Source organism: Saccopteryx bilineata, chromosome X, assembly GCF_036850765.1.
Source record: "Saccopteryx bilineata isolate mSacBil1 chromosome X, mSacBil1_pri_phased_curated, whole genome shotgun sequence".
Taxonomy (NCBI): domain Eukaryota; kingdom Metazoa; phylum Chordata; class Mammalia; order Chiroptera; family Emballonuridae; genus Saccopteryx; species Saccopteryx bilineata.
In genome coordinates, this window is record NC_089502.1 from 11,163,928 (window position 1) to 11,236,016 (window position 72,089).

Below are 72,089 nucleotides of genomic sequence, written 5' to 3' on the forward strand. Positions count from 1 at the left end.
TGGCTTTTTATAAAAATGTCTTGTTTTATGTGGTGCCTTTAGTTCCCACTGTCTGTGGTCATGAAAACTGAATAGATCAAAAACACTAATGGTTGTATAAATATCAGGTACCTCCTTGTTGATATTTCATTACGGTCTTGATTTCATTAGTGAGTGCTTCCCTGAAAGTGATCATTATTTGGGGAAGGCAAAATAATTTTCCTTCTACCTTTCTAGGTTCTTCTGGCTTAGTTAACAATCAAACTGACATGAGTCAGATTAGCAGGAGAAAATGATCAAATTTACTACAAATGTGCATATAGGGATTTTGTAAGAATATGGGAGCTGAGGTTACATTGGGACATTGAGGTTTATATGCCACTCTTGGCTAAGGAGATGGAGGCAGGCATCTAGGACGTCAAAACAAAAGTAGGCATTCACAGGTAAAGGAAAAAGAATAAACATTTGGTAAATAAATTCTTGATGGGCCGCCCAGAAATAATGAGACTCTAACAGATTTTGCTAAGTTTCTCTCTGTCTGCTACACTTAGATCATATTCTGATGCTAAAGTGATAGCTCCCTTCCAGTAAGTAGATTTTTGTTTTTCTATCTGAGTTCCTTTAAGCAGATAAGGGGGAGGGTCAAAGCTTCTTTCGAGCTTTCCAGTTTGTTGTTTCCCAAAAATAACCTGCTGAAATACCCCCAAAAAGGTTTATTTTGGGGTGGCAAACTCTTTTCCCCTCAGTTAACAAAGAAATCTTTCAGAGAACCCCATATGCCCACTCTGGCTCTATTGTTCCCTGTCTACCGCTGAAGTTTTTCCCAATGGTTGTTTTAGTTTATTACAGCTATACTATACTCGTTGGAAGGAATGGAAAGTAGTGCAACTACTATGGAAAACAGTATGAACTTTCCTCAAAAAATGGAAAAATAGAATTTTCATCTATCCAGCAATCCTGCTTCTGGATATATATCCACATAAATTAAAAACAGGATATTAAAGAAATATTTGTACTGTCATGTTCACTGCAGCACTATTCACAATAGTCAAGAGGGTAAGCAACTCAAATGTCCATCTTTGGATGAATGGATAGACAAAATGTGGTATTTGCATAAAATGGAACATTGTTCACCTTAACAAAAGAAGAATTCCTGTTACATGTTTCAATATGGGTGAAGCCTTAGGAGCTTTGCTAAATAAAGTAAAGCAGTCACAAAAGGACAAGTACTGTATGATTCCAATTGTATGAGGTATCTAAAATAGTCAAACTCAGAAACAGAAAGTAGAATGGTGGTTGCCAGGGTCTGAGGGGAGGGGCAAATGGAGAGTAACTGTTTAATGGCTATAGATTTTCATAATTGTAATATAAAAAATTCTGGGGATCTGTTACTCAGTATTGTGAATATATTTAATAATACACAATAGTGCACTTAAAATGGTTAATATGGTCATTTTAATGTTAGTGATTTTTACCACACTTTAAAAATTTTAAACTATCAAAGATAAAAATAAACTTCACTATGAAGTTTACATTTTTAGGTAGGTCTTAGTTTTGTTTTTGAGACTTCTGCAGTGTGCCATCATTGTACTAGCAGGAACATCAGAAGATAGGCTCTTCCCAATGTGCTGCTTATGTTGATGGTTAGGGGTAGCCATTAAGGTACATATTTGTACTGTCTCTGTCCCTGGGTGCAGTGTAACCTTGGCAGACAGCTCCTCCATGTGCCTTTTGAAAGACTTAGTTTTAAGAATATTCAGGTAAAAAGTGTGCTTGGAAATGTTCCAAATCTGGCCAAACTGTTCTAATTCTTTTTTTTTTCTTTTCTTTTCTTTTTCTTTTTTTTTGGTAGAGACAGAGAGAGTCAGAGAGAGGGACAGATAGGGACAGACAGACAGGAAGGGAGAGAGATGACAAACATCAATTCTTCATTGCAGCTCCTTAGTTGTTCATTGGTTGGTTTCTCATATGTGCCTTGACGGCAGGCCTTCAGCAGACTGAGTGACCCCTTGCTCAATCCAGCGACCTTGGGTTCAAGCTGGTGAGCTTTACTTAAACCAGATGAGCCCACACTCAAGCTGGGGACCTCGGGGTCTCGAACCTGGGTCCTCCGCATCCCAGTCTGATGCTCTATTTACTGCGTCACCACCTGGTCAGGCCAAACTTTTCTAATTTACAATGGTGGCACATAACACTATGAACAGCATCAGAGATTACAAAATTGGAGTTTCACTTTCCTCTAATGGTTGCACTAAAGCAGCTCTGCTTACTACTTTCTGCTCCTATTTACTCTGTTTTTTTCCTAGAGGAGGAAGGGGTAGTTTATTAGATTTCTCCTTTTCAATTATATGTCTGAAAGAGGCCATGGTCCACATCTAATGGAGAATGTGGTACATATTGTTAAATGGAGGTAAAGTCTTTGTGTTTCTTTTCACCATGGTATTAATTATTTAGAATGACTTGAAATAACTTTATTCTTTTGCTCCAATGGGCCTTGAGCCTCAACTTAGGAAACAAGAAATTGCTTCTCTTTCTCTCTTGCTCTCTCTCTTTCACTTAAATACCTTATCTTTCCCCTTTTTAATTTAATTTTCTCCTTTCTTTTTCTTTCTCCATATGATTTTTCTTCCATTTAAAACTTTATTTATTGATTTTAGAGAGAGAAGAAGGGACAGAGAGAGACAGATAGAAATATTGATCTGTTTTTGTATGTGCCTTGACTGAGGATAGACTCTGCAATCTCTGCATATCTTATATTTAGGTCTTTTGCATGTGGCTTTTCAATTTTCCCAGCATCATTTATTGAAGAGGCTTTCTCTTCTCCATTGTGTGTTTTTGGCTCCTTTGTCAAAGATGATTTGTCCATATATAAGGTCTACCGGAAAATTCTGTCCGTTTTTGGAATAAAACAAAATACAAATTTTTCTTACCATCAATAAACTTTATTAAATAATATAATTGCCATTATTATTAATTATTTCTTGCCAGCATGAGGGCATTTGTATATCCCATTTTTGAAAAATGTTTTATCTTTTGATGTGAAAAATTGAACCAGTGCTTGTTTGATATCTTCTTCATTTTTGAAATTTTTGCCCTTCAAAAAATTTTGTAAGGACAAAAACAAGTGATAGTTGGGGGGTGCTAAGTCCGGGGAATATGGTGGATGCGACAGACATGCTTCTGTAGCATTTCTTCCTTGTTGAAATTCGTAAAAATTACAGTGGCGTAAATGAACTTTATCAGTAGCCATAGGTATACTATCGCTTCACACATAAGACTAATGTGAATCAACTTTGTTTTAGTTAATTTGCTACATCAGTATGTATACATTAAGTGATAAAAATAGAGAGGCACACATGCACCAAATAAACGTGCTTACATGTCAAAACTTGTTGTGATCGAAACGGACAGAAATTTCCAGTAGACCTTTTTTTTTTTTTTTTTTACAGAGGCAGAGATAGACAGGGACAGACAGACAGGAATGGAGAGAGATGAGAAGCATCAATCATCAGTTTCGCGTTGCGACTTCTTAGTTGTTCATCGATTGCTTTCTCACATGTGCCTTGACCGCGGGCCTTCAGCAGACCGAGTAACCCCCTGCTGGAGCCAGGGACCTTGGGTCTAAGCTGGTAAGCTCTTTGCTCAAGCCAGATGAGCCCGCGCTCAAGCTGGCGACCTCGGGGTCTCGAACCTGGGTCCTTCCGCATCCCAGTCCGACGCTCTATCCACTGCGCCACCACCTGGTCAGGCTCCAGTAGACCTTATATATGTGGTTTTATTTCTGGCCTTTTGATTCTGTTACATTGGTCTGTGTGTCTGCCAATACAATGTTGTTTTGATTATCGTGGCTCTGTAGTATAATTTGAAGTCAGGTAGTGTGATACCTCTGGCTTCATTGTTTTTTTCCTTTGGCTATTCAGGGTTTTTTATGGTACCATACAAACCTGGTAATTTTTTGTTCTATTTCTTTAAAAAATGACAGGATTTTGACAGGGAATGCATTAAAATTGTACATTGCTTTGGGTCATATGGCCATTTTAACTGTGTTGATTCTTACAGTCTATGACATGGAACATTTTTCCATTACATTGTGTCTTTTTCAATTTTTTTCAGTAATGTTTTGTACTGTTCAGTATATAGGTCTTTCATATACTTTGTTAAGTTTATTCCTAGATATTTTTTTTTTTGGCTATAGCAATTGTAAAAGGAAGTTTTTTAGTTCATTTTTTGATGTTTCATTATTGGTGTATAGGAAAGCAGTGGACTGCTGTACACTGAATTTGAATGCTGTGAGTTTACTGTATTAGTTTATGGTTTCTAATAGTTTTTTGGTAGAACCTTTGGGGTTTTGTATATACAGAATCATGTCATCTGCAAAAACTGATAACTTTACTTCTTTTTTTCTGATATGGATGCATTTTGTTTCTTTCTCTTGCCTGATCACTATGGCTAAAACTTCCAGGAGTTATGTCAAATAAGAGTGGAGAAAGAGGTCAGTCTTGTCTTGTTCCTGATTTAAAAGAAAAAGCTTTCATTTTTCACCATTAAGTATTATATTAGCTGATGGTTTGTCATATTTGGTCTTTATTATGTTGAGGTACTTTCCTTCTATACTCACTTTACTGACTGTTATAAACATAAAGGTATGTTATATCATCAAATGCCTTTTCTTTGTCTATTGATAAGATCATACAATTTTTGTTCTTTGTGTTATTTTTTTTCTTAGAAATTTTTTTAATTAAATTTAATGCAGTGACATTGATAAATCAGGGTACATATGTTGAAAGAAAATATCTCTAGATTATTTTGACATTTGATTGTGCTGTATACCCCTCCCGCAAAGTTAAATTGTCTTCTGTCACCTTATGTCTGGTTTTCTTTGTGCCCCTCCCCTAACCCCTCTCTCCTTCTTCACCCCATCCCACCTCCCCCAACCCCCCACCCCTGTTGCCATCACATTCTTGTTCATGTCTCTGAGTCTCATTTTTATGTCCCTTCTATGTATGGATTCATCTTAGTTTTTTTTCTGATTTACTTATTTCACTCCGTATAATGTTGTCAAGGTCCATCCATGTTATTGTAAATGATCCGATGTCATCATTTCTTATGGCTGAGTAGTATTCCATAGTATATATGAACCAAAGCTTTTTAATCCACTCGTCCTCTGACGGACACTTGGGCTGTTTCCAGATCTTCGCTATTGTGAACAATGCTGCCACAAACATGCGGGTGCATTTCTCCTTTTCGAGCCGTTCTATGGTGTCCTTGGGGTACATTCCTAAAAGTGGGATAGCTGGGTCAAAAGGCAGTTCGATTTTCAGTTTTTTGAGGAATCTCCATACTGTTTTCCACAGTGGCTGCACCAGTCTGCATTCCCACCAGCAGGGCAGAAGGGTTCCCTTTTATCCACATCCTCGCCAGCATTTATTCTGTGTTGTTTTGTTGATAAGCGCCATTCTGACTGGTGTGAGGTGATATCTCATTGTGGTTTTAATTTGCATTTCTCTAATGATTAGTGATGTTGAGCATTTTTTCATATGCCTATTGGCCATCTGTATGTCCTCTTTGGAGAAGTGTCTATTCATCTCTTTTGCCCATTTTTGGATTGGGTTGTTTGTCTTCCTGGTGTTGAGCTTTACAAGTTCTTTATAAATTTTTGTTATTAACCCCTTATCAGACGTATTGTCAAATATGTTCTCCCATTGTGTAGTTTGTCTTTTTATTCTGTTCTTGTTGTCTTTAGCTGTGCAAAAGCTTTTTAGTTTGATATAGTCCCATTTGTTTATCCTGTCTTTTATTTCACTTCCCCGTGGAGATAAATCAGCAAATATATTGCTCCGAGAGATGTCGGAGAGCTTACTGCCTATGTTTTCTTCTAAGATGCTTATGGTTTCACGGCCTACATTCAAGTCTTTTATCCATTTTGAGTTTATTTTTGTGAGTGGTGTAAGCTGGTGATCTAGTTTCATTTTTTTGCAGGTAGCTGTCCAATTTCCCAACACCATTTGTTAAAGAGGCTGTCTTTACTCCATTGTATTTCCTTACCTTCTTTGTCAAATATCAGTTGTCCATAGAACTGTGGGTTTATTTCTGGGTTCTCTGTTCTGTTCCATTGATCTTTATGCCTGTTCTTATGCCAGTACCAGGCTGTTTTGAGTACAATGGCCTTCTAGTATAACTTGATATCAGGAAGTGTGATACCTCCCACTTTATTCTTCTTCTTTAAGATTGCTGAGGCTATTCGTGTTCTCTTTTGGTTCCATATACATTTTTGGAATATGTGTTCTATAACTTTGAAGTATGTCATTGGTATTGCATTGAATTTATAGATTGCTTTGGGTAATATAGACATTTTAATGATGTTTATTCTTCCTAACCATGAGCACGATATATGCTTCCACTTGTTGTATCTTCTTTGATTTCTTTTATCAATGTTTTGTAATTTTCCGAGTACAAGTCTTTAGTCTCCTTGGTTAAGTTTACTCCTAGGTACTTTATTTTTTTGGTTGTAATTGTGAAGGGGATTGTTTCCTTAATTTCTCCTTCTGACTGTTCATTGTTGGTATATAGAAATGATTCTTATTTCTGAGTATTGATTTTATATCCTGCCACTTTGCTGAATTTATTTATCAGGTCCAGTAGTTTTTGAACTGAGACTTTAGGGTTTTCTATATACAATATCATATCATCTGCAAATAATGATAGTTTTACTTCTTTTCCAACTTGAATGCCTTTTATTTCTTCTTCTTGTGTGATTGCTTTGGCTAGGACTTCCAGGACTATGTTAAATAAGAGTGGTGAAAGGGGGCACCCCTGCCTTGTTCCTGATCTTAAGGGTATTGCTTTTAATTTTTTCCCATTGAGTATGATGTTGGCTGTGGGTTTCTCATAGATGGCTTTTATCATGTTGAGGTATGTTCCCTGTATTCCCACTTTGCTGAGAGTTTTGATCATGAATGGGTGCTGGATTTTATCAAATGCTTTTTCTGCATCTATTGAAATTATCATATGGTTTTTCTCCTTCTTTTTGTTTATATGATGAATCACATTGATTGATTTACAAATATTGTACCAGCCTTGCCTCCCCAGAATAAATCCCACTTGATCATGGTGTATGATTTTTTCCATATATTGTTGAATCCGGCTTGCTAATATTTTGTTGAGGATTTTAGCATCTATATTCATCAGAGATATTGGCCTATAATTTTCTTTCTTTGTGTTGTCTTTGCCTGGTTTTAAAATCAGAATTATGCTCGCCTAATAAAAGGAGCTTGGAAGTCTTCCTTCCTCTTGAATTTTTTGAAATAGTTTGAGAAGGATAGGAGTTAGTTCTTCTTTGAATATTTGGAAGAATTCCGTTGTGAAGCCATCGGGGCCCGGACTTTTCTTTGTTGGGAGTTTTTTGATAACTGTTTCGATCTCATTTGGTGTAATCGGTCTGTTTAGGTTTTCCGATTCTTCCAGATTGATTTTTGGAAGATTGTATGTTTCAAGGAATTTGTCCATTTCATCTAGGTTGTCTAGTTTTTTGGCATACAGTTCTGCATAGTATTTTCTTACAATATTTTTTATTTCTGTTGTGTCAGTTGTTATTTCTCCTCTCTCATTTCTAATTTTATTTATTTGAGTCCTCTCTCTCTTTTTCTTGGTGAGTCTACTTAAAGGTTCATCAATCTTTTTACCTTTTCAGAGAACCAGCTCCTAGTTTCATTGATCCTCTGTATTGTTTCTTTAACCTCTATGTCATTTATTTCTGCTCTGATCTTTATTATTTCCTTCCTTCTACTACATTTGGGCTTTACTTGCTGTTCTTTTGCTAATTCTTTTAGATGCAGGGTTAAGTTGTTTATTTGAGCTTTTTCTAGCTTCTGAAAGTGTGCCTGTAGAGCTATGAACTTCCCTCTCAGCACTGCTTTCGCTGTGTCCCATAAATTTTGAGTTGTTGTATGCTCATTGTTGTTCGTTTCTAGGAATTTTTTTATTTCTTCTTTGATCTCATTCTTAATCCATTCATTATTTAACACCCTGCTATTTAGTTTCCATGTGTTTGAGAATTCTTGAGCTTTTCTGCTGTGATTCATTTCTAGTTTCATGCCGTTGTGATCGGAGAAAGTGCTTGATATGATTTCAGTCTTCTTAAATTTGTTGAGAGCACTTTTGTGCCCTAACATGTGGTCTATCCTAGAGAATGTACCATGAGCACTTGAAAAGAATGTATATTCTGCTGCTTTAGGGTGAAAGGTTCTGAAGATATCTATTAAATCGAGTTGATCTAGTGTTTCCAATAAGTCTGCTGTTTCTTTGTTAATTTTCTTTCTTGAGGATCTATCTATTGATGTTAGCGGGGTATTGAAATCCCCTACTATTATAGTATTGCCATTGATCTCGCCCTTTAAATCCATCAAAGTCTGTTTTATATATTTGGGTGCTCCTATATTAGGTGCATAGATATTTATAATAGTCATATCTTCCTGTTGGATTACTCCCTTTATCATTATGTAATGGCCTTCTTTATCTCTTACTATATCCTTTGTTTTAAAGTTCAATTTGTCTGATATAAGGTTGCTACCCCAGCTTTTTTTTCATTTCCGTTTGCATGAAACGTTTTTTTCCATCCTTTTACCTTCAATCTATGTGTGTCTTTTGTTCTAAGGTGTGTCTCTTGTGGACAACATATGTATGGGTCCTGTTTTCTTATCCATGCAGCTACCCTATGTCTTTTGATTGGATCATTTAATCCATTTACATTTAAGGTTATTATTGATATGTAGTTGTTTATTGCCATTTTCTTCTTTAAAGGTGTATTCCTTTTTTTTTTTTTTTTCTGTATTCTTTCTCCACTTTGATCTGTTTACACCAGGCCCCTTAATATTTCCTGCAGCATTGGTTTGGTTGTAATGAATTCCTTGAGTTGTTTTTTGTCTGGGAAGGTTTTTATTTCTCCTTCGATTTTAAACGATAGCCTTGCTGTATAAAGTAGTCTTGGTTGTAGGTTCTTGTTCTGCATTACTTTGAATATTTCTTGCCATTCCCTTCTGGCCTCAAGTGTTTCTGTTGAGAAGTCAGATGTCATCCTTATGGGGGCTCTTTTGTAGGTGATAACTTTTTTTTCTCTTGCAGCTTTGTTCTTTGTGTTATTGAAGAGCTGTATTACGTTGATCAATTTACATATGTTGAACCATTTTTGTGCTCCCGGAATGAATTCCATTTGATTGTAATGTATTTTTTAAATGTGTTGTTGTATTTGATTTGCTAATATTTTGTTTAGAATTTTTGTATCTTTATTCATTAGAGATATTAGTCTGTAGTTTTCTGTTTTTGTGTTGTCCTTGCCAGGTTTTGGTTTGAGAGTTATGTTGGCCTCATAAAATGTGTTAGGCAGCATTACTTCTGTTATTTTGAAGACTTTGAGAAGGATATGTTCCATATCTTCTTTTAGTGTTTGGTAGAATTCAGAAGTGTAGTCATTTGGTCCTGGACTTTGGTTTTTGGGGAAGTTTTTCTTTTTATTGCTTTAAATTTATTATGTTTATATAGATTATAATGTTGCCCCAAAAGCATCCCACCTCCCCTGTGTCCCCCTCAACATCTCCCTAGTCCCCCTCCCCATAGCACCCTCCCCCCTTCACTTCAGTATTATCCCATGTTATCATCCCCTTTCCCTCTGTCTTCTTTTCCTCTGGTCTTTTTGATCCCTCTTCTGTCTCAACTCTGTTCCTCAGTTCACAATGTTTATTGGATTCCTCAAATGAGTAAGGTCATATGATATTTTTCTTTCTCTGCCTGGCTTATTTCACTTAACATAATAGTTTCCAGGTCCATCCAAGTTGTCACAAAAGGTAAGATTTTCTTCTTTTCCATGGCCCCATAATAGTCTATTGTGTATATGTACCACTGATTTTTAATCCACTAGTCCACTGATGGATACTTGGGCTGTTTCCAGCTCTTGGCTATTGTAAACAATGCTGTCATAACATGGGGGTGCATTACTTTTTTTGAATCAGTGATATGGTGTTCTTGGGATATAGTCCTATCAGTGGGATGGCTGGGTATAAAGGAAGTTCCATTTTTAATTTTTTGAGGAACTTCCATACTGTTTTCCACAGTGGCTGCACCAGTCTGCATTCTAACCAGCAGTGCAGGAGGGTTCCTTTTTCTCCACATCCTTGCCAACACATATTGTGTGTTGTTTTGTTCATGAGTGCCATTCTGACTGGTGCAAGGTGATATCTAATTGTGGTTTTAATTTGCATTTCTCTAATGACTAGTTAAACATTTTTTCATCTGCCTATTGGCCATCTGTATGTATTCTTTGGAGAAGTGTCTATTCTTTTCTTTTGCCCATTTTTTATTGGATTGTTTATCTTCCTGATGTAGAGTTTTACAAATTCTTTATAAATTTTTGTTACTAACCCATTATCAGACGTATTGTCAAATATGTTCTCCCATTGTGTGGTTTGTCTTTCTATTCTGTTCGTTTTGTCATTAGCTGTGCAAAATCTTTTCAGTTTGATATAATCACGTTCTTTTATCCTACCTTTGATTTTACTTGCCCGTAGAGATAAATCAGCAAATATATTGCAGCGAGAGATGTCGGAGAGCTTGCTGCCTATGTTTTCTTCTTAGATGCTTATGGCTTCATGACTTATATTTAAGTCTCTTATCCATTTTGAGTTTATTTTTGTGACTGGTGTAAGCTGGTTGTCTGGTTTCATTTTTGTTGCAGGTAGCAGTTCAATTTTCCCAGGACCATTTGTTAAAGAGACTGTCTTTACTCCATTGTATGCTCTTCCCTACTTTGACAAATATCAATTGGCCATAAAAATGTGGGTTTATTTCTGGGTTCTCTGTGTCATTCTATTTATCTATATGCCTGTTCTTAATACATTACCAAGCTGTTTTGAGTACAATGGCCGTCTAGAATAACTTGATATCAGGAAGTTTGCTACAACCCACTTTATTCTTCTTCTTCAAGGTTGCTGAGGCTATTCGTGTTCTTTTTTGGTTCCATATAAATTTTTGGAATATGTGTTCTATATCTTTGAAGTATGTTTTGGTATTTTAATGGGTTTTCCATTGAATTTATAAATTGCTTTGTGTAATATAGACAATTTAATGATGTTTCTTTTTCCTATCCATGAACAAGATATATTCTTCAATTTGTTTGTATCTTTCTTGATTTCTTTAATCAATGTTTTTTTTTAATAAATTTTTATTAATGGTAATGGGATGACATTAATAAATCAGGGTACATATATTCAAAGAAAACATGTCTAGGTTATTTTGTCATCAAATTATGTTGCAAACCCCTCGCCCAAAGTCAGATTGTCCTCCGTCACCCTCTATCTAGTTCTCTGTGCCCCTCCCCCTCCCCCTAACTCTCTCCTTCCCTCCCATGTCCTCCCTCCCCCCCACCCTTGGTAACCACCACACTCTTGTCCATGTCTCTTAGTCTCATTTTTATGTTCCACCAATGTATGGAATCATGTAGTTCTTGTTTTTTTCTGATTTACTTATTTCACTCCTTATAATGTTATCAAGATCCCACCATTTTGCTGTAAATGATCTGATGTCATCATTTCTTATGGCTGAGTAGTATTCCATAGTGTATATGTGCCACATCTTCTTTATCCAGTCTTCTATTGAAGGGCTTTTGGGTTGTTTCCATGTCTTGGCCACTGTGAAGAGTGCTGCAATGAACATGGGGCTACATGTGTCTTCACGTATAAATGTTTCTGAGGTTTTGGGGTATATACCCAGTAGAGGGATTGCTGGGTCATAAGGTAGTTCTATTTGCAGTTTTTTGAGGAACCACCATACTTTCCTCCATAATGGTTGTACTAGTTTACAGTCCCACCAACAGTGAATGAGGGTTCCTTTTTCTCCACAGCCTCTCCAACATTTGCTATTACCCGTCTTGTTGATAATAGCTAATCTAACAGGAGTGAGGTGGTATCTCATTGTAGTTTTGATTTGCATTTCTCTAATAACTAATGAAGCTGAGCATCTTTTCATATATCTGTTGGCCATTTGTATCTCTTCCTGGGAGAAGTGTCTGTTCATGTCCTCTTCCCATTTTTTTATTGGATTGTTTGTTTGTTTGTTGTTGAGTTTTATGAGTTCTTTGTAAATTTTGGATATTAGGTCCTTATCTGAGCTGTCGTTTGAAAATATCAGTTCCCATATACTTGGCTGTCTGTTTATTTGATATCAGTTTCTCTTGCTGAGCAAAAACTTTTAATTCTGATGTAGTCCCATTCATTTATCTTTGCCTTCACTTCTCTTGCCATTGGAGTCAAGTTCATAAAATGTTCTTTAAAACCCAGGTCCATGATTTTAGTACCTATGTCTTCTTCTATGTACTTTATTGTTTCAGGTCTTATATTTAGGTCTTTGATCCATTTTGAATTAATTTTAGTACACGGGGACAGGCTGTAGTCGAGTTTCATTCTTTTGCATGTGGCTTTCCAGTTTTCCCAACACCATTTATTGAAGAGGCTTTCTTTTCTCCATTGTGTGTTGTTGGCCCCTTTATCAAAGATTATTTGACCATATATATGTGGTTTTATTTCTGGGCTTTCTATTCTGTTCCATTGGTCTGAGTGTCTATTTTTCTGCCAATACCATGCTGTTTTGATTATCGTGGCCCTATAATATAGTTTAAAGTCAGGTATTGTAATGCCCCCAGCTTCATTCTTTTTCCTTAGGATTGTTTTGGCTATTCGGGGTTTTTTATACTTCCATATAAATCTGATGATTTTTTGTTCCATTTCTTTAAAAAATCTCATAGGGATTTTGATGGGAATTGCATTAAATTTGTATATTGCTTTGGGTAATATGGCCATTTTGATTATATTTATTCTTCCTATCCAAGAACAAGGAATATTTTTCCATCTCATTGTATCTTTTTCGATTTCCCTTAACAATGCTTTGTAATTTTCATTATATAGGTCCTTTACGTTCTTTGTTATGTTTATTCCTAGGTATTTTATTTTTTTTGTTGCAATCGTGAAGGGGATTATTTTTTTGAGTTCGTTTTCTAATATTTCATTGTTGGCATATAGAAAGGCTATGGACTTTTGTATGTTAATTTTGTATCCTGCGACCTTACTGTATTGGTTTATTGTTTCTAATAATCTTTTTGTGGAGTCCTTCGGGTTTTCGATGTATAGGATCATATCATCAGCAAAAAGTGATAGCTTTACTTCTTCTTTTCCGATATGGATGCCTTTTATTTCTTTGTCTTGTCTGATTGCTCTGGCCAGAACTTCTAGCACCACGTTGAATAAGAGTGGACAACCCTGTCTTGTTCCTGATTTAAGGTAGAAAGTCCTCAGTTTTATGCCGTTTAATAGGATGTTGGCTGATGGTTTATCATATATGGCCTTTATCATGTTGAGATATTTTCCTTCTATACCCATTTTGTTGAGAGTCTTAAACATAAAATTGTGTTGTATTTTATCAAAAGCCTTTTCTGCATCTATTGATAAGATCATGTGGTTTTTGTTCTTTGTTTTGTTGATATGGTGTATTACGTTAACCGTTTTGCGTATGTTGAACCATCCTTGAGATTCTGGGATGAATCCCACTTGATCATGATGTATTATTTTTTTAATATGTTGTTGTATTCGGTTTGCCAGTATTTTGTTTAGTATTTTAGCATCTGTATTCATTAGAGATATTGGTCTGTAGTTTTCTTTCTTTGTTCAATCCTTGCCAGGTTTTGGTATGAGGGTTATGTTGGCCTCATAAAATGTGTTTGGAAGTATTGCTTCTTCTTCAATTTTTTGGAAGACTTTGAGTAGAATAGGAACCAAGTCTTCTTTGAATGTTTGATAGAATTCACTAGTATAACCGTCTGGGCCTGGACTTTTATTTTTGGGGAGATTTTTAATAGTTTTTTCTATTTCCTCCCTGCTGATTGGTCTGTTTAGGCTTTCTGCTTCTTCATGACTCAGTTTAGGAAGGTTGTATTGTTCTAGGAATTTATCCATTTCTTCTAGATTGTTGTATTTGGTAGCATATAATTTTTCATAGTATTCTACAATAATTCTTTGTATATCTATGATGTCTGTGGTGATCTCTCCTCTTTCATTTTGGATTTTATTTATTTGAGTCCTGTGTCTTTTTTCCTTGGTAAGTCTTGCCAAGGGTTTGTCAATTTTGTTGATCTTTTCAAAGAACCAGCTCCTTGTTTTATTGATTTTTTTTATAGTTTTTCTGTTCTCTATTTCATTTATTTCTGCTCTGATTTTTATTATCTCCTTTCTTCGGCTGGTTTTGGGTTGTCTTTGTTCTTCTTTTTCTAGTTCCTTAAGGTGTGAAGTTAAGTGGTTTACTTCGGCTCTCTCTTGTTTGTTCATATAGGCCTGAAGTGATATGAACTTTCCTCTTATTACTGCTTTTGCTGCATCCCAGAGATTCTGATATGTCCTATTTTCATTTTCATTTGTCTGTATATATCTTTTGATTTCTGCGCTTATTTCTTCTTTGACCCATTCATTTTTTAGAAGTATGTTGTTTAGTTTCCATATTTTTGTGGGTTTTTCCCCCTCTTTTTTGCAGTTGAATTCTAGTTTCAAGGCTTTATGATCAGAAAATATGCTTGGTACAATTTCAATTTTTCTTCAATTTGCTGATATTGTCTTTGTGGCCCAACATATGGTCAATTCTTGAGAATGTTCCATGTAAACTAGAGAAAAATGTATACTGTCGCTTTGGGATGAAGTGTCCTGTAGATGTCTATCATATCCAGGTGTTCTAGTATTTCGTTTAAGGCCACTATATCTTTATTGATTCTCTGTTTGGATGACCGATCTAGAGCCGTCAGTGGTGTATTGAGGTCTCCAAGTATGATTGTATTTTTGTTAGTTTTAGTTTTAAGGTCAATAAGTAGCTGTCTTATATATTTTGGTGCTCCTTGGTTTGGTGCATATATATTAAGGATTGTTATGTCTTCTTGATTCAACTTCCCCTTAATCAATATGAAATGACCATTTTTGTCTCTGAGTACTTTTTCTGTCTTGTAGTCAGTATTATTAGTTATGAGTATTGCTACGCCTGCTTTTTTTTGGGTGTTGTTTGCTTGGAGTATTGTTTTCCAGCCTTTCACTTTGAATTTGTTTTTATCCTTGTTGCTTAGATGTGTTTCTTGTAGGCAGCATATAGTTGGATTTTCTTTTTTAATCCATTCTGCTACTCTGTGTCTTTTTATTGGTAAGTTTAATCCATTTACATTTAGTGTAATTATTGACACTTGTGGGTTCCCTACTGCCATTTTATAAATTGCTTTCTGTTAGTTTTGTATCTAGTTTGATTCTTCTCTTTTGTTTTTCTATCATTTGTTTTTGTTTGTTTGTGTTCCATACTTCTTTCCTCTGTTGCTACCTTTTTTAAGTCAAGTGTTTTTGTGGTGGTTTTTTTAAGGGTGGTTACCATTAAGTAATGAAAAGGGTACCTACCATATTCATTGTAGTACCCTATCTTATAAGTATTTCTGCACTTCATCATCCTTTGCTACTGTTAATCTCCATCCTCTCCCCCCTTTTTTTCCTTTGTTGTCACAGTTTAAGTTTGGTTTTATTGTGTTCTTGATGGAGCTGTTACTTGTGGTGTTGTTTTCTTTTGTTCTTTGAATCTGGTTGGAAAACCCCCTTTAGTATTTCCTGGAGTGGAAGCTTTCTGTTGATAAATTCTCTCATCTTTTCTGTATTTGTGAATGTTTTTATATCTCCTTCATACTTGAAGGATAGCTTTGATGGGTATAGTATTCTTGGCTGAAAGTTCCTCTCTTTCAGGGCTTTAAATATTGGGGTCCACTCTCTTCTAGCTTGTAGAGTTTCTGCTGAGAAATCTGATGATAATCTAATAGGCCTTCCTTTATATGTTGTACTCTTCTTTTCCCTGGCTGCCTTGAGAATTTTTTCTTTGTCATTGGTTTGTGTCATCTTTATTATGATGTGCCTTGGAGTGGGTTTGTTGGGGTTAAGAAAACTTGGTGTTCTGTTTGCTTCTTGAATTTGAGGCTTTAGTTCCTTCCACAGGCTTGGGAAGTTCTCATCTATTATTCTTTTGAGTATATTCTCCATTCCATTTTCTTTCTCTTCTCCCTCTGATATACCTATTATTCTTATGTTATTCTTTCTGATGGAGTCAGAAAATTCCTGTAGGGCTTTCTCGTTTTTTATTATTTTTGAGTCTCTTTCTTCTTCTCTCTGTTGTGCCTCAAGTTGTTTGTCTTCTATTTCACTAATCCTATCTTCAATCTGGGCTGTTCTGTTAGCTAAGCTTGTTACCTCGTTTTTCAGCTCGTGAATTGAGTTTTTCATTTCTGTTTGATTTGTTTTTATAGTATCAATTTCCTTGGTAATATATTCTTTGTGTTCATTGAGTTGTTTTCTGATCTCCCTATATTGCCTTTCTGTGTTTTCTTGTATATCTCTGAGTATTTTTAAGATTTCTATTTTAAATTCTCTGTCATTTAGCTCCAAGGCTTCCAATATGTTAAGTCTTTTCTCCATAGATTTTTCCACATCTATTTGTGTTACCTCTCTTTCTTTTGTATCCATAATATTCGATTTCCTCTTTCTTATCAGCATCTGAGGGCGGTCTTATTGATAGCACTAATTAGAATTAATAAAGATTAAAGAGTAAAAAAAAAAAAAGAGGTAAAACACCCCACAAAAAAAAACCAGTAATAATTTATTATTTCCCCCTTTTTTTCTCTCTTCTCTTTCCCTCCTCTCCCCTCCTCAGGGAAATATCGTGCTTATAATGGAGGGCCTGATTTGGGGTGAAGAGTTCAAGGGACAAAAAAAAGGAAGTAGGGGCCTACTAAATGCAAAAAAAAAAAAAAAAAGGAAGAAAATCTTAGACAAGCATAAGATTATTTGCTTGTAAGTGATAGTCAACTAAGAGATATAATGAGAGGGATAAGAGGGAACCAGAAAAAAGGACCAAAATAGAATAATAAAGAAGAAAAAATAAAAATAATAAGTAAAAATCTGTTGTATTAAGTGGAGCGAAGACTAAATACAATGGAGACCTTGGGTTGGGAGGACCCAAAATGCCACAAAAATAAACAAACAAGAAAAAAAAATAAAAACAAAAGCAAAAAAGGGAAATAAAGCCAAAAATAAGCCTTGAGTCCCAAATTAACTTATTTGTTCGTGATTGAGGATTATATGTGATGAAAGTAAAATGAGAAAAGGAAAAACGAATAGAAAGGAAAAAATAAGAAAAAGAGAACAACGAAGGAAGAAATAAAATAGGAAGAGAAAAAAACAAAATAAAGCAAGACAAAAAAAAATCAAAGGAGGAGAGAGTGAGAGTTAAGTGTTTTGGAGTATAACCTTAAAGGAGGGTGAGGATGAAGAAGAAAAATAAAATGCAACACTCATGGGTAGTGTAGTTCAAGAAAGGGGAAGCATGAGATGGGCAGAGAATAGAAGGACCGAGGTGGAGGATATAAAGGCAAAAAGATAGAAGAAACAAACAACAACAACAACAACAAAAAAAATTAGTGGATCAAGTTGTAAAGTCTGTGGGTTTTTCTTGATTTTGAGAGGTTAACTTCTTCCTTTTTCTTTTCTCTCCCTCTTCCTGGTCGGTGACTCTGTACCCCAGGCTCTGCCCCTGTGTCACTCTTAGGTAGGGATTTGCAGTTGATGGGATTCTATGGCAATGTCATATAATTGGCTTTAGTCTTGCTGGAAGTAAAGGCTTGTTGGCGTTTGCAGGGTCCAATGATGAGAGAGTTTGCTTTCCTGGATTCTCTCTCCTAGTCCCCCCTTTCTGAATTAGCAGCCTGGTGATCCAGCTATAAGGCTGCAACTGCTTCTGCCTGGGGAGTAAGAGGCTCAAAGAGCTGGGAAATCCCCACTCTATCCCCACTCAGTGCAAGGCTTTGGGAAAGGCTCTGACAGTCAGGGCCTCCAGTGTAATCAGGCGGGGGTGGGAGTCAATTGTTGTCAAGGTGACTGTTCAGCGCCTATCATTTAGTTGGACCTCTCAACCCAGGCTTTCCACACTTTGTAGCCTGTTTTTGCAGGGAAGAAGAGGCACTAGTCTCTGCTTACGACTAGTGTAGTATAGACCTTATTATCTGCCAAGTCCTTCTTGTTAGCGTTTATCCCTGAATATGGAGGCTCTATCAATCAGAAGTTGCCCCCGCCCCTTTAGCGAGAGGCACTAAAAAATATCACACCTCTTGTCTTGGATCGCTGAACTGAGAGAGATCTTATCAAATAGAACTGAGGGTGCGCAGATTTCATGGGTTAAGCTAATTTCAGTGATTGGGATGCAGCTGTGCTTCCGAAGGTATTTTAGGCTGCCTGCGTGCACCCCTCCCCCAACGCTTGATTGTTAGCTTGAATGGCTGGGTGAGGTGCCCCGCCCACGGAGAGAATCTCCCAAGCCTCTTCCGCTCGCCCCGCCGCTGGCGGCTGGACCGCACCAGGCGCAGGATAATGGAGCCCCCTGGGTGTGCGGGCCAGCAGGGCGCCCTGGGCGCGTGGAATGCCCAAGGCACGCGCGCGAATGGGGCGCTCCGGGCACCGGTGGCCGGCGACCCCCACTCGCAGTGTGCGGGCCGCTGGGAACGTCAGCGGTGCTCAACCGGACCGGGCCCGAGCGGCTGCTCGCAGCGGCTCGCGGCTGCAGCTCGTGGCGGCTGCTTGCGGCGGCGGCTCGTGATGGCCGCTCTCGGCGGCGGCTCGCAGGGGCTCGCGGCGGCTCGCGTCGGCCGCTCTCGGCGGCTCGCGGTTCCCAAGTATATGGGCTCTATCACCACAGGCGCACTTCCTTGCGGTTTGAAAGAACGTCCCTGTTGTAGCTTCCTCCACACCCTCGTCTCTCAGATTCAAGTGATAACAGTCCTTTCGCTATCAGTTTGTGTGGAACTCCGGAATGCTCCGAGGATAAATTTTTCTGTTTCTAGTTGATAAATTTGTTGTGATTTAGGGGAGAGCTGTCAGACGCGCTGCTCACGGCACCATTTCCGTGACGTCACTCTCCTTTTATCAATGTTTTATAATTTTTCAAGTACAAGTCTTTAATCTCCTTGGTTAAATTTACTCCAAGGTACTTTATTTGTTTTTGTTGCAATAGTGAAGGGGATTGTTTCCTTAATTTTTCTTTCTGAAAATGCATTGTTGGTGTATGTATAAAAATACCTCTGATTTCTGAGTATTAATTTAATATCCTGCTACCTTGCAGAATCAATTTATCAGGTCCACTACTGTTTTGACTAAAAAAACTTTAGGTTTTCTTATATACATTATCATATCATAAGCAAATAATGAAAGGTTTACTTCTTTTTTTCCAATTTGGATGCCTTTTATTTCTTCTTCCTGTCTGACTACTGTGGCTAGGACTTCCAGAACTATGTTGAATAAGAGTGGTGAAAGGGGTCACCCTTGTCTTTTTCCTGATCTTAAGGAAATTACTTTTAATTTTTGCCCATTGAGTATGATGTTGGCTGTGCGTTTGTCATAGATGGCCTTTATCATGTTGAGGTATGTTCCATGTATTCCCATTTTGCTGAGAGTTTTTATCATAAATGAGTGCTTTCACCCCATGAAAATTAATTTTAAAAAATAAATAAATAAATGGTTGCTGGATTTTTTCAAATGCTTTTTCTGCATCTATTGATATTATCATGTGTTTTTCTTCTTTCTTTTGTTTATATGATGAATTACATTGATTGATTTGCAAATATTGTACCAGCCTTGCCTCCCCAGAATAAATCACACTTAATCATGATGTATGATTTTTTCATGTATTGCTGAATTCGGTTTGGTAATATATTGTCGAGAATTTTAACATCAAGTTCATCGGGGATATTGGCCTATAATTTTCTTTCTTTGTGTTGTCATTGCCTGGTTTTGGAATGAGAATTATGCTCACCTCATTAAAGGAGCTTGGAAGTCTTACTTCCTTTTAAATTTTTTTGAAATAGCTTGAGAAAGATAGGAGTTAGTTCCTCTTTAAATATTTGGTAGAATTCACCTGTCAAGCCACCTGGCCCAGGGCTTTTGCTGTTGGGAGTTTTTTGATAACTGTTTCTATCTCATTTGTTGTCATCGAAATGTTTAGGTTTTCTGATTCTTCTAGATTTATTTTTGAAAGATTATAGGTTTCAAGGAATTTGTCCATTTCACGTAGGTTGTCTAATTTTTGGCATATAGCTCTTCATAGCATTTTCTAACAATCCCTTGTATTTCTGTTGTGTCTGTTGTTATTTCTCCACTCTCATGTCTAATTTTATTTATTTGAGTCTTCTCTCTTTTTTTCTTGGTGAGTCTGCTTAATGGCAAATCAATTTTGTTTACCTTTTCAAAGAACCAGCTCTTGGTTTCATTGATCCTCTGTATTGTTTTTTAGCCTCTCTGTCACTAATTTTCACTATAATCTTTATTATTTCCTTCCTTCTACTTCCTCTGGGCTTTACTTGCTGTTCTTTTACTAGGTCTTTTAGATACAGGGTTAAGTTGTTTATTTGAGCTTTTTCTTGCTTCTTGAGGCATGCCTGTAATGCTGTGAACTTACCTTTCAGGATGGCTTTTGCTGTGTCCTATAAAATTTTAGTTGTATGGTCATTTTCATTTGTTTCTAGAATTTTTTTAAAAATTTCTTCTTTTATCTCATTGTTAATCCATTCGTTATTTAATAACATGCTATTTAGTTTCCAAGTGTTTGAGTATTTTTCAGTTTTTCTGTTGTAGTTGATTTCTAGTTTCATGCCATTGTGATCAGAGAAGATGCTTGATATAATTTCAGTCTTCTTAAATTTTTGAGACCCATTTTGTGCTGTAACATGTGGTCTATCCTAGAGAATGTACCATGACCACTTGAAAAGTATGTATATTCTGCTCCTTTAAGGTGAAAGGTTCTGAAGATATCTATTAAATTCAGTTGATCTAGCATATCCTTTAAGTCTGCTGTTTCTTTGTTAATTTTCTTTCTTGAGGATTTATCTAGTGATATTAGTGGGGTATTGAAATTCTTTACTATTATAGTATTACTTTTGATCTTGCCTTTTATATCCATCAAAGTCTGCTTTATGTATTTAGATGCTCTTATATAGGTGTATAGATATTTATAATAATTATATCTTCCCATTGGATTGCACACTTTATCATTATATAGTGACCTTCTTTAACCCTTACCATAGTCTTTGTTTTAAAGTCTACTTTGTCAGATATAAGTATTGCTTCCCCAACTTTATTCATTTCCATTTGCATGAAATATTTTCTTCCAACCTTTTACTTTCAGCCTATAGGTATCTTTTGTTTTTTGGTGTGTCTCTTATAGACAGCATATGTATGGGTCCTGTTTTCTTTTCCCCACAGGAAAAGATATGTGGTTGTTTATTGCCATTTTATTATTTAAATCTACATTCCTCTTTTACTATATTTTTGTTCTGTTTACAACAGGCCTCTTAACATTTCTTGCAGTATTGATTTGATTGTAATAAATTACTTGAGGTTTCATTGTTGTTGTTGTTTTGTCTGGGAAGCTTTTCATTTCTCCTTCAATATTAAATGATAACTTTGCCGGATAAAGAAGTCTTGGTTGTAGGCTCTTGTTCTGCATTACTTTGAATATTTTATGCCATTCTCTTCTGCCCTCAAGTGTTTCTGTTCAGAAGTCAGAAGTCATCCTTATGGGTGCTCTTTTGTAGGTGATAACATTTTTTCTCTTGCAGCTTTTAGATTTTTTCTTTATCTCTTAGCTTTGTTATTTATTTATAATGTGTCCTGGTGTAGGTTTCTCTAATGGAATGCTCTGTGCTTCTTGAACTTGTGTGATTTTTCCTGCATCAATTTAGGAAAGTTTTCAACTATGATTTCTTCAAACAGGCTCTCTATCCCTTGTTCTTTCTCTTTTTCTTCAGGAACTCTTAGGATGCGGATGTTGTTTTTCTATATGTTGTTACAGATCTCTTGTAGAGTTTCCTCAGACTTTTTAAGCCAATTTTTTTTGCAGCTCTGCTTTCATGCTTTCATTTATTTTGTCTTCTAAATCACTGATTCAAACCTCTGCTTCATTCAGCCTGCTTTTAATTCCTTCTAGTGTAGTCTTCCTTTCTGGTATTGTATTTGTCATTTCTGACTGGTTCTTCCTTATTATTTTAATGTCTTTTTTGATGCTTGTTATCTCTCTATTTAGGTGCTCATTGTGTCCATCCATTGTTGCTCTAAGATCTTTGAGCATTCTAATAATCATTATTTTAAACTCTGCATCTGACAGTTTGTTTATTTCCTTCTCACTCAATTCGTTTTTGGAGAATTCTCTTGTTAATTCATTTGGATTGCATTTCTCAGTCTTCCCAGTGCATCTGTGTATAGGCTGCTCATTTGGGTGTGTTGTTTGTGAAGCTAACTCAGTCTAGGTTTGGTATTGTCTGACTCCAATTTTCAGTTATGTTATTTCTAGGTCTTCTTGGGTTGGCATCAGCTGTTTTTAATCTGCAGTGGGCTAATTATATGCTATCACTGTTCTTTTTGCTGTTTGTGTTGGCATTTTCTATGTCTTATCTGGGTCAGGTGTGAGGAGCCCTTCCTTAAGCTTGCACTCTAACAAGGGTTGTTAGGTCCTGAACAGGTCCAGATACTTTCTGTATCTGGCTGCTGAATATGCCTGCCTTGGACCTTTCTTTCTGGGGCCTGGTGCAGATCAGTGGGGGGTCACTGCCTCTGACTTGCTCTTATCAACCTTTTTGGAGCTACAGGCAATCCTGATCTCGTGGCTGCCTCTGCTGGGCCCAGGTGCTGTTGTAAATATCAGTTGTACTCCTAGGCATTTTTTAAATCTATTTTTGGCCTGGGGAACGTTTCTTTAAAAGTTCAAATTCCCCTTAGATTTTCTTTCTGTTGCCTCTTATTGCTGGCTACTTGTTGGGCTCAGTACTGTAATTCAGTAATTAGGTATGGTATTGGATATGGCCTGCCCCTTAGCCTCAGGTGTCATTCTATCCAGACGTTTTATTTATTTATTTTGTTTTGCTTTGTTCTTCTTTTTCAGCACTCAGTATTGTGTAGTCATAGGTGTTCAGTGGGTGTGACCCCTGTGCTCCCATTGTGTGTTCTGTCAACCAGCCCACAGCTGCTGTTGCTGCCTTGGGCATTTGGTCTCAGGTGCTGCCAGTGCCATCCCACCTCCACAGCTGCCCCAGCCTCCATTGCCACTGAGGGTGGGTCTGTCCCATGGGCAAGTTTGTGCATGGGCTTGGGCCTCTGTAGCATCTGCTGTGACTTCTGCCTCTGCTGGTGGGCCCACGTACTCCTGTTCAGACTGCCACTGGGGCTGCATCGGCTTCCGTTTCTGCCAACGGCAGGTCTGCATTGGCAGGGTTTTGCACATTGGCTCAGACCTCCTCAGCAGCTGCCACAGTTCCCACCTCCTTGGCCGGATGCAGGTGTGTCCACTTGGACCACCTTTGAGGTTGCTGGCTTCTGCTGCTGCTGAGGTTGCACCCGCACCATGGGTAGGTTTGTTCACCGACCTGGACCACTGCAGTGGCTACCACAGTTTCTACCTCTGTGGGCCAGCCCATGCATGCTCACTTGAACAACCCTGGCCTCCACAGTTGTGCCCTGGCCTCCGCAGCTGCATCCTGCTGTTTCCAGCCTGCCCACCTCTGGCGAGCACTCAGCAGTGCAGTGGATGATGTAGGTTAGAGCTATGCACTCACTATTTGTGTCCCGAATGTGCTGCCTGCCTCTCAGCACCTCTTTGTTCTAACTAGGGCAGGAGAATGTCCAGTGGATATGGTAATTTCTTCCCTTTGCTGGTGATGCTGTTCCCAGGAAAAAATGTTCACTTTAGATTGGGGGAGTGACTTAGCCCAGGGGTTAGGGTGTCCATCCCTCATAGTGTCTCCCCCAGTGCCTCTGAGACCACACTATCCCCTGGCAACTTCAGTCCTCCCTGCACTTCCTGCTCCTGGAGCCCTGGGAAAGTTGCTGTGAGCAAGGCTGTCCATGCAGTCCCTTTAATAAAGAACCTGAGTCGGAGAGTTCTACTTCCTTCTCCCAAACAGTATCTAGGCTCTTTTCTCACCCAAATATAGTCCATAAGTCCCTTTCAGGCTCCAGGGCTCTAGGCTGCAATTCTGGTTTTGGAGCTGAGGACCCACAACTTGCCAGGAAACCCTCCTTGTCACAAGAGTCCCTCCTGTCTACGGCCATACCACCCTGAACGCGCCCGATCTCGTCTGATCTCAGACAAGAGTCCCTCCCAGCTGCCGCTCACTACCTGGAGTGGAGCAGTCATTTCTGCATCTCTGCCTTTCCTATCAGTCTCAGTGTGGCTTCTTTGGTGGTCCTTGGCTAAAGAATCCTCTTAGTTTAGTCCAAAGTTGGTCTTTCAAGATGAGTGTTCTCAGAATTAAGTTGTAATCCACCTTGGTTCTGGGAAGTGGGAGTTGGAGCGTCTGCCTACTATGTGGCCATCTTGTCTCTTCTGGGGAAGTTTTGATAGTAATTTCTATTTTCTCCTTGCGTATGGGTCTATTTAGGTTTTCTATTTCTTCATGACTCAGTCTAGGAAGGTTGTATAGTTCTAGCAATTTATCCATTTTCATAAGGTTATTGAATTGGTGGCATATAATCTTTCATTATATTCTACTATAATCCTCTTTATATCTGTGATGTCTGTGGTAATTTCTCCTCTTTCATTTTGAATTTTGTTTTAATGAGTTCTTTCTCTTTTCTCCTTAGTGAGTTTAGGCCATGGTTTGTTGATTTTATTGATCTTTTCCTTGTTTTTATATTGTGACATTGTTGAAGCTTTTACTTGCAGTTTTTATTTATTTATTTTTTTTCTCTTTGTCCAGTCAAATAACTCCCTTAAGTATTTCCTGCACTGGGGCTTTCTGGTGATAAATTCCCTCATCTTCTCTATATCTATAAAAGTTTTCATTTCTACTTCATATTTGAAGGATAACTTTGATGAATATAGCATTCTTGGCTGGTAATTCCTCTCTTTCAATTCTTTGAATGTGTGAGTTTGCTATTCTGGCTTGTAGAGTTTCTGCTGAGAAGTCTGATGATAACCCAATGGAATTTCTTTTATATGTATATTCTTCATTTCCCTAGCTGCCTTGAAATTCTTTCTTTGTCATTGATTTTTGACAGTTTTATTACAATGTGCCTTGGAGTAGGTCTGTTTGGGTTGAGGTAACTTGGAGTTTAGTGTGCTTCTTGGATTTGAGTCTTTAACTCTTTCCATGGGCTCGGAAACTCTCAGTTATTTGTTTGAATAGGCTCTCCATTCTTCTCTCCCTCTCTTCTTCTGATATACCCATTATTATTATATTGCTTTTTCTGGTGGAGTCAGACAATTCTTGTAGAGCTATCTCATGTTTTTAAATTTGTGAATCTCTTGCCTCTTCTCTCTGTAGCATCTCTAGTTGCTTGAATTCAATGATTCCTTATTATATTTTTCTATCTGGCTTGTTCTATTTGCTAAACTTGCCACCTCAGGCTTCAATTCATGTATTGAGTTCTTCCTCTCTGTTTTTAAAGTTTCAATCTCCTTGGTCAGGTATTTGTTTTGTTTATTAATTTGTTTTGAGGTCATTAGGTTGCCTATTGCTGTATTCTCACTTCTTGCATACTTACAGAACTTAAATTCTGAATTCTCTGTCATATAACTCCAAAGCTTCCATGTAATTGAGATTTTTTCTGGACATTTTCAATTTTCTTTCTGAACTATGTCTCTGTCTTGTGTAGTCATGGTATTTAATTTCTTCATCCTTGATGGTATTTGAGAGTGGTATTGTTAAGAACCCTAACAAAGAAATAAGTAAAAATATGAAAAACTAAGGTGAAAAATACAAAGAAATTTAAAAAGTTATGACAAGTAAAGAAAAAAAATCTATTTAAGTGCATTTTGGTTGTTTCCATGTCTTGGCCACTGGGAATAATGCTATGATTAACATGAGGATGTATGTGTCTTCATGTACCCATGTTTTTGAATTTTGGGGGTATATACCCAGGAGAAGGATTGCTGGGTCATATCATAGTTCTATTCTAAATTTTTAGAGGAACCACTATACTTTCTTCCATAATGGTTGTACTACTTTACATTCCCACCAACAGTGAATGAGGGTTCCTTTTTCTCCACAGCCTCTTCAGCATTTGTTATTACCTGTCTTGTTGATAATAGCTAATCTAACAGGTATGAGGTAGTATTTCATTGTAGTTTTGATTTGCATTTATCTAATAGCTAGTGAAGATGAGCATCTTTTCATATATCTATTGGACATTTGTATTTCTTCTTGAGAGAAGTGTCTGTTTATGTCCTCTTCCCATTTTTTTTATTGGATTGTTTGTTTGTTTGTTGTTGAGTTTTGTGAGTTCTTTGTATATTTTGGATATTAGGTCCTTATCTGAGCTGTTGTTCTAAAATATTGTCTCCCATTTAGTTGGCTGTCTATTTGGTTTTTTGTCAGTTTCTTTTGTTGTGCAGAAGCTTCTTAGTCTGATGTATTCCCATTCGTTTATCTTTGCCTTCACTTCCCTTGCCTTTGGGGTTAAATTCATAAAATGTTCTCTATGCCCAAGGTCCATAAGTTTAGTATCTATGTTTTATTCTATTTAATTTATTGTTTCAGATCTTATATTTAGGTCTTTGACCCATTTTGAATTAATTTTAGTGCAAGGGGACAAACTGTAGTCGAGTTTCATTTTTTTTTTGCATGTGGCTTTCCAGTTTTCCCAACACCGTTTATTGAAGAGGCTTTCTTTTCTCCATTGTGAGTTTTTGGCTCCTCTATCAAAGATGATTTGACCATATATATGTGGTTTTATTTTTGGGCTCTCTGTTCTGTTCCATTGTTCTGTGTGTCTATTTTTCTGCCAATGTTATACTGTTTTGATTATTGTGGCTCTGTAGTATAATTTGAAGTCAAGTACTGTAATGCCTCTAGCTCCCCCCCCTCCATATGACTATTTTGGCTATTCAGGGTTTTTTTATGGTTCCATACAAACCTGATGATTTTTTGTTCCATTTCTTTAAAAAATGACATGGAATTTTGAATCAAGATGTGCTTCAATAAAGGATTGGATAAAGAAGATATGATAAATATATATACAATGAAATAATACTCATCCATAAGAAATGAAGGCATAGTATCTTTTACAACAACATGGATGGACCTTAATAACATTATACTGAGTAAAATAAGTAAATAAGGAAAAGCTAAGAACTGTATGATTCCTTACATAAGTAGGACACAAAATTGAGACTCATGGGCATAAATAAGAGTGCAGTGGTTCCAGGGGAAAAGGATGGCAGGAGAGGGAAGGAGTGGGGTATGGGGGAGGGGCCTAAAGAGAAACAAATATAAGATGACAGAGGATAATTTAAATTTGAGTAATGGGTATATAGCATAATCAAATGTCCAGATGATGTGGAGATGTTTCCTCTAAATTTGTGTGTTCTGGTTGAACAATATCATCCTGTTAAATTTAATTGTCTAAATAAAAAAATGAAGAAAAATAGAAAAATCAAAAGCAAACAAAAATCTCAACATCAAAACACCCACAAGAAATAAGCATAAAAATATAAAAATTAAATAAAATGAAACTGAAAAGAGAAAAAAAGGAAAAAAAATAAGAAGAAAAAAAGAAAAGAAAAAAGGGAAGAAAAAGGAAAAATAAATTCCAGTTTGGAGAGGTTTCTTCCAAAAGGTGTGTCATTGTATTATAGCTTTCAGCTATGTGGTCATCTTTACTGTCTACTGAGATATTGCTGTTGAATTGATGTAGTCTGAGCCACAGTCGCATTGGTGGGTAGGGTGTGTTGTGAGGGCTTTGGACTTTGGTCTTATGGCTTTGGCTTTATGACTTCAGCTTTCTGGCTTTATGGGTCTAGCAATGGCTCAGGCACACTGGCACACCTTCTCATGTCTTAACAGACCAGGGGACCCGATATGGAGCATCTCTGTTCTTCAGGGGAGTGAGTGGTTCTGAAGAGCTAACTGTAGGATTTGTCTCTACCACACTCTGTAGTGCAAGGTGAGGGGGGCCAGATCTGGAAGGCTAGGGGCTGCACTTTAGCTTTCTCTGTCTCTGCCAAATGCAGGCTGCAGGAAGACTATGGGAACACTAGCCATGACCCAGTGCTCTGGCTGCTTTCATTTATCACCCCCTCTGCCCTTCTATTTCATCACTCTTTCTGACAGAAGAAGACCCAGTGACTCCAAGTTTCCTTCTCCATACCCCTCAGACAAAATTCAGAGAGCCCAAGATTCCCTCCTTCCCATAGGCCAACAGAGAGGAAAATAAAGCCCAGTCACTCCAGGTTTGTCTCCTCTCCTTTCCAATATCCACCATGAATGCGTTTTCTTTTCCACCCTACTTTTCACCCTGTCCCATCTTTGGTTCATTCGGTGTGTGAATCTTTCAGGCATACCTGCAAGTACAGCTGGGGTTCCTTTGCTGCATTATATTTGTTTAATTTGTTGAAATTTCAAGGGGAGAGATACGGAATATCTCTCATGCTGCCATTCCTCTGATTTCATCTTCCTCATTTCTTTATACTCATACTTTTATTACTTGTTTACCATTTGAGAATAAATTGAAGACACCATGCCTCTTTATTTTTCAATACCAAATTGTGTAATTTCTGTGAATAAAGATGTTCTTACATAATCAAAACAGAGTGACAAAATTTAGATAATTTAACATTGATACAGTATATTTATCTAATTTCCAGCCAATATTCCAATTGTAACAACCAGTGCTGCCTTTGTAGTATCTCATTCCTCCAGTTCAGAGTCCAGTCATGGATTCTAAACTGGATCTAATTGCCCTGTTTTTTTGAAACTCATTAGTTTACCTGAATCTGGAACATTAACAGGTGATAAAAAAGCATGTTTTCTTATAAGACAGAGGTTTCTTAATTTTTTGCAAGCAATGGTAGAAGGGCACCAGCTTTTCCAGGAGAGAATAGGCAACTTCTGCGGGCACAGAACATTCAGAAGAATCTGGAGAGTTAAGATTTTTTAGTGTATCAACTGATTTATCAGCTTAAGTCTTAGGGTTATGATCCTTCTTAATCAGGGCCTAACCTCTGCATACCAGGCCTACTGGGAATTAGGACTCAATCTCCTCTGAAGTTCTGCTACTTTTTGTCATTAAGTGTTGGGTTTGGTAATTAGTAGCTGTTTATGACATTGGAAAGAGCAAAATATACAGTCTTTGACACCATAATGTAAGTTAATTTAATGATTGCATCTCCCTAATTTGACTATAGCATTATTTAGAGTAGCATGAGAATGCTGAATTGAAGATTATTGGAATTAGATACTCAAAGTGGGGATGAGGGTAAAGAAATAGGAGGCAACAGAAAAGATGCTGGACCAAAAGGATATTGAAGAAAAACTTCACAAACTTAGCAATTTTTTGTGTGTTTCAAGGTTAGGCTCTATCTGCAGCTGTGTGCTAATGAGTTAGGCTGTCACAAAGCTCAAGCTTTGATGGGTGAAGAAACACCAATCTGCAGCTCTATTAGGGGCCCTGTGGGTGATGAAGATTTGTTTCCTGAGCAGTCTGATAGCAACGAGACTCATACCATCCTTACCAGGATTTTTGGCCTGAAAATACAAGTGAGTTGTAAGTACAGTAAGTTGTCACTGACTCTAGTGCAATGATAATGAGTCATTTACCTTAGGTTGCATTTTTTTCATTTTTATAAATGAATAATTGCTCTATAACTTTGAATAAAATAAATGCAAGCAATATTGGGGACAAGTAAATAATCTTGAAATATTTTCTTGGCACTGGACAACAGAAAGAAAATAGCCAAGGTTGTAATATTCTCAGTAGATTACAGATAAGGCTGGGAGACCACTCTGAGTTTTAATACCAAGTGATCAAGTAGCTATATTATCTGACCCCTAATAAGGGCATGTATAGGTACCATAGAAGCTATATCTATGCCATGGTTTGTTGTTGTTGTTTTAATCAAGAGAAATATAATATACCCACTTATCTACTTACGATGTCCATCCTACCAGATCAATTATTTCTCAGCCTTTTCCTGGACCACTACAAGTTTTCTAATTGATCTTCCTGACATCAGTCTCATGTCCTTTGAATCATTCTTCACAACTTCACCAGGTAAATGTTTCTATGACACAAACCTTTAAACATCATTCCTGTTCTTAAATCTTGATTGCCTACAGAATTAAGTTCCTTGACATTTTTTACCAGAATCTCCATATTCTGACTTTTATCAATAGCTCACATATATATTGAACACATAATTTGGCCAGTAGCATACTAACTGTTTTATGGATATCACTTAATTGTAAACTTCATGACAACCTGGAAACTGAGTACGATTATTATTGTTGTCTTACAGACAGGGAAACTGAGCCATATCATTCTTAATCTCCTTGTCCAATGGCACAAGACAAAGAATTAGCAAATCTGGAGTTTGAACTCATATCTCCATGATACCAAAGCCCATAGACATAATACCCACATCTATACTTCCTGTTTCTTCAACGTACTTTCTTGTTATCTATGCCCCAACATCACTGTCTAACAACACCAAACTTCCTTGTTTTTTTCCCATACTGCATACCTTATGCTTTTGCTCACAATGTCATATAAATATTTTTTGTCTTCCCACTCAATTGTGAAAATCCTTAAATCAGAAACCAGAAACCATTTTTATTCACCTTTAAATCTATCTTAGTTATCTATTGCTGAGTAATGTTACCACAAACATAGCAGCGTGGCACACATACATATTATCTCATATTTTTTGTGCTAGAGGAGTCAGGGCACAGCTTAGCTGAATCATCTGTTTAAGATCTCACAAGAGGTTTCAAATTGTCAGTTGGGACTTGATTTACCTGATGTTTGAAAGAGAAAGGATTTGCTTCTAAGCTTATATTGCTGTTCATAAGATTCAGTTCTTTGTAGATTGACAGACTGAGGACCTCAGTTTGTTGTTGATTGTCAGCTAGAGATGATCCTCAGTTCCTTCCCCATATGACAACTTACAACATGGAAGTTTTCTTTTTCAAATCCAGCATGGAAGAGCATCTCTTTTCAGAAGATGGGAGTTATCCTGACCAGGTGGTGGTGAAGTGGTGGTGGTGAAGTGGATACAGCATCCAACTAGGAAAAGGAGGACCCAGGTCCAAAACCCTGAGGTCGCCAGCTTGAGCATGGGCTCATCTGGTTTGAGCAAGGCTCACCAGCTTCAGCCCAAGGTCACTGGCTTGAGCAAGGGGTCACTCGGTCTACTGTATATCAGGGCACATATGAGATAGCAATCAGTGAACAACTAAGGTGCCACAAGAAAGAATTGATGCTTCTCATCTCTCTCCCTTCCTGTATGTATGTCCCTATATGTCCCTCTCCCTGTCCCCCTCTGTCTCTGTCACAAAGGAGGAGGAGGAGGAGGAGGAGAAGAAGAAGAAGAAGAAGAAGAAGAAGAAGAAGAAGAAGAAGAAGAAGAAGAGAGTTAATCTTATTTAATTATGTACACCAAATCACAAACATTCTATTGTCTTTGCTTTATTATTTTAGTTAGAAGTGGTCACTGGTCCTGGCAACACTATAGGTGAAAGGATTACACAGTGTTGTGAACATCAGGAGATGGGGATCATGGAAGCCATAGTGTCTCATTATTTAGACTTAGAACTATTATATTACACAGCTTCCTGCAGTTACACATTATGGCAATCTTTTGCTAAGTACTCAATAAATATTTGCTGACTAAAAACACAAATAAATCACTTAGTCTGGCTTAGGAACAAAATTATTGAAATATAACATTATAGAAAGTGTTTTAGCATGGAAATTCACTGTTTCATTTGTCTGGATTTTAATTTCCTTATCTGTAAAATGAATGATATAAACCAGCTGATCTCTTAAGATCCTTTTCATCTTTAAAATTCTGAAATTCTAAAGAAGGTGAAATGATTAGCTAAATTATATATACATGACACACAATTACAGACAACAGGGTAGCAATTCCCAGAGGGAAAGGGAAGATGGTGGTAGGTGATTGTTCATAAATTAGTTTATAATCCAGTTCGGTAGTGTGAGCTGGGAGTCTGTGCATCTGCCTACTCCGCTGCCATCCTGCTGTTAGCCTCTCTGTTCTTGTCTATCTGTCCCTATCTATCCCTCTCTCTGACTATCTCTCTGTCACTGTAAAAAAATAAATAAATAAAAAGAAAAAAGGAAGGAAAAAAGGACTGAATCTTTCTTACTTTCCCTGCCCTAGGCAGTGACAGGCAGGCACTATCTCCTTTATGTCCATTCTTTATTTGCTTGACTGGAAAATGCCCCTTCCATGTTTGGAATTTCCAAGTAGAAAAAGAAACATGTAGAGGTAAGGCTGATGTGGATGATGGGAGAGAGCTGGGTAAGAAAGACAATGAAGCAGAACATATTCAAGAGTGACAGTTATCAACTCCTAGAAAGAACAGAGTGAAGTTGATGTCCTTGTAGACTTGAACTGGACTAGCTGTGTAACCATGGGCAAGACACACAACTTCTCTGCACCTCAGTTTTCTCATTATACACAAAGATAATAATAACTTTATCTTTAGTGATCCTTTTATTTCTCTGCCAGATATAATTCTACATCAAAAAGCATGTGCATTCTGACCTTTTATTACTTTTCTGTGGAGTGGTGATTTCTAGTGCAGTAAAAGATATAGGGCGGTGACGTCACGAAGATGGCGCCGTGAGCAGCGCGTCCGACAGATCTCCCCAAAATCTCAACAAATTTGTCAACTAGAAACAGAAAAATTTATCTTCGGAGCATCCTAGAGTTCCACACACACACTGAAAGCAAAAGGACTGTTGCTGAGGAGGGAATGCGCCTGTGGTGAGTCAACCCACGCGTGCAGCTGCCCGCGCCGCGTCCCGGGGAGTGCCGGCAGCCACCAGCCTGCTCTGAGAAGCCGCACGCCCCCCGCACTTGCCGCGTCCCGGGGAGTGCCCACAACCGCGGGCGTGCTCTGAGAGGCCACGCGCCCCCCCCAACCGCGTTCTGAGAAGCCGCGCGCGCGCCCCGAGCGGCCACATCCATGCCGGCAACCTCCGGAGTGCTCAGGGAAGCCGCGCTTGCGCCCCGAGCGGCCACATCCGTGCCGGCAACCTCCGGAGTGCTCTGGGAAGCCGCGCGCGCGCCCCGAGCGGCCACATCCGTGCCGGCAACCTCCGGAGTGCTCTGGGAAGCCGCGCGCGCGCCCCGAGCGGCCACATCCGTGCCGGCAACCACCGGAGTGCTCTGGGAAGCCGCGCGCGCGCCCCGAGCGGCCACATCCGTGCCGGCAACCTCCGGAGTGCTCTGGGAAGCCGCGCGCGCGCCCCGAGCGGCCACATCCGTGCCGGCAACCACCGGAGTGCTCTGGGAAGCCGCGTGCGCGCCCCGAGCGGCCACATCCGTGCCGGCAACCACCGAAGAGCTCTGGGAAGCCGCGCCCCCCCCCAGCCGCGTCCCGGGGAGTGCCGGCAGCCACCGGCGTGCTCTGAGAAGCCGCGGGCCCCGTGCCATAGTCTGGGAGGGGCGCCAAACCTGTCTTTCCTAGTCAGGAGATTCTCTCCGTGGACGGGGCACCTTACCCAGCCATTGGAGCTAACAATCAAGCGTTGGGCGAGGGGCGCGTAGGCAGCCTGAAATACTCTCTGGAGCACAGCTGCGACCCAATCACTGAAATTAGCTTAACCCATAAAATGTGCGCACCTTCGGTTCTAATTGATAAGATCTCTCTCAGTTCAGCGATCCAAGACAAGAGGCGTGATATTTTTTAAGTGCCTCTCGCTAAAGGGGCGGGGGTAACTTCTGATTGATAGAGCCCCCATATTCAGGGATAAACGCTAACAAGAAGGACTTGGCAGATAATAAGGTCTATACTACACTAGTCGTAAGCAGAGACTAGTGCCTCCTCTTCCCTGCAAAAACAGGCTACAAAGTGTGGAAAGCCTGGGTTGAGAGGTCCAACTAAATGATAGGCGCTGAACAGTCACCTTGATAACAATTGACTCCCACCCCCGCCTGATTACACTGGAGGCCCTGACTGTCAGAGCCTTTCCCAAAGCCTTGCACTGAGTGGGGATAGAGTGGGGATTTCCCAGCTCTTTGAGCCTCTTACTCCCCAGGCAGAAGCAGTTGCAGCCTTATAGCTGGATCAACAGGCTGCTAATTCAGAAAGGGGGGACCAGGAGAGAGAATCCAGGAAAGCAAACTCTCTCATCGTTGGACCCTGCAAACGCCAACAAGCCTTTACTTCCAGCAAGACTAAAGCCAATTATATGACATTGCCATAGAATCCCATCAACTGCAAATCCCTACCTAAGAGTGACACAGGGGCAGAGCCTGGGGTACAGAGTCACCGACTAGGAAGAGGGAGAGAAAAGAAAAAGGAAGAAGTTAACCTCTCAAAATCAAGAAAAACCCACAGACTTTACAACTTGATCCACTAATTTTTTTTTTTTATTTTGTTATTGTTTGTTTCTTCTATCTTTTTGCCTTTATTTCCTCCACCTTGGTCCTTCTATTCTCTGCCCATCGTATGCTTCCCCTTTCTTGAACTCCACTACCCATGAGTGTTGCATTTTATTTTTCTTCTTCATCCTCACCCTCCTTTAAGGTTATACTCCAAAACACTTAACTCTCACTCTCTCCTCTTTTGTTTTTTTTTTGTTTTTTTGTTTGTTTGTTTGTTTTGTCTTGCTTTATTTTGTTTTTTTCTCCTCATATTTTATTTCTTCCTTCATTTTTCTCTTTTTCTTATTTTTTCCTTTCTATTCGTTTTTTTCTTTTCTCATTTTACTTTCCTCCCATGTAATCCTCAATCACGAACAAATTAGTTAATTTGGGACTCAAGGATTTTTTTTTTTTTTTTGGCTTTATTTCTCTTTTTTGCTTTTGTTTTTATTTTTTTTTCTCTCTTGTTTGTTTATTTTTGTGGCATTTTGGGTCCTCCCAACCCAAGGTCTCCATGGTATTTAGTCTTCGCTCCACTTAATACAACAGATTTTTACTTATTATTTTTATTTTTTCTTCTTTATTATTCTTTTTTGGTCCTTTTTTCTGATTCCCTCTTATCCCTCTCAGTATATCTCTTAGTTGACCATCACTTACAAGCAAATCATCTTATGCTTGTCTAAGATTTTTTTTTTTTTTTTTTTTGCATTTAGTAGGTCCCTACTCCCTTTTTTTTGCCTCTTGAACTCTCCACCCCAAATCAGGCCCTCCATTATAGGCACGATATTTCCCTGAGGAGGGGAGAGGAGGGAAAGAGAAGAGAGAAAAAAAAAGGGGGAAATAAAAAATTATTACTGTTTTTTTCTGTGGGGTGTTTTACCCTTTTTTTTTTTTTTTTTTTTTTTTACTCTTTATTAATTCTAATTAGTGCTATCAATAAGATCACCCTCAGATGCCGATAAGAAAGAGGAAATCGAATATTATGGATACAAAAGAAAGAGAGGTAACACAAATAGATGTGGAAAAATCTATGGAGAAAAGACTTAACATATTGGAAGCCTTGGAGCTAAATGACAGAGAATTTAAAATAGAAATCTTAAAAATACTCAGAGATATACAAGAAAACACAGAAAGGAAATTTAGGGAGATCAGAAAACAACTCAATGAACACAAAGAATATATTACCAAGGAAATTGAAACTATAAAAACAAATCAAACAGAAATGAAAAACTCAATTCACGAGCTGAAAAACGAGGTAACAAGCTTAGCTAACAGAACAGCCCAGATTGAAGATAGGATTAGTGAAATAGAAGACAAACAACTTGAGGCACAAAAGAGAGAAGAAGAAAGAGACTCAAAAATAATAAAAAATGAGAAAGCCCTACAGGAATTGTCTGACTCCATCAGAAAGAATAACATAAGAATAATAGGTATATCAGAGGGAGAAGAGAAAGAAAATGGAATGGAGAATATACTCAAACAAATAATAGACGAGAACTTCCCAAGCCTGTGGAAGGAACTAAAGCCTCAAATTCAAGAAGCAAACAGAACACCAAGTTTTCTTAACCCCAACAAACCCACTCCAAGGCACATCATAATGAAGATGACACAAACCAATGACAAAGAAAAAATTCTCAAGGCAGCCAGGGAAAAGAAGAGTACAACATATAAAGGAAGGCCTATTAGATTATCATCAGATTTCTCAGCAGAAACTCTACAAGCTAGAAGAGAGTGGACCCCAATATTTAAAGCCCTGAAAGAGAGGAACTTTCAGCCAAGAATACTATACCCATCAAAGCTATCCTTCATGTATGAAGGAGATATAAAAACATTCACAAATACAGAAAAGATGAGAGAATTTATCAACAGAAAGCCCCCACTCCAGGAAATACTAAGGGGGGTTTTCCAACCAGATTCAAAGAACAAAAGAAAACAACACCACAAGTAACAGCTCCACCAAGAACACAATAAAACCAAACTTAAACTGTGACAACAAAGGAAAAAAAGGGGGGAGAGGATGGAGATTAACAGTAGCAAAGGATGATGAAGTGCAGAAATACTTACAAGATGGGGTACTACAATGAATATGGTAGGTACCCTTTTCATTACTTAATGGTAACCACCCTTAAAAAAACCACCACAAAAACACTTGACTTAAAAAAGGTAGCAACAGAGGAAAGAAGTATGGAACACAAACAAACAAAAACAAATGATAGAAAAACAAAAGAGAAGAATCAAACTAGATACAAAACTAACAGAAAGCAATTTATAAAATGGCAGTAGGGAACCCACAAGTGTCAATAATTACACTAAATGTAAATGGATTAAACTTACCAATAAAAAGACACAGAGTAGCAGAATGGATTAAAAAAGAAAATCCAACTATATGCTGCCTACAAGAAACACATCTAAGTAACAAGGATAAAAACAATTTCAAAGTGAAAGGCTGGAAAACAATACTCCAAGCAAACAACACCCAAAAAAAAGCAGGCGTAGCAATACTCATATCTAATAATGCTGACTACAAGACAGAAAAAGTACTCAGAGACAAAAATGGTCATTTCATAATGATTAAGGGGAAGTTGAATCAAGAAGACATAACAATCCTTAATATATATGCACCAAACCAAGGAGCACCAAAATATATAAGACAGCTACTTATTGACCTTAAAACAAAAACTAACAAAAATACAATCATACTTGGAGACCTCAATACACCGCTGACGGCTCTAGATCGGTCATCCAAACAGAGAATCAATAAAGATATAGTGGCCTTAAACGAAATACTAGAACACCTGGATATGATAGACATCTACAGGACACTTCATCCCAAAGCGACAGAGTATACATTTTTCTCTAGTGTACATGGAACATTCTCAAGAATTGACCATATGTTGGGCCACAAAGACAATATCAGCAAATTTAGAAAAATTGAAATTGTACCAAGCATATTTTCTGATCATAAAGCCTTGAAACTAGAATTCAACTGCAAAAAAGAGGGGGAAAAACCCACAAAAATGTGGAAACTAAACAACATACTTCTAAAAAATGAATGGTTCAAAGAAGAAATAAGCGCAGAAATCAAAAGATATATACAGACAAATGAAAATGAAAATACGACATAGCAGAATCTCTGGGATGCAGCAAAAGCAGTAATAAGAGGAAAGTTCATATCACTTCAGGCCTATATGAACAAACAAGAGAGAGCCGAAGTAAACCACTTAACTTCACACCTTAAGGAACTAGAAAAAGAAGAACAAACACAACCCAAAACCAGCCGAAGAAAGGAGATAATAAAAATCAGAGCAGAAATAAATGAAATAGAGAACAGAAAAACTATAGAAAAAATCAATAAAACAAGGAGCTGGTTCTTTGAAAAGATCAACAAAATTGACAAACCCTTGGCAAGACTCACCAAGGAAAAAAGACACAGGACTCAAATAAATAAAATCCAAAATGAAAGAGGAGAGATCACCACAGACATCATAGAAATACAAAGAATTATGGTAGAATACTATGAAAAATTATATGCCACCAAATACAACAATCTAGAAGAGATGGATAAATTCCTAGAACAATACAACCTTCCTAGACTGAGTCATGAAGAAGCAGAAAGCCTAAACAGACCAATCAGCAGGGAGGAAATAGAAAAAACTATTAAAAATCTCCCCAAAAATAAAAGTCCAGGCCCAGACGGTTATACTAGTGAATTCTATCAAACATTCAAAGAAGACTTGGTTCCTATTCTACTCAAAGTCTTCCAAAAAATTGAAGAAGAAGCAATACTTCCAAACACATTTTATGAGGCCAACATAACCCTCATACCAAAACCTGGCAAGGATGGCACAAAGAAAGAAAATTACAGACCAATATCGCTAATGAATACAGATGCTAAAATACTAAACAAAATACTGGCAAACCGAATACAACAACATATTAAAAAAATAATACATCATGATCAAGTGGGATTCATCCCAGAATCTCAAGGATGGTTCAACATACGCAAAACGGTTAACGTAATACACCATATCAACAAAACAAAGAACAAAAACCACATGATCTTATCAATAGATGCAGAAAAGGCTTTTGATAAAATACAACACAATTTTATGTTTAAGACTCTCAACAAAATGGGTATAGAAGGAAAATATCTCAACATGATAAAGGCCATATATGATAAACCATCAGCCAACATCCTATTAAACGGCATAAAACTGAGGACTTTCTACCTTAAATCAGGAACAAGACAGGGTTGTCCACTATCTCCACTCTTATTCAACGTGGTGCTAGAAGTTCTGGCCAGAGCAATCAGACAAGACAAAGAAATAAAAGGCATCCATATCGGAAAAGAAGAAGTAAAGCTATCACTTTTTGCTGATGATATGATCCTATACATCGAAAACCCGAAGGACTCCACAAAAAGATTATTAGAAACAATAAACCAATACAGTAAGGTCGCAGGATACAAAATTAACATACAAAAGTCCATAGCCTTTCTATATGCCAACAATGAAATATTAGAAAACGAACTCAAAAAAATAATCCCCTTCACGATTGCAACAAAAAGAATAAAATACCTAGGAATAAACATAACAAAGAACGTAAAGGACCTATATAATGAAAATTACAAAGCATTGTTAAGGGAAATCGAAAAAGATACAATGAGATGGAAAAATATTCCTTGTTCTTGGATAGGAAGAATAAATATAATCAAAATGGCCATATTACCCAAAGCAATATACAAATTTAATGCAATTCCCATCAAAATCCCTATGAGATTTTTTAAAGAAATGGAACAAAAAATCATCAGATTTATATGGAACTATAAAAAACCCCGAATAGCCAAAACAATCCTAAGGAAAAAGAATGAAGCTGGGGGCATTACAATACCTGACTTTAAACTATATTATAGGGCCACGATAATCAAAACAGCATGGTATTGGCAAAAAAATAGACACTCAGACCAATGGAACAGAATAGAAAGCCCAGAAATAAAACCACATATATATGGTCAAATAATCTTTGATAAAGGGGCCAACAACACACAATGGAGAAAAGAAAGCCTCTTCAACAAATGGTGTTGGGAAAACTGGAAAGCCACATGCAAAAGAATGAAACTCGACTACAGCCTGTCCCCATGTACTAAAATTAATTCAAAATGGATCAAAGACCTAAATATAAGACCTGAAACAATAAAGTACATAGAAGAAGACATAGGTACTAAAATCATGGACCTGGGTTTTAAAGAACATTTTATGAACTTGACTCCAATGGCAAGAGAAGTGAAGGAAAAGATAAATGAATGGGACTACATCAGAATTAAAAGTTTTTGCTCAGCAAGAGAAACTGATATCAAAATAAACAGACAGCCAACTATATGGGAACTGATATTTTCAAACGACAGCTCAGATAAGGGCCTAATATCCAAAATTTACAAAGAACTCATAAAACTCAACAACAAACAAACAAACAATCCCATAAAAAAATGGGAAGAGGACATGAACAGACACTTCTCCCAGGAAGAGATACAAATGGCCAACAGATATATGAAAAGATGCTCAGCTTCATTAGTTATTAGAGAAATGCAAATCAAAACTACAATGAGATACCACCTCACTCCTGTTAGATTAGCTATTATCAACAAGACGGGTAATAGCAAATATTGGAGAGGCTGTGGAGAAAAAGGAACCCTCATTCACTGTTGGTGGGACTGTAAAGTAGTACAACCATTATGGAGGAAAGTATGGTGGTTCCTCAAAAAACTGCAAATAGAACTACCTTATGACCCAGCAATCCCTCTACTGGGTATATACCCCAAAAACTCAGAAACATTGATACGTGAAGACACATGTAGTCCCATGTTCATTGCAGCACTGTTCACAGTGGCCAAGACATGGAAACAGCCAAAAAGCCCTTCAATAGAAGACTGGATTAAGAAGATGTGGCACATATACACTATGGAATACTACTCAGCCATAAGAAATGATGACATCAGATCATTTACAGCAAAATGGTGGGATCTTGATAATATTATAAGGAGTGAAATAAGTAAATCAGAAAAAAACAAGAATTACATGATTCCATACATTGGTGGAACATAAAAATGAGACTAAGAGACATGGACAAGAGTGTGGTGGTTACCATGGGTGGGGGGGGAGGGAGGACATGGGAGGGAGGGAGGGAGAGAGTTAGGGGGAGGGGCAGGGGCACAGAGAACTAGATAGAGGGTGACGGAGGACAACCTGACTTTGGGCGAGGGGTTTGCAACATAATTTGATGACAAAATAACCTAGACATGTTTTCTTTGAATATATGTACTCTGATTTATTAATGTCATCCCATTACCATTAATAAAAATTTATTAAAAAAAAAAAAGATATAGGGCTAAATCAGGCATTGAAATCTCAAACCCCTTCTATCTAAGTTAAATAAGAAGTCAGAATTATGGTAAACTGCCAACTTTGTTCCACTTTTGGAGACTGCATTTTAGCTTTTATGGAAAATAATCAACAATTTAATGGAGTTAAATAAAAATTAATGTCCTTAATGATCACATTGGAGAGAATGAAAACTCTGACCCAGTGTGCTGACACTAAAGGAGATGTGTGTGTTGAGAATACTTTTATGCAACACTCTGGGGTGTGACGGCACCAGGAGTGAGACCCTGAGGTTCTGAGTGAGGCAGGATAGTAAAAAGCTAGAGAAATTCTTTGATAAATAGAATAGGGAAATTAATACAGATAACTAAAAACTGGCTGTACCATTTACAGCCAAATGCAGAGTGTCACTTTCATAGAGATAACATCTAGGCTTTAGTTGTATATTGGCTCCAGGCTCAGGTGGGCCATGACCAACACTCCTCCCCTACACGCTGATGATACCCTACCCTGGGGCTTGCTGATCAATGGAGACCACAGGTGGCCCTAGAATTCACACCTGGGAAAAGTTAATAAATATTCTATTGAAATATTCCCCTACCGCCCCTACTACCAGCCTTTAAAAACTCTCAAAACAGGACCCGGTGCTCTCCCTCCCAGGAATACATCCACAGCTTTACCTTCTCCCTTCCCTTTTTATTCCCCCCAACTCCCCCGCAGATGTGTATTTCCTAAACTTGAAAGGTCTCCAAGAGACTTGCAGGCAGGGGAGCAGTGGACAGCAGAAGCTTGTCCCAGGCTAACCTCCTGAACCCGTGTCCAGTGCACGGGTTCCCAGAGAGCTGAGTTCCCAGAGAGCTGAGGCAGCTCTGTGCAAGCTCTTCTGTAGCTTCTTCTACCCTCTGAGTTCCCAGTGAACCAAAGCAGCCCATTGAGGCCTATTTCTTTCTTGTAACATTTCCAGCGAGAGACAAAATAGCCCTGCCTAAGCTCTACTGTTTTTTTCTTATTACTTAAACCCTTCCTTGTTTCATTGTCCCCAGACTTAATAAACGTACTCTCAAAATCACCCGGACTTGTGTGTGAATTTTTTCCTACAAGAAGTCAAGAAGCCTCACATTACCAGTTGGCCCAAGAAAGACTCAATGGACCAGGTCCCTTGTCTAGTAACATGAGAGTCCACCTCTACTGAGTTAACAATGAGGCTTACATGAATTATCCTTGGGAGACTAGGTAACTTTTAATGTTTTTGAACATGCTGTCTGCTTTTTCTTCTCACATCAAAATAGTTCTCAGAGGCTTAAATTTAGTAGAGAGAGTGGAAATAAAGCACGATGGAAACTCCTTTTGTTTAGATAAATAACTAGAAGGTTTTAATGATGAAGAATTCAAAAATTCTAACTTAGCATCATGGTTAAGTAACATAATTGTTACACCCTCAACCTAGACTCTCCAGTCCTAGTGTTTGCATTCACTAGCTGTGTAACCATGGGCAAGACACACAACTTCTCTGCACCTCAGTTTTCTCAGCTATAGATGAAGATAATAATAGTACAAACACCTTTGTAGTTGTTATTAGGACTAAGTAAATTAAAATTTGTAAAATATTCAGAATAGTACCTGGCATATAGAAAACATTGCATGAGTATAAAATAAATAAACTAATATTTATTTACTTCCTCTTAGGTCTCATGATGTAGATTTTCTCTTTTGTTTCATACAACTACACTGAAACATAGATATTCTTATTTCTCACTTATTTATATTAAAATTGAGCCTCAGAGAGGTTACATGACTTCCCCAAGGTCACACAAGTTGTATGTTTCAGACCAAGATTCAAAATCTAATGTGTGGGCCCTGGCTGGTTGGCTCAGCGGTAGAGCGTCGGCCTGGTGTGTGGGGGACCCGGGTTCAATTCCCGGCCAGGGCACATAGGAGAAGCGCCTGTTTGCTTCTCCACCCCTCCCCCTCTCCTTCCTCTCTGTCTCTCTCTTCCCCTCCCGCAGCCAAGGCTCCATTGGAGCAAAGATGGCCCGGGCGCTGGGGATGGCTCCTTGGCCTCTGCCCCAGGTGCGAGAGTGGCTCTGGTCGTGGCAGAGCGACGCCCTGGAGGGACAGAGCATCGCCCCCTGGTGGGCAGAGCGTTGCCCCTGGTGGGCGTGCCAGGTGGATTCCAGTCGGGCGCATGCGGGAGTCTGTCTGACTGTCTCTCCCCGTTTCCAGCTTCAGAAAAATACAAAAATAAATAAATTTTAAAAAAATGCAAAAAAAAAAATCTAATGTGCGTCATTCAAACGTGAAGACTTCTTTCATCACAATCCAATAGCTTTCACTTTGTAGCTTTATAAGATTTCGCTCCCTACTTTCTTAAATAATATGGACCTTAATCAAACTTTTGATATCAGCCTTTCTAATTCCCCCGGTGCAGTGGCTGAAGGGACCTCCAGCTCAATATAGTCTCTGGATTTGTAATTTGTCATTTCAAAAATATACTTTTGGAAAGCTATAAGCACTCCTAAATCAACTGATTATATCCTTTCTCATCCCATAAAATAATTTGGGTGGTTGAATTTAATTTTATTTATTCTCAGGAAACCATGTTGTCTTCTTCAAACAAGTTACATTTAATTACAAGCACATCATAGCTTTTATAAATTTTGCTAGCCAGTCTGACATTCAGTAATTTACATAATCCCAGTTGCTGCTTCTCACTTTCAACTTTTATTATAGACCTATGAATCCTTATTTCCTTTAAAAATCAGTAATTGGGAATCTTACCCTGAGCCTTACACTTTAAAGACACCTTCTCTCTGTCTCTTCAAGCTCCAACTTTTCTAATGACATTAGAATTCTGTGGGGCCACATGTTGAATAGCTAGAATATAGTGGACATTTGGAGTTGGACATATCTGAATTTTAGGACCAAGCCCAATTATTCAAAAGCTATGAACAGTTGGGCAAGTTAACTTAATATTATTTTTATTTAATTATTATACTGTTGTCTGTGTCTATGAGGTTTTTTTTTCTTTGCTTAATCCCTTCTTCTCTTTCACCCAACTGCCCTCGCCCATCTGGAGAGTGGAGACAATCAAACAAGCCTTAAAATATTGTGAAAATTAAATGAAGTAATGAATGTAAAATACTCAGAATGGTTCCTAGCACATAGACACTCAAGGAAACTTGTTTGTTTTGTTTTGTATAGTAATCTAGAATCACAGATGTCATATTTTAACAGACATTATCATAGGTTCTCCCTTGAGTTTTTAACAATCCTCAGATGGATATTGCCTGGCCCTGTTTCTCAACTACACTGACATAGCATGTACATTAGGATCAGAGCATCTGTGCACTTATGTTCTAATCTAGTACATCTTGATGATCTGATTAAATATCTAATATAAATGAAGAATAAAAAGGACAGCAGCAGAGGGAAATTAAAAGACATTTTTTCAATGTAGTAGAATATGTTTCCAAAGCTGGTTGCAACATTATCTCTCATCCCACATGGTTTTTTGCAATGTGGTCTTGCCATCTCTCCCACTGAGAGAAGAATTTAGACTGGCCCACTTACCTGTTCTTGCCAAGAGGCAATACTGATGGTAACAGTTCAAGTTTTAGACAGTTTCAGTTTTTGTCTTTACTAATGGAGCACTTCTTAGAACCTAGCCATTGTACTGGAAGAAAGCCCAAGAAAGTTCAGAGAGGCTCACATGAAGGAATATCAAGGGCCCAGCAGCCTCAGTGGAGCTCCCAGTCAAGAGCCAGCACCAGTTGACAACCCTGTGCATAAGCCTGTCTTGGACCTTGCAGCCGTCTCAGAAACACAATCAACAGCATATGACATAAAGGAATCATCCAATCAACCCACATAACAAATAATAAATTGATGTTTTAAGCCATGAAGTTTTAAAGTTGTTTGTTATATGGCAACAGGCAACAGATATTGAAACATTTAGTCATCATGTGAGGTTCATGTGCACTATTAACTTGAAAGAGTGTTGACAAAAACATACTCAGAAGGAAATACAATCTATTATCTTGTAATAGATTTGAGATATCTGAGAAAAAATAATGGCACTTTAATATTAGTAGCACATAGTTCTATTCCTCATATCTATAGAAGTTATCTTTTTAAGACTTTATTTTAATGTTTTAAGCAGATGTGCAGAGTGGTAATTTGAAGACTATATAACTAGTTCCTAATTGCATTTTGAATTATTAACAATTAGCAAAAAAGTATGTACAATAGCTTATACAGATGAAGTATTATAGAATTGTACACTTGAAACCTACATAATTTTATGAGCAAATAAATTCAATTTTTGAAAAAGCTTGCTTGCCAATAGATGTGGGAATATTTTTATGTAAACAGACAGACAGCTACAGAAGGCAATGTATGCTTTTTTGTGCCATTACTTTGGATGCTGTGATTGATTTTCCTTGACTTTGCATCATGTTATTTTCTGTTCTGATTTGGATATGAGCAGGGACAAGAAGCCTATTAAAAAAACATGTATGTACGAATCCTACATAAATAGTAAGTATGAAGTGTAATTCTTCATTTTTTTATTCTAAAGTCAGTGCTTCCAGCTGGTGCCAGGCATTGGTTTCAAATGTCAACTAGGTTCTCCTCCCTGTCTCATAGTTTAAATGCTTTTTGGTGTGAAAACTCTGAAACATCAATATACTGACTTTATATTTGATAAGACTAGATAATTCTTTCTTGCCTACTGTTAAGGAGATCTCAATTTACTGTTTCATTGTCTTGAATATATAATTGAACAAACATAATCCACTATCTTGCAGAATATCTTGCACACCCAGTTAGAAAGTATCATCTGACACTGAATTCTGTGACAAGCCAGATAAGAGATCTCCTTACCAACAACATCTACCTGCCTAAAAGTTTAAATCAGCATCGAGCAACTAAGATTCATGAAGGGAAATGGAAACAATATTTTATGGATCTCCCCTAAAGGAAAAACCTTTTCATGGAAAACCCAATCCTAATCACCAGTTAATTACTGAACTTGGATAATAATAATAGTACTTGGATGGGGAAAATAGTCAGAATTTTCAAATGCTGTAAACAGTTAGCTTCTGAAAATAGTAAATTTTTTAATTTAGAAAATTATTTTTTAATTTAGAAAGTTAAATTTAATGGGGTAACATTGATCATCATGATACATAGGTTTCCAGTAAACATCTCTAACATTTGAACCATTGATTGCATTGTGTGCCCATCACCCAAAATAAATCACTCTCCAACACCGAATACTAGTCCCTCTTTACTCCCCTCCCCCACCGCCCCTTCACTTCACTTTTTATCATGTACATGAGTCTCAGTTTTATATCTCACTTATGTGTGAAATCATATAGTTCTTAGTTTTTTTTCTGATTTACTTATTTCATTCAATATAATGAACTCAAGGTTCATCCTTGTTGTTGTAAATGATCCAATGTCATCATTTCTTATGGCTGAGTAGTATTCCATTGAATACATGCACCACATCTTCTTTATCCAATCCTCTACCAAAAGACACTTTGGTTGTTTCCATGTCTTTGCCACTGTGAATAGTGCTGTGGTAAACATGGGGGTGCATGTGTCATTATGTACCAATGTTTTGGAGATATTTGGACAGATACCCAGTAGAGAGGTTGCTGGGTCATGTGGTAGTTTTTTTCTTAGTTTTTTTGAGGAACCAACACACTTTCTTCCATAATGGCTTTATCAGTTTACATTCCCACCAAAGTGATGAGGGTTCCTTTTTCTCCACAACATCTCTAAAACTTATTACATGTCTTGTTGATAATAGTTAATCTAACAGGTGTGAGGTGGTATCTCATTGTAAATTTAATTTGCATTTCTCTAATAGCTTGTAAAGATGAACTTTTAAAATATATTTATTTGACCATTTGTATATTAAGTTGGGAGAAGTATCTGTTCATGTCCTCTCCCCCTTTTTAATTAGATTATTTACTTGTTTGTTGTTGAGCTTTGTGATTTCTTTATATATTTTGGATATTAACTCCTTATCAGAGCTGTTGTTTGGGAATATCATCTCCCATTTAACTGACAGCTTATCTGTTTTGTTGTCAGTTCTTTTACTGTGAAGAAGCTTTCTAGTTTGATGTAGTCCAATTCATTTATTTTAGCCTTTACTCCCTTTGCCTTTGGGGTCAAATTCATAAATTTTTCTCTACAGTCAAGGTCCATGGGTTTAGTACCTGTTATCTCCTGTGTATTTTTTGTTATTTTTAAAATTAAAGTGTCAAATTTATTGTATAACATGGATTATAATTTCTCATTCCTCACTCCCCAACAACGAGCCCCATTAAACCCCCTTTGCTCCCTCCCTTGACTGCCTCCTCCCTTCTCTCTGGGAATTTCTGTTCTGTTATCTGTATCTATCTGTTATGTATACAGTATATATTTTACTAAACCCTTCACCTTCTCTAATTGTATCCCATCATCCCCCTTTCCTCTGACAGCTGTCTCTCTGCTCCCTTTGACCCTGCCTCTGCCTCTATTCTGTTTCTCAATTCACGTTGTTAATTAGATTCTATTGATACATATAAGTGAGATCATATGATATTTGTATTTCTCTGCCTGGTTTATTTCACTTAGCATAATAATCTACAAGTCCATTCTGCCATTGCAAAAGGTGAGATTTCCTTCTTTTTCTTGGCTGCATAGTATTCCATTTTGTATATGCACCACAGTTTTTTTATCCATTCATCCACTAATGGACACTTGGGCTGTTTCCAAATCTTGGCTATTTTAAATAATGCTGCAATGATCATGGGGTTGATATCTTCTTTTGAATTAGTGTTTTGAAATTCTTAGGATATATTAGTAAAGGTGGGATAGCTTAGTCAAAAGGAAGTTTCATTTTTAAGTTTTTGAGGAAATGACATACTGTATTTCACAGTGGCTGCATAAGTCTGCATTCCCACCAGCAGTGCAGGAAGGTTCTCTTTTTCTATACTTGTTGTGTTTTGATTAGCTAACGAGAGTCATTCTGACAAGTGTGAGGTGGTATCTCCTTGTGGTTTTAATTTGCATTTCTCTGATGATTAATGATGTTGAACATTTTTTTTTTCATATGCCTGTTGGCCATCTGTATGTCCTTTTTGGAGATATGTCTATTGAGTTCCTTTGTCCAGTTCTTTTATTATTAAAAGAGGTGGGGATGCACAGAGCCAAACTTCTGCATGCACCCTAACCAGGATTCACCTGGCAAGCCCCCTGCCAGGGAGATGGTCTGCCCATCTGAGGCTGCTGCTCCTTTGCTCTGCAACTGAGCTATCTTAGTGCCTGAAACAAGGCCATAGAGCCATCCTCAGCACTGCAGGCCAACTTTGTTATAACAATTTGAGATGTAGCTGTGGGAGGGAGGGAGAGAGAGATAGAGAGAGAGAGAAAAAAAAGGGGGAAGTTTTGAAAAGCAGATGGTTGCTTCTCCTTGGTACCCTAACTGGGAATTGAACCCAGGATTCCACATGCTGGGCTGGCGTTCTACTGTTGAATCAACCAGCCAAGACCCCTTTTCCCATTTTGAAATTGGATGGTTTTTCTTCCTGGTATTGAGTTTTAGAAGTTCTTTATAAATTTTGGTTATTAATCTGCCATCAGACATATCAATGAATATGTTCTCCCATTGTGTGTGTTGTCTTTTTATTTTCTTAATTGTGTTTTTTGCTTCTTTCTTTTTTTAAAAAGCATAAATTTATTAAAAATCCATTTATATAGTGTTTTACAGACCACAAAAATTTGGAGTCCTCAATATTCTGGCAATATTTTCAGAAGTGTTTTGCGAGAAGACCAAATTTTTTTCCTTCCCTCCAAAAAGATACTTCTGTTTATACTCCTGAAAATGATGCATTTGTTACACCATCTCTCAGGAGCAATTCTGTTGAGATCCCCAAAGTTCTGCCAAGAGTGTGGAAATCCTTCTCTAGAATGTGAAGCTTCATCGCAGAGGTGTAGTGGAAGAGATACAGAACAGAGTGCCATTTGAGCAGAGTAGGTGCACAGTGGGTAGACAGGTTGTGAAAAAGCTAGAGGGCCTGGGTGGTGGCCCCTAGCCACTGAGCATGGCCAGCTGGAACTGTATGGCCTTCAGGGCATCTTTCTCTTTCTTATCCACTGAGGTGGCTGTCACTTCTGGAGGTTCAAGTTCTGAAAGGGCATCAGTCACTTTGCCCAAGGTCCCTGCTGTAATTTCAAACAGAAAATTTTGTCTATTTCTGTTTCTGCTGTTTCTTCCATGATTTCAAAAGTGTCCTCTAACATCTCTTCTATGATCTCAGCCTTCATCATCTCTTTGGACAGCTCTCGCATGGTGGCATAGATTTCTGGTATCTTTACGAGACTCTCTGTATGGCCTTCATCACTTAGGTGCTCTTCTTCAGGGAACCAGACATTCGCAAAACCGCCAGCTGGTTCTTCATCCCCATGAGCACAGAGCTCATGTGAGCTTTGGATGCATAGAGCTTGTTGACAGCCTTCTTTGACCTGATCGTCTCTTTGGCCAGAACCACATAGACTTCTTTCTGGCCCCTAATTGGCAAGCATCATTCACAGATGTTTCACTTTTTCTTATTCTCTTTGAATATCTCTTATTTGCCTGTCAACAACCTCATTTCCTTTCTTATCTTCAACGAATACTCATTGACCAGCTCTTTGGGTGGCATCTCCTGGGTTTTCCCAAAAAGGCCCATGGCTTACTGAACTCATCTCGCCCCTTTCAGTTTTCCTTCCCTAAGCCCAGCAGTCTTCTGCTTTTTAGTTTGATACAGTCCCATTTGTTTATTTTGTCCTTTATTTCACTTGCCCGTGGAGATATATTGGTAAAAGTATTCCTATGAGAGATATCAAAGAGATTACCACATGTGTTTTCTTCCAAGATTTTTATATTGAATAAAAGTGGTGAAAGGGGGCAACGCAGTCTTGTTCTAGATATTAAGGGGATTGATTTTAATTTTTGCCCATTCAGTATGATGTTCTTGTTGGTTTTTCATAGATGGTCTTTCTTAAGTTGAGGCATGTTCCCTGTATTCCCATTTTGCTGAGATTTTTGATTATAAATGATAGCTAAATTTTATCAAATGCTTTTCCTGCATCTATTGATATTATCATATGATTTTTATCCTTCATTTTGTGTATGTGATGAATCACATTTATTGATTTGTGAATATTGTGCCAGCCTTGTCTCCCCAGAATAAAACCCAGTTGATCATGATGTATAATTTTTTTTTAATTTATTTATTTTAGAAAGCAGAGGGGGGAGAGAGATAAAAAGAGAGAAAGAAGAGTGGGAGGATGGGCAGGAAGAATCAAATCCCATATGAGCCTTCACCAGGCAAGCCCAACGTTTCAAATAGGTGACCTCAGCTTTCCAGGTTGATGCTTTATGCACTGTGCCACCACAGGTCAAAACATGATGCATGATCTTTTTGAAGTATTGCTGGATCCGGTATGCTAATATTTTGTTGAGAATTTTAGTGTTTATGTTCATCAGGGGTATTGGCCTATAGCTTTTTTTCATTGTAGTGTCTTTACCTGGTTTTGGAATGAGGATAATGATTGCTTCATAAAATGAGCTAGGAAGTCTTACCTTCCTTTGAATTTTTTCGAATAGCTTGAGAAGGATATGTGTTATTTCTCTCTTGAATGTTTGGTAAAATTCATTTGTGAAGCCATTGAGTCCAGGACTGTTGTTTGCTGGGAGTTTTTTTAATAACTGTTTTGATTTCATTTGCTGTAGTTGTTCTGTTTAGGTTTTCTGATTCTTCCAGATTGAGTTTTATTTTTTATTTTTTTTTCTTTATTTTTTTTTCTGTATTTTCTGAAGCCGGAAACGGGGAGAGACAGTCAGACAGATTCCCGCATGTGCCCGACCAGGATCCACTCGGCACGCCCACCAGGGGGTGATGCTCTGCCCCTCTGGGGGGTCGCTCTGTTGCAACCAGAGTCACTCTAGCGCCTGGGGCAGAGGCCAAGGAACCATCCCCAGCGCCCGGGCCATCTTTGCTCCAGTGGAGCCTCTACTGTGGGAGGGAAAGAGAGAGACAGAGAAGAAGGAGAAGGGGAGGGGTGGAGAAGCAGTGACCTTTGGACTTAAGCGAGCAATCATGGGATCAGGTCTATAATCCAACACTAAAGCCAGCAACCTCACACTCAAACTGGTGGGACAGTGCTGAAGCTGGTGACCTTGGAGTTTCAAACCTGGGTCCTCTGTATCCCAGTCCAACACTCTATCAACTCTGCTACTACCTGGTCAGGCACAAGATGATTGTTATTAAACTAAATTTAAATCCAGTTTGGTCCTGGGAAGTGGCTGTTGGAACAGCCACCTACTTCATCACCATCTTAGAATCTCTCTTCTATGTAATTTATTGTTTTAGGTCTAAAATTTATATCTTTGATCCATTTGAAAATAATTTTTGTGTGGGGGGCAATCTGTAGTCAAGTGTCATTGTTTTATGTGTGGCTTTCAATTTTTTAGCACCATTTATTACAGGGGCTTTCTTTTCTCTATTGTGTTTTTTACTCCTTTTTCCAAGATGATTTGTCCATATATATATGTGGGTTCATTTTTGGGATCTCAATTCTGTTCCTTTGATCTGTATTTGAGTTTTTCTCAAAATACCATACTGTTTTGAATATCATGGCTCTATAATAAAATTTGAAGTCAGGTACTGTGATGACTCCAGCTTTGTCCTTGTTTCTCAGTATTGCTTTGGCTATTCGGGTTTTCTTATGATTTCATTCAAACATTGTGATTTTTGGGTTCCATTTCTTTAAAATATGACATTGGAATTTTGATGGGAATGCTATTAAATCTGTATATTGCTTTGGGTAATATGGCCATTTTAACTATGTTGATTCTTCCTATCCATGGACATAAAATATTTTTTTTATTTCTTTGTGTTTTCTTCAATTTCTTTCAATGATGCTTTGTAGTTTTCAGTATATAGGTCCTTTACATCTTTTGTTATGTTTATTTGTAGGTATTTTACTTTTTTGTTGCAATTGTAAAAGGAATTGTTTGTTGAGTTCATTTCCTGAAGTTTCATTATTGACATATAGAATAGCAATAGATTTTTGTATATTGATTTGTATCCTGCAACTTTACTGTATTAGTTTATAGCTTCTAATCATTTTTTGTTGGAATCTTTGGGGTTTTCTATGTAAAGGGTCATGACATTTATAACAAGTGATACCTTTACCTTTTCTTTCCTGATCTTGGTGCCTTTTCTTTTGTTCTCTTACTTGATTGCTCTGGTTAAAACTCCCAGAACTATGTTGAGTAAGAGTGGAAAGAGTGGGAAGTCTTGTCTTGTTTCTAAGTTGAGAGGGAAAGTTTTCATTTTTTTACCATTTAGTATGATATTAGCTGATGGTTTGTCATATATGGCCTTTATTGTGTTAAGGTACTTTTATTTTATACCCATTTTACTGAGTGTTTTAAACATAAAGGATGTTGTATTCTATTGAATGCCTTTTCTGCATCTATTGATAGGAATATATAATTTTCTTTGTTTTGTCGATATGGTGTATTATATTAATCAATTTATTTATGTAAAACCATCCTTTTGCTCCTGGAATGAATCCTACTTGATCATGATGAATTTTCTGAATGTGTTGTATTTGATTTGCTAGTATTTTGATTATGATTTTTGCATCCTTATTCTTTATATTGGATTATAGATTTCTTTTTCCATATTGTCCTTGCCAGGTTTTGCTATGAAGATTATGTTGGCCTCATTCAATGTGTTGGAGAGTATTGCTTCTTCTTCTATTTTTGGAATACTTTGAGTAGGATAGGAACCAAATTTTCTATCAATATTTGGTAGAATTCACTGTGTACTTGTCTGGTCCTGGGCTTTTATTTTTGGGAAGGTTTTGATAGTTGTTTCTATTTCCTCCCAGCTATGGTTCTATTTAGGATTTTTTTTCTTTGTGATTTAGTCTATAAAGATTTTAGGAACTTATTCATTTCTTCTAAATTAATAAAATTTGTGGCATATAATCTTTTATAGTATTCTAGTATGATCTCTTATGTATTTATGATATCTGTGGTAATTTCTCTTCTTTCACTTTGGGTTTTATTTATGAGTCTTTTTTTTTCTCTCTCTCTCTCTTTTTTGTATTTTTCTGAAGCTGGAAATGGGGAGAGACAGTCAGACAGACTCCCGCATGCTCCCGACCAGGATCCACCCAGCACGCCCACCAGGGGGCGACGCTCTGCCAACCAGGGGGCGATGCTCTGCCCCTCCGGGGGGTCACTCTGTTGCAACCAGAGCCACTCTAGTGCCTGGGGCAGAGGTCAAGGAGCCATCCCCAGTGCCTGGGCCATCTTTGCTCCAATGGAGCCTCGGCTGCGGGAGGGGAAGAGAGAGACAGAGAGGAAGGAGAGGGGGAGGGGTGGAGAAGCAAATGGGCACTTCTATTTATGAGTCTTTTTCTTTTTTTCTTAGTAAGTCTAGCCAAAGGTTTGTCAATTTTATTGGTCTTTTCAAAGAATTAGCTATTTGTGGTATTAGTTTTCCATTCTTTTTGTTTTCTATCACATTTAGTTTTTCTCTAGTTTTTACTATTTCTTTTTTTTCTGCTAACTTTGGGTTGCTTTTTTTCTTCTTTTTCTAGTTCTTTAAGAGATGATGTTAAGTTGTTTACTTGGAATGTCTCTTGTTTCTTGATATAAGCCTGTAATGATATAAGCTTCCCTCTTATTACTGATTTGCTGCATCCCAGAATGTCATGTTGTCATTTTTTTTGTCTGTATATATCTTTTGATGTTTGCTTTTATTTCTTTTTTTTGTTTCTATTTTTTTTCATTTTTTTAGAAAAAGAGGAGAGTGATAAAAAGAAAGAGAGAGAGAGAGAGAAGGGGGGGAGGAGCATGAAGCATCAAGTTCCAAAGTTGCCTTGACCAGGCAAGCCCAGGTTTTCGAACTGGTGACCTCAGTGTTCCAGGTCAATGCTTTATCCACTGTGCCATCACAGGTCAAGCCTATTTCTTTTTTAACCCAGTCATTTTTTAAGAAGTATGTTTAATTTTCACATTTTTGTGGGTTTCTTTTCTTCTTTTTTGCAGTTAAATTCTAATTTCAAAGCCTTATTGTCAGAGAATATGCTTGGTATAATTTCAATCTTCCTGAATTTGTTAATGTTAGTTTTGTTGCCCAACATATGGTCTATTCTTGAGAATGTTTCATGTACACTGGAGAAAAATATGAACTCTGGAGTTCTGGGATGAAATCTCCTATAAATGTCTATTATGTCCATTAGGTCTAATGTGTCATTCAAGGCCGATATTTCTTTATTGATTTTCTGTTTGGATGATCAATCTACAGCCATCAATGGTGTGTTAATCTCCAAGTATGATTGTGTTTTTGTCTTTCTTTTTTTAGATTGGTTAGTAGATGTCTTATATATTTTGGTGCTCCCTGATTTGGTGCATATATATTTAGAAGTGTTATTTATGTCTTCTTGATACAATGTCCCCTTTATTATTATGAAATTATCATCTTTGTTTCTGGTTATCTATGTTGTCTTGAAGTCAGCATTCCCTGATATAAATATGGCTAACCTGCTTTTCCTCATATATTATTTGCTTTGAAAATTATCTTTCAACCTTTCACTTTGAATCTACTTTTGTCCTTGAAGTTTAGATGTGTCTCTTAAAGGCAGCATATGGTTCGGTTTGGCTTTTTTATCCAATTTGCTATTCTGTTTCTCTTTATTGGTGAGTTCCACCCTTTTATCTTTAGAGTAATTATTGACAATAGAGGATTTCCTATAGCTATTTTATATATTGCTTTCTGATAGCTCTGTGTCTTGTTTGGTTCTTCCATGTTGTTTTTCTGTCAATTGTTTTTGTTTGGTGGTGTTCCATACATTTTACCCGTGTTTTTTTGTTTTTGTTTTTTTAAGCTATATGTTCCAGTAGTGGTATTTTTGTGGGTGGTTATCATTAGGATTTTAGGAGAAAGATTGTTGTATTTTCAGGAGTCCATTATCTTATAGGTGCTTCTGCACTCCATCCTAATTTGCTGCTGCTGATATTTATTATCTCCTTTTTTATATTATTGCTGTGACAGATTATTTTTGGTTTTTTTTTTGTGACCTTGTTAGAGCTTTTACTTGTAGTTTTATTTTGTTTTGTTCTTTGTATCTGGTCAGATAACCCCCTTTACTATTTCCTACAATGTGGGTTTTCTGGTGAAAATTTTCCTCAATTTGTCTATGTTTGTAAAAGTTTTTATTTCTACTTCATATTTAAATGTTGTCTTTAATGGTTATAGTATGCTTGGTTAGTAGTTCCTCTCTTTCAATGCTTTAAATGTTTGGGTCCACCCACTTCTGGCTTGTAGAGTTTCTGCTAATGTATGATGATAACCTAATGACCTTCCTTTATGGTATATTCTTTTTTCCCTAGCTTCCTTAAAGATTCTTTTTCATTGATTTGTGACAATTTCATTATAATTTGCCTTGGAGTAGTTCTGTTTGGGTTGTGGTAACTTGGTGTCCCATTTATTTCTTGGATTTTAGGTTGGAACTCCTTCTAGAGGCTTGGGAATGTCTTATTAATTATTTGTTTAAATAGGTTCTCCATTCACTTCTCCCTCTCTTCTTCTGTTATACCCATTATTCTTACATTGCTCTTTCTGGCCAAGTCAGACAATTCATGTACACCTTTCTTATTTATTTATTTATTTTTAATTCCTGAGATTCTCTCTTCTTCTCTTTGTAGCATCCATGGTTGCCTATCTTCAATGTCACTGATTCTTTCCTCTATCTAACCTCTTCTATTAGCTATACTCGCTATCTCGGTTTTCAATTCATGTATTGAGCTTTTCATCTGTTCTTTAAAGTTTCAATCTCCTTGGTGAAGTATTCATTTTGTTTTCTGAGCTTATTAAGTTGCTTATTGCTGTTTATGACATGTCATTGAGTATGTTCAGAATTTGAATTTTGTGTTCTCTATCACTTAACTGAAAGGTTTCCATGTGATTGAGATTTTTTTACTGGAGATTTTTTATTTTCTTTCTGAACTATGTCTCTGTCTTGTGTAGCCATGGTATTCAATTTCTTCTTCTTTGATGGCATTTGAGAGTGGTATTGTTAAGAATGTTAACAAAAAAATTAAAAAAATAAAAATACAAAATTAAAAAATGATGACAAGTAAAATAAAATACAAAAAAAACAAAGAGCAAAAAACCAAAAAATTAAAATAAACAAAACTTCTAGAAAAATATAAAAATAAAAATAAAGTTCAAAAGAGAAAAAAAAGGGGAAATATTTCAGATTTGAGAGGTTGCTTAGTTTTCTTTCCAGTCAGTAGTGCTCTATTACAAGTTTTAGCTCTTTTTGAAATTCTGGGGCTGATCTCTGCTGAGATGTTGTTGTGGCAATGATGTAGGTAAGGCTGCTGTTGTGTTGGTGGGTGGGGTGTGCTGTGAGGATTTTATGGCTTTATGGTTTTAACAGTGTTGATTTCAAGGCTTTGGGTGCTCTTCTTTATGTCCCAACAGACCAGGGGACCAGACACGGGGCACTTCTGTTCTTCATGAGAGAGAATGGCTATGAAGAGTTAACTGTGGTATCTTTCTCTGCCACTCTTACTTCCCCATGAGGCAAAGGAGGCTGGATTTGGGAGTCTGGGGATCTGCATTTTTGTTTCCTATGTGTCTGAGCTGAGAGTAAAATGAAGGTAGATTGTGGGATCACTGGCTGTGATCCTTCATTCTGCCACCAGTTTTGTTTAGTATCTCCCCTTCTGCTCCTCATTCTCTCTCCTTTTCCCTGTGGAGGGAGACCCAGTCACTCCAGGCTTCTTCCCTGTCCAGGGTCCCAGCAGGCAAAATCCCATACAGTCCAGGCCTCTCTTGTCTCTAGAGAAGACCACAAGTACATTTTATCTTCCACCTCCCCTTCTCAACCTTTCCAATCTTTCCTTTAGTTTATTCAATGAGTAAATCTTTCAAGCATGCTTGTGAGCCCAGCTAGGGTTGCTTTTCTGCATTATAGCTGTTCAATTAGTTGAAATTTTAAGAGGAGAGATCAGGAGTATCTCTCACATCATCATTACTCTAATATCATCTTTATTCTCTATCAAAAGGTTTTTCAAGGTGAAGGAGAAAATGCATAGTTGATTCATTGTTACAAATAAATAATTAAAAATTGTACTGTAAATTAAAAGATCCACAATAAAAAGGTAGTTAAATACTGTCCTTATTCAGTGCAAGCCTTGGGACGAACTATGTCTTCATTTGTCCTGTCAGTCTGACCTAATTCTTTATCTTAAAATGACATTTCCTGCAAATGACAGTCCTGAAAGATTAGATAAAACAAACCTGTGATGCAGGTTATTGCATCCTGATTTTATTTACACTAAAATTCTTTATTTTCTATTTACACTTATTTAAGAATTGAATGATCATTACTCTTTCATCACTCTGTGATTAGAACAGTTTGAATGTGTTCCCTGTACATTGATGAAATAATGAAGTAATTATTTCTGTATCTAAGAAGCATTTTACAGTTTTTATTCAGAGGCTAATGCATTTTACTAAAGCTGTTTTATAATTTCCTAATAAGAAGAGGATACTCTGAGCCATCTGTTCAATGGGGATAGTTCATTTATTTATTTAACAAATGTTAATTGTGCATCTACTATGTGCTGGGCACTCTTCTGGGCACTGGAAAAACAGACAGGAATCCTTGTTCTCATAGAACTTACATTCTAAAGAAGAGAGACAGACAATTAACAAAGAAGGAAAATACATTGTGTGTAGGGGGTAAAAAATGTCATAGAAAATATAGAGAAAAAGGAATGGTGTTTTGGGCAGGAGATATATATATATAATTTTAAATTAGGTTACAGAGGAATGCTTACAATAGGATGGCAATTGATTAAAGCCCTGAAGGCCCTGGCCGTTTGGCTCAGTGGTAGCGCATTGGCCTGGCATGCAAGGGGTCCTGAGTTCAATTCCTGGCCAGGGCACACAGGAGAAGCACCCATCTGCTTCTCCACCCCTTCCCCTCTCCTTCCTCTCTGTCTCTCTCTTCCCCTCCCACAGTGAGACTCCATTGGAGCAAAGATGGCTCAGGCACTGCAGATGGCTCCTTGGCTTCTGCCCCAGGTCCTGGAGCGGCTCTGGTCACGACAGAGCAATGCCCCAGAGGGGCAGAGCATCACCCCCTTGTGGGCAGAACATCGCCCCCTGGTTGGCGTGCCGGGTGGATCCAGGTCGGGCACATGCAGGAGTCTGTCTGACTGTCTCTCCCCATTTTTAGCTTCGGAAAAATACAAAAAAAAATACGTGAAGGTTACCAGGCTGGCAATAAAGTATGTGGATACTTAGGAAAGATCTTTACACCCAGGAAGAAATAACAAAAACAACGGTCTTGACACAAGAGTACGCTTTAGAATGTTTGAGAAACAATAAATAAAAAAGTTCATTGTTTGGAATGGTGCTAAAGAGAGCAAGAGTAGGAGAAAAGATTACAAAGATAATAGGCAAGGATATTGTTTACGTTCATACAGGTCATTGTAAAGATTCTTGTTTTAGAAGATTAAAGCCTAAAGCTTACTATAATATAACATTTTAACACAATCACTGTTTTCTGGAGTGAAAATTGATTACAGAGCCTTAAGATCAGTGACAGGAAGATTAATTAAGAATTTACTGAAATGATTTAGGTGAGAGATGATAGTCATTTGGATCAAGGTAGTAGCAGTGTGTATGTTGAGAAGTGATGGTATTTTTTTATAGTATTTTGAAGGTAATAACTGTAGGATTTGCCAGTGGATTAGTTGGAGAGAAAGTAAAGTCAAAGATGCCTCCAAGATTTTGGCCTGAGCAACTGTAAGTATGGAGTTTCTGCTTATTAAGAAAGAAAAATGGATAAAGAAGCTAGATTTGAAGGTAAGGAAGGTGTTTTGGATGTTAAGTGTGAAATGCCTATTAGAAAATGAAAAAGAGATGTCTAGTATGTAGTTTAGTATATATGACTATAGTGTGTGGGAAGTTCTGGGCTAGGGAGATACATTATGGAACTCTAGGTGGAAATTAAGTCATGAAAGCCAAAGAGGCAATGGTGGATAGAGTGGTGGGATTCAAGAAATATAACAACCTATTCTCTGCTCTAATGACTATTTTAAGTAAAAAAAAGATATAATGAAAGGTAGTTTATCTTTTCATGCATTTAATACTTAAATAAGAACAATAAGAGGTACACAAAACTAGACTATATGAGTTTTAAAATACTAATAAAATATTAAGTAATGCCTGATCAAAAACAATAAAACTGTTATTTAAGATATTCTGGGACCTGAAGATGGCAGCAGAGTAGGCAGATGCACAGACTCCCAGCTCACACCACTGAACTGGATTATAAACTAATTTCTGAACAATCAGCATGAAAAACCAAAGTTGGATTACAAGAACAGCATTCAAAAACCAAGGGCCAAAGAAGAAGACACAACAAACCTGGTAGGGAGCGCCTGAATCTCCCCTGCTTACAGGAACAGGGAGGGGGTGAGGCTGGGCTCTCACTCCAAGGAAAAGAGCAGTAAATACTGCTCACAGCCACTTGTCTGTTGACCAGGGAAGGAGGTGTATTGAAACAGCCTGCTTGTCTTCTAAAAAGAGAGAAAGACAAATGGTGAGGGGGAGAGGAATAGAGGTGATGACATGAAAAGCTGACTCATTCAGTGCTGGAAGTGGCCACAATTAGGGGAGGGACTGATCCTTCCACAAAGCAAAATACAAAAGTACTTCCAGGTCACAGAGATACAGACATCTCTCCAGCTCCAATCAGCACAACAAGACACAGCTGAAAACAAGAAGTGGGGAAGAGGGGCAGTAACTCAGGTCTCCAAGGAGATCTGAGATACACCTCCCCCTACTGAAGCTGAGAAAGCAACCTGCCCCCAGAGAGATTAACTGGCAGAAGAGGACTTCAGAGCCTCATGTCACACCCACCACATTCCTGGATACAGTTTCAAATAAGCCCCCTGCTGAGATAAGCAAAAAAGACAATCACCTGTTAAGAAAACAAACAAATCAAGACTTCAAAGCAGACCAAATCATAAAGTGGATTACAAATAATAGCTGATGCCAACCCAAGAAGACCTAGAAACAACACAAGTGAAAACTGGAGGCAGACAACACCAAGGCTAGACTCAACCAGCTCTACATAGAAAACACCCAGACACCCAGGCACAATGAGAAGACAAAGAAGTGCAATCCAAATGAAACCACAGGAGAGACCTTCAGGAGATGAACTGAGTGATATGGAAATAATCAAACTTCCAGATGCAGAGTTTAAAATAATGATTGTAAGGATGTTTAGGGATCTTAGAACTACAATGGATGGTCATCACGAACACCTAAACAAAGAAATAGCAAGTATAAAAAAGGATATTGAAATATTAAAAAGGAATCAGTCGGAGATGACAAATGCAATATCAGAAATGAAGACGACAATGGAAGGAATTAAAAACAGGATGGATAGATCTGAGGATCGAATCAGCGAGTTGGAGGACAACTGGAATGAAGGTATGAAAGCAGAGAAGAAAAAAGAAAAGAGACTCAAAAAGTCTGAGGAAACTCTTAGAGAGCTCTGTGACAACATAAAGAGAAATAATATCCGCATCATGGGGGTTCCTGAAGAAGAAGACAAAGAACAAGGGATAGAGGCTTTATTCAATCTTATCATAGCTGAAAACTTCCCTAAATTAATGCAGGAGAAACTCTCACAAATTCAAGAAGCACAGAGAACTCCACTAAAAAGAAACCCAAAGAAACCTACACCAAGACACATCATAATTAAAATACCAAAGCTAAGTGATAAAGAGAAAATATTAAAAGCTGTAAGAGGTAAAAAGGCTTCCACCTACAAAGGAGCCCCCATAAGGATGAGATCAGACTTCTCAACAGAAACACTTGAAGCCAGAAGGGAATGGCAAGAAATATTCCAAGTAATGCAGAAAAAGAACCTACAACCAAGACTCCTTTATTCAGCAAGGCTATCATTTAAAATTGAAGGAGAAATAAAAAGTTTCCCAGAACAACAACAAAAAAAAAAAAAAAAAAAAAAAAAAAACCTCAAGAAAATTATTACAACCAAACCAATGCTGCAGGAAATGTTAAGGGGCATGGTGTAAACAGATCAAAGTGGGAAGAGAATATACCAAAAGAGGAATACAACTCTAAAGAACAAAATAGCAATAAACAACTACATGTCAATAATAACCTTAAATGTAAATGGATCAAATGATCCAATGAAAAGACATAGGGTAGCTGCATGGATAAGAAAACAGGACCCGTACATATGCTGTCTACAAGAGACACACCTTAAAACAAAAGATGCACATAGGTTGAAGGTAAAAGGATGGAAAAAAACATTTCATGCAAATGGAAATGAAAAAAAAAGCTGAGGTAGCAATACTTATATCAGACAAAATGGACTTTAAAACAAAGACTATAGTAAGAGATAAAGAAGGCCACTACATAATGATAAAGGGAGCAATCCAACAGGAAGAAATAACTATTATAAATATCTACGCACGTAATACAGGAGCACGTAAATATATAAAACAGACTTTGATGGATATAAAGAGTGAGATCAACAGCAACACTATAATAGTAGGGGATTTTAATACCCCACTAACATCACTAGGTAGATTCTCAAGAAAGAAAATTAACAAAGAAACAGCAGACTTAAAGGACACACTAGAGCAACTCGATTTAATAGATATCTTCAGAGCCTTTCAACCTAAAGCAGCAGAATATATATTCTTTTCAAGTGCTCATGGTACATTCTCTAGGATAGACCACATGTTAGGGCACAAAAGTGGTCTCAACAAATTTAAGAAGATTGAAATGATATCAAACACGTTCTCTGATCACGATGGCATGAAACTAGAAATCAACCACAACAGAAAAGCTCAAAAAATTTTAAACACATGGAAACTAAATAGCAGGTTGTTAAATAACAAATGGACTAAGAATGATATCAAAGAAGAAATTAAAAAATTCCTAGAAATGAATGATAACGAGCATACAACTCAAAATTTATGGGACACGGCAAAAGCAGTACTGAGAGGGAAGTTCGTAGCACTACAGGCACACTTTAAGAAGCTAGAAAAAGATCACATAAACAACTTAACCCTGCATCTAAAATAATTAGAAAAAGAACAGCAAGTAAAGCCTAAATGTAGTAGAAGGAAGGAAATAATAAAGATCAGAGCAGAAATAAATGACATAGTGCCTAAAAAAACAATACAGAGGATTAATGAAACTAGGAGCTTGTTTTTTGAAAAGATAAACAAGATTGATGAACCTTTAACTAGACTCACCAAGAAAAAGAGAGAGAGGACTCAAATAAATAAAATTAGAAATGAGAGGGGAGAAATAACAACTGACACAACAGAAATACAAAGGATTGTAAGAAAATACTAGGAAGAACTGTATGGCAAAAAACTAGACAACCTAGATGAAATGGACAAATTCCTTAAAACATACAATCTTCCAAAAATCAGTCTAGAAGAATCAGAAAACCTAAACAGACTGATTACACCAAATGAGATCAAAACAGTTATAAAAAAATTCCCAACAAAGAAAAGTCCTGGGCCAGATGGCTTCACAAGTGAATTCTACCAATTGTTCAAAGGAGAACTAACTCCTATCCTTCTCAAGCTATTGCAAAAAATTCAAGAGGAAGAAAGACTTCCAAGCTCCTTTTATGAGGCAAGCATAACTCTGATTCAAAAACCAGGTAAAGACAACACAAAGAAAGAAAATTATAGGCCAATATCCCTGATGAATATAGATGCTAAAATCCTCAACAAAATATTAGCAAACCGGATCCAGCAATATATGAAAAAATCATACACCATGATCAAGTGAGATTTATTCTGGGGAGGCAAGGCTGGTACAATATTCGCAAATCTATCAATGTTTTTCATCACATAAACAAAAGGAAGGAGAAAAACCACAAGATAATTTCAATAGATTCAGAAAAAGCATTTGATAAAACCCAGCACCCATTCATGATCAAAACTCTCAGCAAAGTGGGAATACAGGGAACATACCTCAACATGATAAAAGCCATCTATGAGAAACCCACAGCCAACATCATACTCAATGGACAAAAATTAAAAGCAATCCCCTTAAGATCAGGAACAAGAAAGGGGTGCCCCCTTTCACCACTCTTATTCAACATAGTCCTGGAAGTCCTAGCCACAGCAATCAGACAAGAAGAAAAAATAAAGGCATTCAAGTTGGAAAAGAAGAAGTAAAGCTATCATTATTTGCAGATGATATGATATTGTATATAGAATATCCTAAAGTCTCAGTCAAAAAACTACTGGACCTGATAAATGAATTCAGCAAAGGGGCAGGATATAAAATTAATACTCAGAAATCAGAGGCATTTTTATTCACCAACAATAAACAGTCAGAAAGAGAATTTAAGGAAAGAATCCCCTTCACAATTACAACCAAAAAAATAAAGTACCTACGAGTACATTTAACCAAGGAGACTAAAGACATACTCAGAAAATTATAAAACATTGATAAAAGAAATCAAGGAGGATACAAACAAGTGGAAGCATATACCATGCTCATGGTTAGGAAGAATAAACATCATTAAAATATCTATATTACCCAAAGTAATTTATAAATTCAATGCAATACCAATTAAAATACCAATGACATACTTTAAAGATATAGATCACATATTCCAAAAATTTATATGGAACCAAAAGAGAACACGAATAGCCTCTGAAATCTTAAAAAAGAATAATAAAGCGGGAGGTATCACACTTCCTGATATCAAGCTATACTACAAGGCCATTGTACTCAAAACAGCCTGGTACTGGCATAAGAACAGGCACATAGATCAATGGAATAGAACAGAGAACCCAGAAATAAACCCACAGCTCTACGGACAACTGATATTTGACAAAGGAGGTAAGGGCATACAATGGAGTAAAGACAGCCTCTTCAACAAATGATGTTGGAAAAATTGGACAGCAACCTGCAAAAAAAGGAAACTAGACCACCAACTTACACCATTCATAAAAATAAACTCAAAATGGATAAAAGACTTAAATCTAAGGCATGAAACCATAAGCATCTTAGAAGAAAACATAGGCAGTAAGCTCTCTGACATCTCTCGCAGCGATATATTTGCTGATTTATCTCCACGGGCAAGGGAAATAAAAGACAGGTTAAACAAATGGGACTATATCAAACTAAAAAGCTTTTGCACAGCCAAAGACAATAAGAACAGAATAAAAAAGCAAACTACACCATGGGAGAACATATTTGACAGTATGTCTGATAAGGAGTTAATAACCAAAATTTATAAAGAACTTATAAATCTCAACACCAGAAAGACAAACAAACCAATCAAAAAATGGGCAAAAGAAATGAATAGACACTTCTCCAAAGAGGACATACAGATGGCCAATAGGCATATGAAAAAATGTTCAACATCATTAATCATTAGAGAAATGCAAATTAAAACCACAATGAGATATCACCTCACACGGGTTAGAATGGCACTCATCAACAAAACAACACAGAACAAGTGCTGGCGAAGATGTGGAGAAAAGGGAACCCTCCTGAACTGCTGGTGGGAATGCAGACTGGTGCAGCCTCTGTGGAAAAGAGTATGGAGATTCCTCAAAAAATTGAAAATTGAACTGCCTTTTGACCCAGCCATCCCACTTTTAGGAATATACCCCAAGGACACCATAGAACGGTTCCAGAAGGAGAAATACACCCCCATGTTTATAGCAGCATTGTTCACTATAGCGAAGATCTGGAAACAGCCCAAGTATCCTTCAGTGGATGAGTGGATTAAAAAGCTTTGGTACATATATACTATGGAATACTACTTAGCCATAAGAAATGATGACATCAGATCATTTACAATAACATGGATGGACCTTGATAACATTATACGAAGTGAAATAAGTAAATTAGAAAAAACTAAGAACTATATGAACCCATGCATAGATGGGACATAAAAATGAGACTCAGATACATGAACAAGAATGTGATGGTAACAGGGAGTGGGGTGGACGGGTGGGGAGGGGGCAAGAAAGGAGAGGGAGGGAGTGGGGGGAGGGTAGGGGCACAAAGAAAACCAGATAGAAGGTGATGGAGGACGATTTGACTTTGCGTGAGGGGTATGCAGCATAATCAAAGGTCAAAATAATCTGGAGATGTTTTCTTGAAACATATGTACCCTGATTTATCAATGTCACTGCATTAAAATTAATAAAAATAAGATAAAAAATTCTCTATTGCTTCTTGATGGGCTTTCTTTCTTACTGGCAATTTTTTTCACCGATAGACATAATTAACATTAGTTCAGGTGCTTAGAATACATTGTTGTGAAGATGAATGTTAAAAAAGAGTGAAGAATGTAAATTTGTGATTTCCATATTGGGCAGCTGCCCAGGCGCCCAGCTTAGAGAGAACCCTGATTACAAGTGCCATTTTAACAACCAGTTCACCAAACTCAACAAAAACTTAGGTATCAGTTCTTTTGAACCAGTGTGAACTGGCTGAATCCCACCACTGGGTCTATATAGAAAAGAGCCTTAAGGCCTGAGCCCCATGGCTTACAAGGAAGAATCAGGAACCAACAAGGAGTCTTTAAAATGTGTAGGTAGTTGTAGCTGTTTGAATGCAGCCACTTAGGAAGGACCAAAGTGTTTACAACAAGATTCTCTTAGTAAATCTAATTGATGCTCTAACAAAGACCCTAATTGAAGGGGAATGAAAAAAAGGAAACAAAGAACTAAAACACTAAAGTTATAGGCTTTATTTGTGGTGGCGCAGTGGATAAAGCATCGACCTGGAATGCTGAGGTCACCGGTTCAATGCTCTGGGCTTGCCTGGTCAAGACACATATGAGAGTTGGTGTTACCTGCTCCTCCTCCCTTCTCTCTCTCTCCTTTCTCTAAAATGAAAAATAAAATCTTTTAAAAAAAACACTAAAGTTATAGAATGTTTGAACTCAAAGGTGACCGTAGATAGGTCAGATATTTCAACTCCTTCAATGTGTACCTGGGGAAACTGAGGTCAAGGTAACAGAGCTGTTAGGTGCACAGCTGGAACTGAAAGTAAAGTCTCTGGACATCCTGGCACATGCTCTTCAGAACATAGTTAGGTTCCTCAGAGAACCATGAGTGAGAATGTTCAAAGAGATGCAAACTTTGAGGAGGCAACAGATTCTCTCTCACTGTCAAGAGTTGAGGTAAATAAAATAATTATAACATCAGTAAGATTACCAGTTTGTGTTTGCATTTCCTTTTTATAACTTTGTTTCTAGTCAATTAGTTAAAAAGACATATATTTTATCTCCAGATATCACATATTAGAATGGAAAGGCCATTTAGTAGTTACTTAGAAAAGGTCAGAACCTGCATTTTAATGCTGTAGTGAGCTACTATTTTCTAGACTTTGTGTCACTAATTCATCTAGCTCTTAGGATATGAAATGGTTTCTGGGTGACAAGATTAGATGTCATTTTATGCTAAGAACTGTCCCAAGAATGACCCAGTATTAATTTACACTTGTTCTTCTTTTATTATATTTATTTATTTATTTATTTATTTATTTATTTATTTATTTGTGAAAAATAAGATAAGGATTTAGCTATCATTCTTATGCTCACACCAAATAGCTAGCCTGTTGTCCTAGGAAATCTATTCAATAGATCATCTTTCTCTCTCACATTTGAAACTACGTAATAGTCCATTTGTTCAATGTACATTTGGGCCTATTTGGAGACTATTTTTCATGTTCCATTAATTTTTTAGTCTTATCTTGTTACAGTAACAGCTTTTATTACTATATCTTTGCAATAAATTTTCATATGTAAAGGTGATAGGCCTTCTAATTTCTTGTTCAAAATGGTTCTGGCAGTTTCTAATGCTTATTTTCTAGATGAATTTTGATGTTATGTATTCAAGTTTCAAAGTAAAATATTATATTAATATATTTGTTGAAATTACATTGAATATTTAGATTACTAGAATTGATTTTTAAAAACCATTTATACCATTTTATACAAGAATAAGGTACAGGCATATCACAAAGATATTGTGGGTTTGTTTCCAGGCCACCACAGTAAAGCAAGTAACAAAATTAAGTGAGTTGCAATCTTTTTGCTGGTAGAGGACTTTGCTTTCAATTTGTAATAAGCATAACATCTATAAGGTGCAACAACGCAAAGTACAATAAAACAAAGTATGCCTGTATGTCTTTTCATTTACTGGTCTTTTTTTTATCGTTATCAACAAAGATTTCTGATTTTGATTTTTGGTTTTTCATGTAGACCTTGTACATATCTTGATAAGTTTATTTTTAGGAAATTAATCTTTATTATTACTTATATAAATGTGATATATTTTACATGGAATGTATATTAATATGTGTTATCAAATTCTCATTAACAATTCTAAACCTTTTAAATTATCTTCTAATAAGTTATTTCTCTGTTTTTATTTTAATTTTTTTAATTTATTAATTTTAGAGAGAAGAGAGCAAGTGTGTGAGAGACAAAGAGAAGGGGGTCAGAAAGGAGCAGGAAGCATCAACTCCCATGTGTGACTTGACCAGGCAAGCTTGGGGTTTTGAACAGGCAACCTCAGATTTCCAGGTTGACATTTTATCCACTGTACCACCACAGGTCAGACCTCTGTTTTTCAATTGTATATAATTATTGTACATGTTGATAATAATTTGCCATTTTTTCTCCTTTATATATCCTAGTCTTTTCTCTAAATGTAATATCTAATATTTCTAGAACAATGTTAAATAATAGTCAACAGTATTTTTCTTGCCTTATTCTTGTTTTGAACAGAAATGCTTCTATTGTTTCAGAATTAATAACCTTTTGTTTGACATAGGTTTAAGCAATTATCTATTTCATATTTTATGTAGCATCAAAAACTCAGGAATTGATAAATTTTATCATTTATCTATTTCAGTATTTATTGAGATAAACATATACTTTTTTATTTATTAAGATGTGAAAGCCTGACTAGGCAGTGGCACAGTGGATAGAACAACAGACTGGGAAGCAGCGGACTCAGGTTTGAAGGCCTGAAGTTGCCAGTTTGAGCACAGGCTCACCAGCATGAGTGCTGGGTTGCTGGCTTGAGTATGAGATCATACACATGACCCCCATGGTTGCTGGCTTAAGCCCAAGGTCGCTGGCTGAGTTCAAGCTCACTGGCTTGAGCAAGTGGTCACTGGCTCTGCTGTAACCTCCTGGTCAAGGCACATATGAGAAAGCAATCAATGAACAACTAAGGAGCTGCAACAAAGAATTGATGCTTCTTATCTCTCTTCCTTCCTGTTTGTCCTTATCTGTCTCTCTTTCTGTCTCTGTCACAAAAAAATGATATAAAATTATATTAATTTAATATTTTATCTTAAATTAAATAGTTTTGTTCTAAGAAAAATAAATTCCACTTGATTATAATTTGTTGATATTTTAATTCAGGTGAAGATGGATTTTATTTCCTGAGAATTTAGAGTGTTTTTATCAATATTCAGAGATGAGATGTATCTATATTTTTCTATTTTGTATTTACTTTCTGTTTTGGGGATCAATATTGTCTTTTTCCAGTCACCCCGCTCCCTACACTCAACACATGCAAACACACATGCACTTTTTTTACAGTAGGTTGTTAAGGGTTGTTCTAATTTTTTCCCAGAATAACCAACTTTTATTTTTTTACTCTATAAATACATATTTGTTTAACAAACCAACAACTAGAAAAAATGTTTATGTTTGACCCCTTGAGAAACTCTGGGACAGGCTACTGTGAGTCTTAAGGTATGAAGAGCTGGTGTTCTTTTTATATCTTCTCTTTGCCTTGGACCCTCCTTACCCATTCACCCACTCCCCAACTCCCACCAGTTTATGTTTGTTCTTTTGATAGTTGTTGAACGAGATGGTTCAGGCTATCCCCTTCCAAGAAAATAAATTTCCCTTAGCAAGTCACAAAATATTCAGTAACCAGGACAGTGCTGTCTCTCCTTTAGAATAGCATGTGATTCCACAAGAGGCAAAGAACATTAATATTCAGAAAGAGAGTTAGGGGATAGGTATGTCCCAGTGTTTAGAGATCTAGAGCCAAACTGAGCTCAAAAAGACAATTATATGAGGCCTAGGATTTCTATATGATTTTTCCTTGCTTCCCATATAATGCTGATACACTGTAGTCCTGAATAATCTTGAACAATTCTGAGAGTGTTTTGAAGTCATCTAATTTTCTCTTTTGGTGGAGTCAAATTGAGCTTGTCATTGCCTCTTTATCCTTATTTTCCAAAAGAAGGGGTGCATTAGATTCAATTGGTCAGGAAATCTTTTCTGTGACTTCCTTGTCAGAGATAGGTCAGAGCTGATTGAACCTCTGCTATACAGTGAGCATCTAGTCAACAGTAACAGCCCTTAGAATAGGCCAGATGAGGGCAGCAAAGGGCTAATCATGGAGCATGATATGTGTCTAGTGTTAAACAAAGCCCAGAAGGCAGATGCAAAGAAGTTCATGCCTATTCCAATATCTTTATTAGGAAAGCCAAGGTTGCAAAGATTAAATGAAAATGGGAGAGAGTGGAGGATGTTCCAGAGAGAAATGAAGGTAATTCAGGAGCATAAGCAGGGAAGAAAACTGTACATAAATACATGAGAGCCAAACTAAGACCCAGGAAAGAATGAATGAACTTTCTGGCACTTATTTTGAGCCAGATTCTTTATCCATAATCATTCATTTAGGTAAAAATGAATGCCATTTTTTCATTAGTTACTGTGTGTTAAGTATTGTTCTAGCTTGTTCAATGTTTGTGTACACATATATATTATAGATATATACACACATGTACATGCAAACATATATATTTTAGAAATAGTTTTTATTGATTTTTAGAGAGAGAGGAAGGGAAAAGAAGAGAGAAAGAGAAAGAAAAACAGAGAGAGAGAAACACTTACTTGTTGCTCCAAGTATTCCTGCTGTCATTAGTTGATTCTTATGTGTGCCCAGACTGGGGATCAAACACAAAATCTCTGCATGTTAGGAGGACACTCTAACCAACTAAGCTTATTATATATTTTATTTAATATACAGATAGGACAACCAGGTCCTGTATAATACTTAAGATATAAAGTCAATACACTAGTAAGGATAGACAGATAAGAGTCTCAAGGCCTGAGCCCTGGGCACTCTATTGTTTAGAAGCCCTAAAAAGACACAGCTAGCTGCTAAGGAATAATTAAATATATAATGAAATATATAATTTTTATTTTGTTTGTTCATTTGTTTTGATATTTTAAATTACAGATATACATGACATCATGTGATATTTGTTCTTTTCTGTCTGAATTATTTTACATAGTGCAATATCTTCTAGGTCCATACATATTGTTGCAAATGACAGAATTTCTTTTTTTGTTTCTGAGTAATATTCCATTGTACACATCATTCATCTATCACTGGACACTTAAGTTGCTTCCATATGTTAGCCATTGTAAATAATGCCACAAAATATATTTTTAATTGTATATAAAATGGAATTCTTCACCTGGTTTGTGGTGAAACAGTGGATAGATTGTCAACCTGGAATGCTGAGTTCGCTGGTTCAAAGTCCTGAGCTTGTCCTGTCAAGGCGTATACAACAAGCAATCAATGAACAGCTTAAGTGAAGCAGCTATGAGTTGATTCATTTCACTTCCCACCCCTATCTTTCCTCTTTCTGTAAAATCAGTAAATAATTCTTTTTTGTTTTGTGACAGAGACAGAGAAAGACATAGAGAGGGACAGATAGGGATAAACAGACAAGAAGGGAGAGAGATGAGAAGCATCAATTCTTTGTTGTAACACCTTAGTTGTTCATTGATTGCTTTCTCATAAGTGCTTTGACAGGAGGGGTGGCTACAACTGTCGGAGTGACACCTTGCTCAAGCCAGAAACCCTGGGCTCAAGCTGATGAGCTTTTTCTCAAGCCAAATGAGCCTGCCCTCAGGCTGGTGACCTCGGGGCCTCAAACCTGGGTCCTCAGCATCCCAGTCCAATGTTCTATCTACTGCAGTGGTCCCCAAACACCGGGCCGCGGACTGGTACCGGTCTTTGGGCCATTTGGTACCGGTCCGCAGAGAAAGAATAAATAACTTACATTATTTCCGTTTTATTTATATTTAAGGCTGAACGATGTTTAATTTTTAAAAAATGACCAGATTCCCGCTGTTATGTCCATCTAAGATTCACTCTTGATGCTTGTCTTGTAAGTTCGACAATTATATTTAAAAATATCACAGTTTTTACACCGGTCACATAATTTTATTTTGTGCATTTATTCATCTCACCCTCAAGGCTGGTCCATAAAAATATTTTCTGACATTAAACGGGTCTGTGGCCCAAAAAAGGTTGGGGACCACTGATCTACTGCACCACAGCCTGGTCAAGCCCTGTGACTATTTTTTAACTGCCAATATGTACTTTACTTTTTCACCCAGCCCCACATCCCTTCTGCCAATCATAAGTCTGTTCTTCGTATCTATGACTGTTTTTGTTTTGTTTGTTCATTTATATAGTTATTTAGATTATACATGTAAATGAAATTATATGGTATTTGTCTCTCTTGAACTGACTTATTTTACACTTTTCTGAAGCTGGAAATGGGGAGAGACAGTCAGATAGACTCCCGCATGTGCCCGACCGGGATCCACCCGGCACGCCCACCAGGGGCGAAGCTCTGCCCACCAGGGGGCGATGCTCTGCCCTTCCGGGGCATCGCTCTGCCACAACCAGAGCCACTCTAGTGCCTGGGGCAGAGGCTAAGGAGCCATCCCCAGCTCCCGGGCCATCTTTGCTCCAATGGAGCCTTGGCTGCGGGAGGGGAAGAGAGAGACAGAGAGGAAGGGGGGGGTGGAGAAGCAAATGGGAGCTTCTCCTATGTGCCCTGGCCGGGAATTGAACCCAGGTCCCCCACACGCCAGGCTGATGCTCTACCACTGAGCCAACCGGCCAGGGCCTGAACTGACTTATTTTACATAGTACAATACCCTCTGAGTCCATGCATACTCTTGAAAATTGGTAATATTTCATTCTTTTTGTATGGCCGAATAACCTACCATTGTATATATGCATCACCACTTTTAATCCACTTATCTATTTATGAGCACTTGAGTTGCTTCCATAACTTGGGTATT

At 37.4% G+C, this 72,089-nt stretch overlaps 1 pseudogene; it reads right to left on the reverse strand.

Moving 5' to 3' along the window:
• Positions 1 to 48,912: 48,912 nt before the first annotated feature.
• On the reverse strand, positions 48,913 to 49,552 carry LOC136317361 (charged multivesicular body protein 3 pseudogene; annotated as a pseudogene).
• Positions 49,553 to 72,089: the final 22,537 nt, after the last annotated feature.